Raw genomic sequence first — 72,089 nt, forward strand, 5'->3', positions numbered from 1 at the left:
GTAGAGCCCCATTGCATATTATTATACACACCAGAAAAATGGCATGTGGAATAAAAGAAAACACAGGGGATAAATACAAAATTTATTTATGATTTATGGTCTTAAGGGGACCAACTAGAAGGACTAGAAGTGAAGTAATAATAAAACGGACCTGCATTGTCAGGTATAGAGCTTGTGACATCCGACCTGCCTAGTGATACTGAGCAAAAAAGGAGAAGCCACAAAGAGAAGGTGGCTGTTTTGATGGGATGTGATCTCATTCACTGCCATTTAGTTTAAAAAAAAAAACTAGTTTTCTATCATTTAGAAAAACAATCATCTTATTGACGTTTCAGTTTGCTCCTGTCCTTGGAAAGTACAGAGTCTGAAAAAAGACACAAGGCTTCGCCAGAATTCTCTGTATTAACTAGTTAGGAAACAAATGAGATGCGGGAAAAGGAGAAAAGGAAGAGAGTGGACAGATCCCCAACACATAAGTATTATTAAATATTTATTTGTATTTTGTATGATAAGTTGGGTGTAGTTTCTCCTATGAATACCCACATGCACAGTGCACACCCATGTACCTCACTCGCTGGGCTTAGGTGCCTCGTGTGTTCTCTACGGTGTTGCTATTACACTCTAATTGGCTCTGGGTCATGTGGCCATCACGTTAACATGCAGGCTCTGATTTAGGAGGCTTGGGCTGCAATGAGGTACCCATGTTGCTTGTGCAGAGATCACACTGTGATTAACACTGCTTCTTACTCCACATTAGCTTAAAACTGAAGGTCTTAATAGCACCTGCTTTCCTTTCACAGAATAGATTGTAATAAAGAGGTTACATATTTTCCCTTACTAAATTTCTAATGAGGACTTGTATCTCCAAAGACTAATTTCCCACTCTAAGCAGATAATAGCCAAAATGAAACGCTATAATAAGGAGCAGTGCTGCAATATCTTCAAGATAGATATTAAGCAGGTGGTTTCATAATGAAATCTTCCAATAAAAATGGTGAAATAATGGAATTGAAGACTGTCTACCTACACACTCCAGGGTCTACAGAGTTGCAATTCTTTTCAAGTGAGTTTTAGCAGCAGTTGTATTGTTTTTCAAATAAAACCCCTCATACCTCTGTAGTCAATATCCAAACATATGAAACAAATCAATGGGAAAGAGAATGCCTTTCTTTGGACGGTGTCCTTGTGTAATGATGCTAGAAAGGTTGTAAGTACCACTGGGAAAGTCCTCTGGTGTGAAAACAACTTTTCCAGGAAAAATGCCCTGTTGCATTAAACCAAGCCTGAAACTAGAGTCTCACACATAAAGCAAAACACAAATGAGTCTTTGCTCGTCAAGACTTGTTTTCAGCTCAATTAACTCTGTCCCTTTCAGTCCATTGACCACAATGCCAACAGTGATTTTACTTAAAGATCACATTTATGATGTTGCTCTCCTATCCAATGAAACCTTCAGTGCTTTCCACTGCTTTAGAAAAACTGCACGTTTTTATTAATACAATGCTCAAGATTTGGAATTAAGCATGCCTTTTAATTTACCCTATGACACAAATCTCTTGACTACCCTGTTTTATGTTCCCCAGCTCCAAAATAAGGACATGCAATTCAGCTGAAAGAAATTTATAAGAAACTATTTAATTAGATAAGGTTTTTTGGCAAAATGATTATTTGGTAAGAAATGAATCCCACAAAGTACTTCCTTTGAAACATCACTGAGAATTTTTATAATCTCTTTTGACTTTTTATTCAGAATTTTTGTTGGTTTTGAAAGATTTTATACTTGTTTGATTTTTTCAATTTCATTTTCATTCAAATATTATTGTTTTTCCCTATTTATATTAGTCATATTAATTTAGTTTATAAATCAATATGTATGTGTATGCTGGAGTAATAAGACATATAAACTCAGTAGAAATAAAATAAAATGAAAATTTATACATGTTCATAATATTACACCTAAATATTACACCTAAAGCAAGTAGAGAAATAAGAACAAAAAACCCCCAAAGTTAGCAGAAGGAAAGAACTCATAAAGATCAGATCAGAAATAAATGAAAAAAAATGAAGGAAACCATAACAAAGATCAATAAAACGAAAAGCTGGTTCTTTGAGAAGGTAAACAAAATTGATCAACCATTAGCCACACTGATCAAGAACAAAAGGGAGAAGACAAATCAATAGAATTAGAAATGAAAAAGAAGTAACAACTGACACTGCAGAAATACAAAGGACCATGGGAGATTACTACAAGCAACTATATGCCAATAAAATGGGCAATGTGGAAGAAATGGACAAATTATTACAAATGCACAACCTTCTGAGACTGAACCAGGAAGAAATAGAAAATATGAACAGACCAATCACAAGCACTGAAATTGAAACTGTGATTAAAATTCTTCCAACAAACAAAAGCCCAGGACCAGATGGCTTCACAGGCGAATTCTATCAAACATTTAGAGAAGAGCTAACATCTATCCTTCTCAAACTCTTCCAAAATATAGCAGAGAGAGGAACACTCCCAAACTCATTCTACGAAGCCACCATCACTCTGATACCAAAACCAGACAAAGATGTCACAAAGAAAGAAAACTAGAGATCAATATCATGGATGAACATAGATGCAAAAATCCTCAACAAAATACTAGCAAACAGAATCCAACAGCACATAAAAGGATCATACACTATGATCAAGTGGGGATTATCCAAAGAATGCAAGGATTCTTCAATATACACAAATCAATCAATGTGATACGCCATATTAACAAACTGAAGGAGAAAAACCATATGATCATCTCAGTAGATGCAGAGAAAGCTTTCAACAAAATTCAACACCCATTTATGATAAAAACCCTCCAGAAAGAAGATATAGAGGGAACTTTCCTCAACATAATAAACGCCGTATATGACAAACCCACAACCAACATCGTCCTCAATGGTGAAACATTGAAACCATTTCCACTAAGATCAAGAAAAAGACAAGGTTGCCCATTCTAACCACTATTATTCAACATAGTTTTGGCAGTTTTAGCCACAGCAATCAGAAAAGAAAAAGAAATAAAAGGAATCCAATTTGGAAAAGAAGAAGTAAACCTGTCACTGTTTGCAGATGACATGATACTATACCTAGAGAATCCTAAAGATGCTACCAGAAAATGACTAGAGCTAATCAATGAATTTGGTAAAGTAGCAGGATACAAAATTAATGCACAGAAATCTCTTGCATTCCTATACACCAATGATGAGAAATCTGAAAGTGAAATTAAGAAAACACTCCTATTTACCATTGCAACAAAAATAATAAAATATCTAGGAATAAATCTACCTAAGAAGACAAAAGACCTATATGTAGAAAATTATGACACTGATGGAAGAAATTAAAGATGATACAAATAGATGGAGTGATATACCATGTTCTTGGATTGGAAGGATCAAAATTGTGCAAATGACTCTACTACCCAAAGCAATCTACAGATTCAATGCAACCCCTATCCAACTACCACTGACATTTTTCACAGAACTAGAACAAAAAAATTTACAATTTATATGGAAACATAAAAGACCCCGAATAGCCAAAGCAGTCTTGAGAAGGGAAAAGGAGCTGGAAGAATCAGGCTCCCTGACTTCAGACTATACTACAAAGCTACAGTAATCAAGACAATATGGTACTGGCACAAAAACAGAAATATAGATCAATGGAACAGGATAGAAAGCCCAGAGGTAAACCCACAAACATATGGTCACCTTATCTTTGATAAAGGAGGCAAGAATATGCAGTGGAGAAAAGACAGCCTCTTCAATATGTGGTGCTGGGAAAACTGGACAGCTACATGTAAAAGAATGAAATTAGAACACTCCCTAACACCATACACAAAAATAAGCTCAAAATGGATTAAAGACCTAAATGTAAGGCCAGATACTATCAAACTCTTAGAGGAAAACATAAGCGGAACACCCTATGACATAAATCACAGCAAGATCCTTTTTGACCCACCTCCTAGAGAAATGGAAATAAAATCAAAAATAAACAAATGGGACCTAATGAAACTTCAAAGCTTTTGCACAGCAAAGGAAACCATAAACAACATGAAAAGGCAACCCTCAGAATGGGAGAAAGTATTTGCAAATGAAGCAACTGACAAAGGATTAATCTCTAAAACAGATAAGCAACTCGTGCAGCTCAATATCAAAAAAACAAACAACCCAATCCAAAAATGGGCAGAAGACCTAAACTGACATTTCTCCAAAAGATATACAGATTGCCAACAAACACATGAAAGAATGCTCAACATCATTAATCATTAGAGAAATGCAAATCAAAACTACAATGAGATATCGTCTCACACCGGTCAGAATGGCCATCTTCAAAACATCTACAAACAATAAATGCTGGAGAGTTTGTGGAGAGAAGGGAACCCTCTTGCACTGTTGGTGGGAATGTAAATTTTTACAGCCAGTATGGAGAACAGTATGGAGGTTCCTTAAAACACTAAAAATAGAACTACCATACGACCCAGAAATCCCACTACTGGGCATATACCCTGAGAAAACCATAATTCAAAAAGAGTCGTGTACCAAAATGTTCATTGCAGGTCTTTTTACAATAGCCAGGATATGGAAGTAACCTAAGTGTCCATCAAGAGATGAACAGATAAAGAAGATGTGACACATATATACAATGGAATATTACTCAGCCATAAAAAGGAAAGAAATTGAGTTTTTTGTAATGAGGTGGATAGACCTAGAGTCTGTCATACAGAGTGAAGTAAGTCAGAAAGAGAAAAACAAATACTGTATGCTAACACATATATATGGAATCTAAGAAAATAAAAAATAATGGTCAGAAGAACCTAGGGGCAAGACGGGAATAAAGACACAGACCTACTAGAGAATGGACTTGAGGATACGGGGAGCGGGAAGGGCAAGCTGGGACAAAGTGAGAGAGTGGCATGGACATATATACACTACCAAACGTGAAATAGATAGCTAGTGGGAAGCAGCTGCATAGCACAGGGAGATCAGCGTGGTGCTTTGTCACCACCTAGAGGGGTAGGAGGGAGGGAGATGCATGAGGGAAGAGATATGGGAACATATGTATATGTATAACTGATTCACTTTGTTATAAAGCAGAAACTGACACACCATTGTAAAGCAATTATACTCTAATAAAGATGTTAAAAATAAAAAAAATCATAGTATTCTATGGAATAAATATAAATAATAACATAACATTTTCAATTATATTAAAAATTTTTAAATTACCCCATTATAGGTAACCTTCAATGAGTTATCTTTGGAGAAAATGGCAGTGATTATTTTAAAAACAATGCTATCAACATATTTTAAAGGATTAAATTTATTACACCATGTTTCTATTAGAACACCTATGGTTGTTTAGGTCACAGATGACATTATTTAAAATCAAGGTCCAAGTAGGTTTAAATGCTGTGTGGAAATTCTGTCTTTTATCATCTATGAATTCTCGATCCATGATAAATGGCTTGTATATGGAAACCTATTGACACATTAGAAAACCTCAAAAAAGTGAAAGCTTTCCCTTATGAATTACTTGTTGTATCTTAAAAAATGTTGATTCAATTTAAATAATTGTACCTTATACCCAGAAAGATATATGCAAAATGTTTTAGGTAGCTTAAGAATCAGACATATTGTATTTTAACCTATAAGTACAGAAGTAAATATAAATTTGCCATTTTAATATGAAGCCTTCACTATTTAACAAAAACAATAAAGATGCATCCTATAAATAATGTCAGTACCTCTGACATTAGTGCTTGGTGTAAGACGTTGTTTCAATTTCTCATGGGCAATGGACCAAATCTACCTACATACATTCCCATTAGCTTTTCTGTTCTTAAAAGAATTTAAAAATCCACGCTTTGGCAAGTTCCTTTGATGACAGCGTCCGCTTTCTCATTGTGTTCTCAGTACACTCTGCACTGCAGTGTTATCAATCATCCTCTCACCTCTGTTGCCGCCTGCAATGTCTCCTCTCTGAAACCTGAAATGTCTTAGGTTTATAGAGGAATCCCATCACCACCTTTGCTGTCTGATCTTAACACACTCAAGTGACTTACTCTGTTGACCAAATATATATATATATATATATATATATATATATATATATATATATAAAAGCAATAAAATCGAAACATTTTATGGTTGTTAATATTGTCAAGATTTATATTTTTGGTCTAACACACTATTTGCAGATTAAAGTGAGGAGCATTATCTTCACAAAAGAACAAACTATCTGTTCATGATTTTAGGCAAGAAGACATTTATTTTTTCTTAATCCAGCCCATGGAAAAGCATTTCCTTTTATGTGGCCTCAATGAAGTAAAAACATCATACTCTAAGCAAAGAAATCATGGCAAGAACCCCTCACTCTTGTGAGCTGATGTTAATACAGAAAAGAGACTTCATGGCTGGAAGGCTTCCGTGGTATTAACCAGGCTAGGGGACTGGGAGGTGCTGAGAGGGGTCCTGCAGAGCAACAGGCCACAGGAATGCAAATCTCCCATGGAGCCAGGAGTGGAGCCAGCAGGTGGCCTTGCCCGCACATCTGATGTCAGCCCGCTGCTGGGCTTGGGCAGTGGAACATCTGGGAAGGCCTCTGGTGCTTCTCGTTAAGTAGAACACAGGCCACACAGTGTTCCTTCCTACGGGAAATCCACCATCAAAACAGGTATCTTCTGTACACTGAGGGTCATGCTCATGATACAAAGAAATGCGGGCATTTACCTTCAATTGTGTGGTAGTTTTAGCCTCACACATTTTCCATATGTTATTTCAGCATTTTATGAAATATATTTCTTTGGCTTTTTCATGACTGACCAACATGTTCATGAGGGAAGAAATGTGTTCTTTCAGTTCCTTATGATTAATGCTTTATTCTTTTGAGATGCTTCTATGTGAAGGAGTTTTGGAATAACCATAACACAACTTTTCAAAATGGAGTTATAGAAGATTAACCTACCACAGAAAGAAGTGTCATAGTATAGAATTAAGTTATTTTCTGAGGTCCGAATCTAAAGCCTTAATTATTTGAAACCGTAATTCTACCTGGAAGTGTGTGTGCGCGCATGCACACACACACACACACTGAATATATCAGGTTATGTAGAACAAAATACTGTCAAAAACTACTTCAATCACCACTCTTTTTTTTTAATTTTTAAAAGTTGCTGTGTAGCTTCTTTAATGTCATATAAAATAGATTTTTGAAATCAAAAAGTAGTATTAGTCATAGTTAATACACCACTCTTTAAGAGCCTAATAAGAATGAAATTTCTTAGAGATATTAATTATGCATAGTAAATATTTAAATTAGAAAGGCCAGCCAGGGTAGTAAGGGTTTTAAAGTTTCATTTAGAATTTCATGACAATGATCTTATGATTTAATCAGGTTAGTATTTTCCTCCTTAAAATATCTGTGAAAGGCAGAATTTTGCTTTCAGAAGTAAAAATGTTCAATGTCTTTGTGGGAAAATATGGATTTTTGCTGGAAATAGGTTATGCTTCCCTATACAAGTAATTGGTTGATATAAATTCTAAATTGTAAAGTAATGGTTCATTTTTTACTAAAAGTCTAGTAAAGTATTAAGAGAACCATACTAAGAACTTCCTGAAATCAGGGATTATTTATTTTATACCCACAGCCATACATCGGTGTCTAACCCATGATAGGTGCTCAAAATGTGTTTGTTAAATGAAGGAAGGATGGAAGGAAGGAGGGCACTTTTGATAAATGATAAAAAGAGTAACAATATAAAATACAAAAATGGCACATGCCAATATAATAAAATATATGCAATACACAGAGGACGATATAATTCCCTCCATTCAGAATCCAAACTTTTGAGCGAGTTGTTTAACATTCTTCAAAATCCAGTTCTATCTAGATTCTGGCTAACGTCCCATGATTCTTTCCTGATAATTCCACCTCTATCCCTATATTTCTCACCTGTTTGAGTGCATCAAACACACCTGTAGAACTTCTTCTATATCCACATAATAGAGCCCACTCGAAACCCACTGATTCAGGCTATCTCAGTGAGGTCCTTGGCATATGCACCATATATGAGAACAGTAAGTGTTGTTCTCATGCCCAGCAAACATCGGTAAGCACTGCAGTAGTCACACCCAACAAAGTGCTTTTCTTTCAACATACATCTTCTTACTTCCACACTTTTGCTTATGCTCTTTTCCCCTTCTATTTCTAATTGACACTTACAGATTCCTTCTAAGTTTCATATCTCTCCCTCCCACACTTAAGTCCCTGGAAAAAATGAATTGTTCACTGCTGTCTCCTCAATCACTTCATCTGTCCATCTGTCATTCATGAGGTTGGATTATTCTAGAACAGTTTGCAGCACATTAACTTTGGTTGCAAGCCCTCAATTGCCAGCCAATCCCAATATAGACCATGACTAGAAAACTGCTGAGGTTATAAGGGACTTTCTTTTAGGGACTTAGATTGGGCAGACAAGCATCGTCTTCTCTTCACTGAGAAAGTCCTTCCACACTAAGAAGACGTCTTGAGCTCTGGGACCATAGCTGAGGGTGCAGCCTCCCCAGGCATTGGACACATCTATCCCTCCCACGGCCCTGAGAGGGAGGATCCCAAGTCTTGCCCTCCTGGATCAAGTACGTTCCACTTAATCAATTCCTGGCGTGAGTTTCTCAGTGGGCTTCAACCTCCAAGATACAACCTGTGTAGGGATTATCATCAAGGAATTTTGAGAAACACAAAGGAACTCTTGTTTTCCATCCCACTAAAAAGGAGCCTAGAATTCAGAACACAGGTCTATATAGACACCTTGGGGCTCTTCCAAGGGGCAAATGTACCTGGCATGCTTTTCTGTCTCCATGGCAACAAAAATAAACCACAAAACAACCTCTCAATATATTATCCCTCCACACAATTTTAAACTAGTTACATGGATAGATATCTGTTTTTCTCTCTAAAATGTCAATGATCTTGTTATAAGATTTATAATCATTCATTCAAAAATACATATTAAGCAACTACTCTAAATGTGCTAATGGTGTACACAATATGTACACTGTGTAATACACACTGTGCTAAATGCAGGTGACAAGAGAGAGAAAAGAACATCCCCACCTTCAGGATGCACATAATCTGAAGGAAAATTTGTGCAAGTAAACAGGTAATTACAATGTGGCATCCAATGCTGGACCAAGGACAGGAGGTTGGGAGTGTACTCGACAAGAGCTTTGCACCAAGGTTTCCTGCTTTAGAATCCGGTGCCTGTAGATTATTGGTGCTTATGAAATGTTCATTTTATGAACTCAATCATTTTTCGAAAGCTTAAATGAAAAGTTTACATTGTGCACCTCCCTCAACACCCATTCTTCAAGGTGGATGAACTCCTACCATGTGGGGGATAAGGATGAAGCAGTTAGAAAGATAATTTTCTTTCTTGACTATAGAATTAAACTCTGCTGCCGTGAGAATGAATACTTATCTTTAGGACAGGGGAGTGTGAAGAGGGTCTACAGTTATTTTCCAGACTATGTGGAGAATAAGCCACACCAGTGGAGAGCTGTCACTGGTATCAGAAGAATTCCAGGTCCCCTGGTGAGATGTAGAGGGACCAAGCCCAGCACTCCCAGTACCATTCAGGAGGACGTGAGTTTTAATGATGAATCATATGGGGCTTTGGAATCATTCGTCTCTTGATTGATTAAGGTGTAGTGATGAGAAGGTGATGAGTCCTCAGGCAAATCAATCCTGCCACTAAATTTGGAGAAAAGTCTGATAAAATTATAGGTTGAGTGGTGGTGATGTAGAGAAAGGGACAAGGTCAGAAATTGAAGGCACGTTACCCCACAACAGATTCCCTGCTCCTTCTTCTGGGGAAGAGTAGTATGTATTTAGGGACCTGGGTCTGAAGACTCCAGGCAGTGACCAGTCATAAAGTAAAAAGTTTTCCATGATGCAGCTAAGAGCAGTATGGATGGGCCGATGAGACTAGGGTGTGGCTTAGCTCGGAAGAAAAATATAAGAGCCTCTCCCACCCACCCTCAATACACCCTAAAGGAAAGAAGGAGAGGTGGATGATTAGTTACTCTAATTTATTGTAAGCAAAATATACTTTTCTGTCTCTCTGCCTCCTATTTATTGTTACAAATGACCCTGTGTGACTCCTATGCTAGCTGTATTGGTAGGTCATATGTACTTCTGCAAGAGGATATCCATCAGGGGTATTAAGGAATATGTATAACAGATTTTGTTCTGAGTAAGTGTGACAATAAATAGCCTCAAATTTACTGTTACAGAAATAAAGTTGCTACTTCAGAATTCAGGTATTTATTCAGAAATACTTTCTAGCTATTTAACATACTGGTGGAATTGCTTTACTTCTGTTCACTGAAATTTGGCACTTACATCATTGTATTTACCAGTTCATATTAATACTGTTCAGACAGAATAAGAAAGATGGCACTCAACTACATCTTTAACTAGAAATTTATTTTGTGTGCTGAAAATTTATTATACTATTCAAAAGTGCTAACAAAAAATGTCTACACCAAGATAAGTAGAAGAGAATAGAGAAAATTTGACTCTTTCAAAAACTTTCAAAGAGTTTTTTGAAAAGGTATGATAGTATCTTCTGTTTGATGTAGTTTTTAACTGGTGACTCAGACTCTGATGGGGAAAGGGAGTCTTTCAATACTCCCCCATCCTTGGGTTGTCTCCCGTATTTTGTCTGAATCTATTGAAGGACTGAGGGGCTTGGGTCATCTCAATGTGGTAGAGAAGCAAGCCCTGTGACCACGTAGTACCCTCTGAATGCGTGCTGAATTCTCTGCAGATTCACAAGTCTGATCTGGTCCCTGGACAATGACAACTTAGATGCAATTACACTGCGGTACCCAGAGGGAGCTGTTTCTGGAATTAAGTAATCATCTGGGAGAGGAACTGGGTTGAAGAGACTAAATGTAACATCGTCCTTTCATAGGAACAGGGACAAGACATCCATAGGAACAGAGGTTTGGCAGAGTGTTCCTTGTGATAGTTAGGGAACATGGATCCTCTGCCGATTACTTCTATTTCCTTAGTGAAATAGCAATCAAGGTCATCGCTGGTAGTTTGGAGGGGAGAAGCATATTAACAGTTTAAGGAACTATAATATGACTGCGGCGAAAAGTCCCAGTTGAGGTTGGTGGTCATTGATTTATTGGGAAACCAGTCAACACGGCCATATTTTTCTCCCATCACATTGAGTCTTGTGGCCACAGTCTAGAGTTGAATCCAATCAAGAGGTTCTTTGAATAGGCCAAAGGTAGAATAAGAGGTCGAGGGAGGTTACAATGTATTCTGGGGAGTTATGGTCTTGATGAGCTTTTTGCTGGATAAGGAGGGAAATCAGGACTTGAAGGAGAGAGAAAGGTAAAGGGACTGGTGGAGAAAAAGTCCTGTAGAGAAGGAGAATTACTAGAGTTGGAGCATTAGAGGGAGTGAACTGGAAAGTTGTAAAGGGAAGTATGCTTGAAATTAGATCTGTGCAGGTACTGCAGTTATAATAATGTCTAAATTTGACAGTGGGTATTGGTGACTGTGGAAAATGGAAAATAAAAAAGTGATAATTTGACTACATATGAATCTGAAATTATTTTATATCAAAACATCACAAAATTACAATATAGAAACACATTAAAAATTTTGCCACATATATGATAAAGGGCTAATAAATTTTTAAAATAAATATAACTTCTAAATCAATAAAGAAAAGAAAAACATCCCATGTTCATTGCAATCACGGACTTAGGCAATTCTCAAAATAAGATATAAAAATTGATAATAAACACATGAAGAATTATTTAAGCAAATTAAAGTATCTGTCAAGTTGGCAAAAATATTTGTGAATTATAACTCCCAATGTTGGCAGATTTATAGTAATAAAATCATTCTCATACAATGCTGGTGAAAGTTTAAATCAGAACAACTTCCTCAACTTTGGCAATCATTTTTACAGATCTCAAATATGTACATATCCTTTGACCCATGAATTCTGTTTTTAGGAATTTGTTCTAGAACACAATGAGAAATATTTTTGAGGTAAAATTGACATATAACATTATATTAGTATAGGGTGTATAACATCATGATTTGATATTTGTATACATTGTGACATAATCATCACAAAAAGTCTAGTTAACATCCATCACCATACAGTTACAGAATTTTTCTGTCTTTTTTTTTTTTGTGTGTGTAATGAAGACTTCTAAGATCAGCTCTTTTAGTGACTTTTTAATATGCAATACAGTATTGTTAACTACAGTCACCATGCTATACATTACATCCCCATGACATTTATTTTATAGCTGGAAATGTGTATCTGATTATTTTTATTTCAGCATTTATTTTGTATTATAATAATGAAACATTGAAATCATCTTAAATTTTGAAAGCACCTTGCAGGAAATGGTTATGTAAAGGTAGATGGAATGAATCACAGGGCAATCTTTGAACATCATTTTCAAATAAAATTTAAGAACCAGGGAATCTTCATAAAAAAGTCCTAAGTAACAAAAGCAAGCAACAAAACTGTAAATACCCAGTTTTCTCCCCAAATAACTATGTGTACTTGTGTGTGTGTGTGAGTGTGTGTGTGTGTGTGTGTGTGTGTGTGTGTGTGTTCAGGGGTGTTATGTATGCAAACAATTACATACATGAATCCTGGAAGGAAAGTCTTAGTAGTGCTTATCTTTGGATGCTGGATGACTTAAAAATACCTTTCAATAGTATTCATGCTCCACCCCATATAGGAACACTCAGCTACATATTGAGAGAAGTCAATTTACAAGAAGCAAGGATGACAAAATTAGAACGAGTGTGTGTTGACATTATTTGGGTTTCTGGATCCAGTCATGCATAAATCCAGCTCCCCGTTTGCCCTTCCCGAAATTTTGTTAAATATACAAATATGTTACTCATACTTTGTTTTTTTGTTTTGTTTTCTTTTGCTTTTTCTTATGTAGATTTAGCTCCATTTTTATCAGTTGAATCACAGTGATAGAAAGAGATTAATATAATCATTATTATGGATTAATAGCTATGAATTCTCGGTACATAAATCTTTGTCTTAATTTCTTCCAGTTTCATTATTATAGATTCTTAGAAGGGACTGAGTGTGCCAAAATCTTACTGGCTGCTGTTGCAGTTAAAAGAACCATGACATCGTCATCCTGGATATAAGCAGGCTTTGAAAGGGTGACAATATGTGGGTGTGTGTTCACCATTTCAAGGTTTTGGCCCCCAGTTTTGAAAGTCAAGAAATTGAATTTTCATTAGTGAACACAAGATTTAGAGAGAACAATATCATCTTTAGTAGGAATGCCAATTTATGGAATCAGGACTATTACTTTCAGGTCAAATGAAATATTCATGGCAGTTGATCAGTGCAACTCCCTACAGGGGAGCCAAATTCTTCTACCTCTCAGGACCATTTGGCAAAGTCTGAAGACATTTTTAATTGTCACAACTGAGGAGTACTACTGGCATCTAGTAAATTGAGACCAGGAATACAGCTAAGCATCCTACATTGCATAAGACGCAGCTCCCCACCCCCCACCACCAGCCATGACAAAGTCCAAAAAGCCAAGATTTTAAAACCCTGCAATAAAGACAAACACTAGCCCAGTGATGCAAGGAATTCATCCCAACTGACCCTTTATCTTCTTTCACAGGTAGTACCAGAGGTACATTAATACTTTGTTTTAACCTTTATGTTCCCTGTTTCTAGCCTCCAAGCTGACCATCTATCATCTCTTAATTCAGAAGCCTCCAAACAGACTACAATACAGTTGATTAGATTTCAGCTTTCTTGGTTCCAAATACATTCCACTCCTGTCTCCCTAGGATTATAACAAAGTCAACTTAATTGGAGTTTTAAGGTATGGCCATTGTGCTTCACTCACATAGAAAAGCTGGATCATACGATGTGCGTATTTCAGCTTTCGTAGAAATTGCCAAGTTGATTGTATCAGTTTACTTTCCTTCCAACAGAGTTTTCTTCCTTAATCTAACAAATACTTGGCATTTTCAGATTTTAAATATGTGTTGATCTGGATATAAAGTAGTATTTCATTATTGTATTAATAAGCATTTTCCTAAATTCTACGGCAGTTGAGAATTTTGTCAATAGTTTATTAACCATTCTGCTTTCTTCTTTGGCAATTTGCCTATAGTAGTCTTCTTTCACTTTACTATCAGCTTTTTAATTTTTTTTTTAGTATTTCTTATTGACTTCCAGAAATCTCTATATTTCCTGGAATCTAATTATTTTTTCAGTTTTATATATTGTAAAACCATTCAATAACATTTCTTTAATGACAGCAGTCCTCATGATTGAAAAAACATTTCAGATCATTTTTAGTCTAAGAAAGTGTGTACCTGAGTGTTGTCTCCAAAAAAAAAAAGAAAGCTACTCTCTAATAGTTTAGTTTACTAATCTCATAGAAGCAAAAATAATCATCAAATGTCATGTTTTAACATCCTTTCACTTTTAATAAATATTTTCAAACTATATAATTTTCTAGTTTTATATATATGTCAAGGCTCATTAATCTGTTTTTTATTTTATCTTTGAATTTCCTTTAAAATACAGATCTTCTGTAATAAGTTCATCAATTATTATTTATATTTATGTCATTTAAGGTAGTCATAAATGTTTCATCCAAGGATTTGGAAATAAACAGTGATGTTATTTGCTGGAGTTTATCTTTACTCTGAGAAAACTACAACAAAGATTTGTTTTATTTTATAAAGAGATGAATGGCATGTCTCATTTACTTTTTCAGCAAATATTTATTGCATTCCCACTGGGTGATGAGTGGTGTTCTAAGTACATGGAATACACTAGGATACAAAAAAACACATAATTCCTGCCCTTATGAAGCTGACCTCGTGGAGAGAGAGACAAGCAATGAAGTGGATAAATACGTAAAATATGTTAGCTATTGCCTAGGACAAAAGTTAAGTCCAAAAAGTGAGTATATGTGTGGGAGGTGACGAAGGGGAGTCTGAGTTTCTATAGAATCTCCCAAAAAAAGCCTCACTGAAATGACATTCATGGAAAGATGGAAGGTTGTGGATATTTGGAAGAAGGGCATCTCAACTAAAAGGCAGATCGAGAACAAAGGTGCAGAAGCTTGAGGCTTTAGGCAGGAAGCAACGGTTGGAGGGGAGGGAGCCAGGGAAACAGGGGAGAGGATGTCAGAAACATAATGGAGGAGCCAGATAAGGTTCTCATTCTCCATAAAATGGGAAAGTTTGTAGTAGAAAGCGACCACATCTGACTTCCATTTTAAATGGATCACTGTAGCTTCTGTCTTGAGGAAGGTCAGCCAGGAGACAAGGACATAGACAGGAGGAGCATTTAAGGATGGAAGTACCTACACTTGTCTCTCCCTCCCTCCCAGTTTCTTTTTAAGCCCACTCCAAACAAACATTTGCCCTCACCCTTTGTCCATTAAGAGTAAGCATGACCTCCACACAGATAAGTCCAGTGCTCAGTTCTATGTCCTCACCTTAATGGACCCCTTAGGACACTGATACTGAGTAGGACCCCCTGGGGATACTGGGCACAAAAGCCTTCCTGTGTCCCCTGTTTCTTGATTACAAGAAACAGGCTTCATTCAGCCTCCATGACCTTCCCTGAGTTCCAATGGAGCAGGTCCGAGCATTTATTAATTAGGGAAGGGAGGGGATGCAGAGACAAGGGAGGAATGAACAGTCAAGAGAAACAATAGTGCAGCCTTGGGAGCAGAGTTCTGGGTCCTCATCAATGGATATACACAACAATATCTTTGAGCTGTTTTGCAGATACTGAAACCCCCACCAGGTGGGAGAAGTTAACTATATGCTGCCCACACGCACATAGCCCACAAACTGGTTGGAACCAGAAGGTTGATGATGCTGACTCCCGCTTACCTCACCATCAACCAATCAGAACCATTACTGTAAAACTCCTCACTACGCCCTCCAGGTTGGGACACACAATTTTGAGGGCATTAGTCCACTGTGGCCCCCTTTGTTTGGCAAAGCAATAAAGCTATTCTGTTCTACTTCACCCAAAACTCTGTCTCCGAGTTTTAATTTGGTATTGGGGTACAGAGGCCAGATTCAGCTTAATACGCTTTTTCACTTGGCTTCCAGGATGTCACAATCTCTTCATTTACCTCCTAATTTACCTGCTCTTCCTTCTCAGCTCCCTTTATTTGTTTCACCCCATATCCCCAGACACCGCGTGTGCAGAATCCCAAGGCTCATTCTTCATCTTCTTTTCTCTATCTGCACTGACTTCCTAGCTGATCTCAGCCAGTCTCCTGGCTATAAATACCATAGAAATGCTGACAGATCTCAATTTCTATTTCTACTGAGATTTGCTATTGAATTCAAACCTCATACATCTAATGATCTGTGATATTCATCCTCAGACAAAACCATTCTTCCAGTTGTTTAAGCTAAAAACCTTGGAATCTGAATTTAGGGCTAGAAAACTAGGCTACAGACATGAGGGTTATCACAGGTGATTTTCAAGGAATTTCCCTAAAAATTACATTTTTACTTGTCTCTAGAAGGATAGCCATGAAAGGAGTCCCTTTTATGTTTAAACAGCACCCTTCACCACAAATGTACTTCTTACCTACATCTTAACTACAACCTGTCATAACTGAGTGTTTGTTGCTCAGTCTGTCCATGTGATAGTCGAATTATTTGCTCAATTCAGTTTAAAATAAATCAATTCAGAAAACAATTTAAAATTTTCTATGTGTATTGAGATTCATTTGCACAGAAATGACAATAACTTTTACCAAAGTGACTTTTCCAGAGGATTTCCTTTCCCACCCACATAAATATATAAAGAGGAAGCCTCTGGGCCATTTTTTCCTACTGCAAAGTAGAAAGATGGCAGGTCTCCAATGCGTGTGAATAGTGTAAGTGGTAAGCCTGGATGATGTAGGGACAAAAACCAACTTTTTAAGTCATCATATTTCATGGCCTACACATCTTTCTGGCACTGTCACATCTTGATTTCATTTTAACCATTTTTTTCAGCCATCTACAAAATAAAAACGCAAGGCTTTTACAAAGAAAGATTGAGAAAAATAAATCCAGATATAAACAGTACGTCTGCAGGATTGTTAGAGCAGCTCCAATTATAATGAAAGCAATGCTTTCAAGCTTTCTTGCATTATGAACATAATGCTCCCAGTATTTCAGAAGCCAGGAGTCTATTTATAATGGTCTTGGCCTCACTATGCCAAATCCTTAGCATGCAAACTGAAGCCAGAAAATCAAGGATCCAAATGACACCACATAGAATGCCAAGGCAAGTTTCTTTTCCATTTCCCAAAGCCTAAGAAGACTAAGAATTTAGAAAGCCCAGCTAAAAAATACACTTACCCTTCAACCTTCAAATGTGTGAAATAAAAAACTAGCATTTGATCTCTATTTCTTGATTTAAATCTACATAAAGCAGTAGTATATTAAAAGATGTAAGGATAAAAGTGCCAGAGAATAAAGTACTGTGATTATACCTGCCTTCTGTAAATCTCAGGTGGTGAAAGAACAAAATGGATGGATGATTGATGATAAACACTGAACAACCATGGTGTGTTACTGAGTAAAATTAGCTGAGAACCTTCCTTTCCACGTAAATCGTAATGAGAGTATTGGTTTTCATATCCACGTGGTATTAGGCCATTTCACAAATTGAATCTCCCAAAGTCTGGAACTGGAGCTATTTTTTTTCCTCTGCTTTCCATTTCAACTATTGAATTAGTACCAAACTTTCACTACTGTCTGTTTATTGCTACCCAGGTTAAAAGCTATGAAGCTCTGAACATTTCCTTTATAAAAATATCTTTCTTCCTAATAGTATTAAAGTTTCCTTAGCCTCGATAGTTCCAAAGTGTCTCCTAATACAAAACTGAATTCTACTCTTTAATTCCGTATCTATTGGAAACAATAAATTAATGAACATTCTGTTTAGCAGACATTGGCTTTTTAAAATTGCAATTCAAGGGAGATATCAATGTATACCTTCTTCTACTGAGGAGCCATAGGAATGATCGAATCTAACACCGCTCAGACTCAAGACCCCCTCCAGATTCCCCACACCTTGCAGCCGGGGAGAGCCTCATCCAAACCTCCAGGCAAGTGACTGGAACTAACATGATCCCCTTCAGAGCATGTCACCACTTCAGAATCTCTTGTGTTGCTCCAGGATCCTCTCCTTATCGAGAACTCTTAAAGGATTTTTTATGATTTGACAGTTTCTAAAGAGGGCAATGCTTAACAATAAGACATAAATTAGGAGTTTGGGATTAACAGATACAGACTACTATATATAAAACAGATAAACAGCAAGGACCTACTGTATAGCACAGGGAACTATATTCAATATCATGTAATAACCTATAACAGAAAAGAATGTGAAAAATAACTGAATCACTTTGCTGTACACCTGAAACTAACACAACGTTGTAAATTAACTATACATCAATTTTTAAAAATGGTTAAAAAAAAGATAAGGGAAGGGGACCATAGCCAAGGAATTCAAGTGCCTTCTAGAAGCTATGAATGGCCAGCATGGAAATGGGAACCTTAGTCCTACAGCTGTAAGGAACTGAATTCTGTTAACATCCTGAATGATCAAGGAAATGGATCCTCCACCAGAGCCTCTAAAAAGAAATGCAGCCTTGCCAACAACACTTTTATTTTAGCTTAGTGAAACCCATGTTAGATTTATAACCTATAGAACAGCAAGATAATAACTTTGCGTTGTTTTAAGCCTCTAAAAAAAAGAAGACATACATTGTATTGATGGCATTTCCAGCATGCACATTGCTTGTCACCTTCCATGGCTGGCTGTTCCTACTCCTGTGTAATAATGGAGATTACAAACCAGCCTTTCCTCTACCACAGTGCAATGAATTGGATTTAAAGATACTTAGGATCAGTTACTTAACCCAGAAATATATATATGACATGGAAATGCTGTCTTCTGGTGGATGGCCCTCATTCCTTATGGAAGCCTTCTTCTAAAGCTAGAACATTTAAATTCTTTCCTTCTTACACTTGGCTATTATCTACTTCCCTTGCCCTCAATAGAGTCCTTTCTCTACAATTCCATCCTGATCCTAATACTTAACCAAAAGCTCTCCTCTTTAAAGTTATTTTGTAGTTTTCACTAATCTAAAAGATCTTGTGAAATTATATTAGAAGACAATAGGCATTCTAATTCATAAAATGAGAATCTCACAGATTACTTATTTTAGAAGCAACCATAAACCATCTATCAAAATTCTCAGCCTTTTCTTATTATAGCACTTGACTTGGTTTAGCTTCAGTAAATTCAGAAAGCTCTTTCATGTGATCTAATATTTTCTCTCCACTTCAGCAGTATTACTCCTGATTACTAAGGTTTCTGATCTATTAAATAATCTGTTACCTTTTCAAACTTACCATTCTTTAAGTATTTTTGTAATACAACTCCATGTAATTCATTTCCACACAATTAAATAAAATTCAGTTTAACACTGTTTTTTTTTAATTGGAAATATTTTTCAATGTGTTTAAGAACAAAAACTCAGTCTAGATTTTCAAAATGAAGAGAGGATAAAAAAGAAAAGAAACACTAGTATTGTATCATACTTTTAAAACTTTGAAATGATTACCTGAGCAAGATGTGAGTAAAAAACTCACAGAACAAGAGACAGGGTTTTTCTTGTTATAAAAGTAGTAATAGAAGGGAACTTTTTCCACACGTTTTAATGGTCTACTTATGCATTTTATGTAGAATTTATGAAGTTCTACTGCAAGATGAATAGCATCAGAAAAACCATTGACACCATGTTCAAAGGAGTTGGAAAACATAACATGTGTGGATTACCCATCTTCTTTTCAGCAAGAAGGAGCATACATTGATTCTTTTGAAAAGTGCCACGATTAAAGGGCTTATGGGAAGACTTTTCTGAATTTACATATAGGTTCACATTCATAAGCCCTTCCACTGGCCCTTTCCAAATCCCCACAGTGTTGCCTTAACGTCAAACATCATACACTACCGTTCTGTTCAACAGCAATGATGGAGCCAAATTCATGTTTCTTATTTTGAAAACTGTGTATTTTTAAAGAGTTTGATCCATGCCTTCTACCCGTGAGTCAGTGAGAAGTATTTTCCTGAGGCCAGTGAAAGGAATGAGGTAGGGGCAGGCAAGGCAGGAGAGTAAGACTGGGGGGAGGTGGAAGATGTGATACAAAAGGGAGAAAAGAGTGAGAAAGTGCTCCTTGGTACCACTCCCACTTTAGCCTTGAGTGACAGAGACACGTGCACTGCTGGGCTCCCCGAAGCTGAAACAAGAAGGCAAAGAGGCAATAAGATGGACTGGACTTGCGTGCTTTTATTTCCTAGAACCCTGTAGGTAGTTGTCAAGCTCACTTCACAATTACACACACACACACACACACACACACAGACACACAGACAAAATCAACAGAAGATTGTGAATTCACTTACATGCTGTTTGGTAAGATTTCTTAAGGATGGTTTTAATCTCCTTTGACATTAGGTTTGAAATTGATGCTGAGTTATGTAACTTTCTTTTTCTTTTCTTTTCTTTTTTTTTTTTTGCGGTAGGCGGGCCTCTCACTGTTGTGGCCTCTCCCGTTGCGGAGCACAGGCTCCGGACGCACAGGCTCAGAGGCCATGGCTCACGGGCCCAGCTGCTCTGCGGCATGTGGGGTCTTCCCGGATCAGGGCACGAACCCATGTCCCCTGCATCGGCAGGCGGACTCTCAACCACTGCGCCACCAGGGAAGCCCTGTAACTTTCTTTTAATGGCTCATCTTAGGTACAGGTACATTTCTCTAAGAAATATTCAACTTAAACTCATGAGTGCACATAAGCCTCAGGATACTTTTTAGTAGGTAGGTTGGTTTGTAACTAGACTTTTTTGTTTTCTATTAAAAATGAGACAGTATCTTTCAAATTCCCTGATACTTAATTAGGGAACTATGCTTATTTTTCAGAAATGTAGGTAAACATTGGTCAGGAGGAAGTTTGAATAAGCTTCATAGATTGAAGTCTGGAGATAATAGTGAACTATCCATCTGAAAAGTACTTAACACACTTATGGAAAGACATGCTGTCAACTGTTTGAAAGCATTCATTAAATTTGCCAGGAACCATTGCCAATATTGGTCTGATGACATTTTTGGATCTGGAAGCCTGTGATATTAAAAACATTTGAAAACAACAAGGTCCTACTGTATAGCACAGGAAATTATATCCAATATCTTGTGATAAACTAGAATGGAAAAGAATATGAAAAAGTATACATATATATTATATATATATATATAAAACTGAGTCACAGTTTGCTGTACAGCAGAAATTAAACACAACACTGTAAATCAACTATACTTTAATAACCTTTGAAAAAATTTAATGAAAATATAAAATTTACCCCTGAAAAAAGATTGTACAAAAATAAACACTTTTGATTTTATCTTCCTTTAGACCATACATGTGATTTAAAATTTTAAATTGTGAAAATGTTGAGTAATCTTTTTGTCTAATGCCTGGGGATTCATTTGATTTTTTAAAAGAAATGCCAATTTTTTTGACCAATTTTATTTTGTCTTTTTTTCTTTGGAGTGTTTCTTTTTTCCCTCTTTGGAGTGCTGCAATGTATAGGAAATTTTGGCATTCATAGAGCTACTAAAGGAAGAGAGATTGGATCAAGATTGAAAGTAACAATGTATAGAATATACAAAATGTCTCATAGAGCTTCCTGCATATCACAAGCTCTCAGTAAATGATAATAGGTTAAAACTCTTAGTTGCTCTCATGTGCCTTTCTATGCTTTTACTTGTATAATCCTCACACTGTGAGGGAGATGGGGAGATCCTTATCCTCATTTTACAGACAGAGAACTGAAGTGCAGAGAAGTTAGGCAATTTGCCCAAGGACAGACAGCTGGTAGATGGTGGGTGGCGGGGGGTTGGGAGTGTGGGGGGGCTTGAATCCAGCCATCTGCTGGCTGGATAAATACAATGGATCAAAAGGGCAAGTTTGCCAACAGCAGAAAGTGACCACAACATGGTGCCAGATGGGCTGGAGAGCTGCGAAGGGAGCAGATCACAGGGATGTGTCAGCTGTTTGAAGGAGTTTTCTCTTAAGGACACTGGGACATCACTGAAAGATTTGAATCATGAAAGTACATGAACAAACATGACATATTATTACTTGACTGTGCTGTGGAAAACCAATAACAAGAAGCAAAGTGGATCTCAAGCAATTGGTTAGGATCCTTATATAGAATCTCGGAGAAGAGACGTTTTCCAAGTCCAGGAAGCTGGTGTGGGAGATAAAGAGATGCTTTGGGGAAGCATTTCATATTCTAAAAGTGTTCATTCTCCTCTAACTAAAATTCACATTCAAGAAAGTTCCATTACCTGCTGAGGCCACTTAAAGGAACTGAACACTGCAGTATAAACACCTAATTTAATCAGGTCAAAATTCAGCATAAATGCATCTTCCTTGAATGATGATCCTGAGTTAAGATGCCCTTGATAAATGCTCCAATCATCACCTCTCATAGCATTTTTAAATAGTGTCTTTATGTAATAGTCTTTTACTATCCAGTCTCCTCTTTGGAGCCATGAGCTCTTCAAAAGCCACATGCCATTTGCCCTTGGGTGCCCTGATTTGGCACGGTGCCCATCAGTCGTTACTTAATTAATGTTTTGTGGCTTTGGAATGGAAAAGGAGAATGTAGCTGCATCCCAAAGTGGTTAATTAGCTCAAGCAAATTTGTACCTGGGAAAAATTGTAGTGTATATGCCTTTGGGTATGGAGCTTTGTGGGGTGTGTGTGTGTGTGTGTGTGTGTGTGTGTGTGTGTGGCAGGAGGAAGGGAGATAAGATGTCCTTCCTTCTTTAGGAAGTTATCTCATACTACTTAATAAGTCATTACACTAGACAATGAATTCCGTAATAAGCATTTTTTCTCTTGTGCAGCCTCACCTCTACCTAAATCCATGATCCCCTCTTGTCATAACCTACACAAACGCTTTCCACACTTTCACAAAAGATTCCATATTTCACTGGACTTAATAAAATCAAAGAAATCCTTATGGAGAAAAGTCCTGGGAAGAATGATGTAGATTTGTGAATTACAGAGTGAACAATAGAATCTTGTGCCCATATATACTCATTCTCTGTCAGCAATTAGAAATAGTTCGTGAAAGAAGTCAAATGGTTTTCTACCTCCCTTGACCTCTTTCTAAAGTCAACTGGAATTTATAGTTTTGGGTAAACATTTGTTGAATTTATTGAGTGCCTGTTATATGCAATTTCTATAAGGGCTACAGAAATAAAATTTCTATTCAAAATAAAAGAATGTCCCTCCCAAGAAGATGAAATTTGTGTAGAAGCTTATATAAATAAAATTTATATTCTAATGACTTGAGGAAAAAATCTAGCCACCCAGGGAATTCTTATCCTTCTTGGAATGCTCCTAATCACAAATTAGTAATTACATCAAAACAAAGAAAAAAACTAAAGATTCACTGAAGAGCAGACTAGATTTTCTAATCCAGCATAACTATAGAAGTAAGCACTGAAATCATCATTTTGACTTTGCTAGAGACCATATTGTATGATTTATAAAGGATTTATTTTGAATCATAGCAGATATAGGTTCTAATCCTGTCCTTTACTTATCATTTGGGGGGGTCTCAATTCACTTATCTATAAATAAGGACAATAATGCCCACTTTCAGTTGTAGGAACTGAAGGAAATAATGTATATTAAATGTCTAGCATCATGCCTACCTACCACACGATAGCAGTTAGCCATAATCAACAGACTGACAGGCAGATCCCAAACTAAATCTGTATTTGAGACCTGAGCTATGGATACTTCAGATTAAGCTCTGTAGCACATTAGTTGGATGGGGAATTTCAGGGAATAAGCCAGAAGTGGTAGAGAAACAAGAGTGGGGGAGAGATGCTTAGTGTGGGCTGCATTTTTATGAGTGTGGTTCCCCAGTAGAGATGTCTTTCTTGGGTGGGAGGAAGAATGAGGGAGATAATGATATTCCCAATAAATCCAGAAAGACTGACCATACTGAATACACATAAGGGCTGAATACAACCAACTGACAAAAGTTTTGCTCTGTAATACACAGAGTCAATGACAGGCAATTTGGAAAGAGTTTGGACCTATGCACCCATGGTTAGTGGCTGATTTCCTCAGGCACGTGGTGATGCACATAACACCCAGGAAAACACAGCAGAGCCCTTGAGCTCCATCTCCTCTCTCCATGTCTCCTTAACTCCCCTGTGACTGGACATTTAGGAGACATGGAGAAAAGAGAAGCATCTCCTATATTTATCGTCATAGAGCATCTACTTGATAACATTTATGATGCTATGTCTGAGATGCTGATTCATCTCTGGAGGTGGAACATAGCCATGGAGAGAATGTAGGAGAGAAATCCAACAAAGGAAGAGCAGCTGTAGTGAAGACATAGTCACTCTGAAATATAAGTCACTGAAATCGTAAAATCCAATTGAAATATTTTTTGAGACTAACATGGTTATTAAGGGAGAAAAAGCAGGTTTATGAATCAAATTCTGGATTGCAGAATAGTTGTTATATTTAGTTAAGATCTGTTGCTAAGCTTCTCTGTCTGGAAAAGGACCAGTATATTTCAGATCCTCTGTAACAAGTCACACCAAGAGAAATGATGGAGCGAAACAAGCCACCTACATATATTCGTGACTTTCCATTCAAAGAAGGTGTTTCCATGCTGATATTTAAATAAATGCTACCCATTAAAATTTACATCACAGATTATAACTCTGGGATCTTCAATAACTTTACTACCAATAAGCAAAATGAGAAGGAAATCATGGGACCATGTCAAGCTTTCACAACAATTAAAAGCTGAAAATATTAGCAAGTATTTAAAAGATTTTCAATATCCTTTGCTTGAAAGAGAAAGAAAGAAAAAGAAAAAAGAAAGAAAGAAGAAAGAAAGGAAGAAAGGGAGGAAAGAAGAAAGGGGGAGAGAGGAAGGGAGGCAGGAAGGAAGGAACGAAAACTCAAAGAAAAACAGATGCAAACTATATCTAAATGTCATTAATTCTTGAAAACTATTTAACTGTCCATTTAACTAGTAGCATTTTGCCAAAGAAGAGCCAAAAATGCCTGAAAGTAGCTAGAAATCCTTGTAACACTCTAAATCTCAGCCTTTCTTAGAGAAAATTTTATGGCTGAAATGGTGAACTCAGAGAATTAGCTGCTTTTCTCCCTACATATTTCATTGATAAATGACTTTTGAATTTAAATCATAAAGCTAGTAAGATGGATAAATTACTAGTAGAGAGGAGAGGGCTTTTAGATTGGTTTTGTAACTTTAATAACATGAAGTAGGTGACAGCTCTAGCTAGCTACAATGCTGAGAAATACCCACTGTATGGGTTGTTACCATGGATATATTATGGACACCAAGATTAGTGCTGGCTGAGGGAGTGTTTTGTTTCAAAGAGATAGAGATTTAAAGAGAAATAAATACTATTGGTATCATTTCTGGGATAGTTAAATATAGATATTTTAAATACACACTTAGAGTATATTCACTACTGTGTGAAAGTAATTTTTAAATAAAATGCCGTGAAACTTTGGGGACAGTATATCGTCTATTTCCTTAGGGGTGACAAATTAAAATATTAATGCATTAAGGCAGTGTATCAAAGTCAAAAAATCCCTGCTAAGTTTGGTATGTGCCCAAATCCATATGTTCTTTTCAGTGTGTACATAGGCTCCAACATTCCCGCTAAAGTTTAGAGGAGTTTGCTGCACCTGAAACTAACACAACATTGTAAATCAACTATATTCCAATAAAAATTTAAAATTTCAAAAAAAGAGGAGCTTACTGTATATATACAAAGTATACACTCTTAAAATTTAAATGTTTGTTCTTAGCCATAAATGATTTTCCTCTTGTGTATGATATATAAGGTTAAAATAATTTTTAAAGGTGTATGTATATCTTGAAAATATGCATGACATATATGTATGTTTATAAATGTGGCCTCAATACAGCAGGTCCTTGATAAATATTTTATTACTTCCCATCGTAGCATCCCCTGCAGGATGGTCTGGTTTGATATCAGAGAACAATGAAAATACAGAGTACATCACACAAACTGACTGCAAGGAGTAAGACTCTGCTTGATGAAAAAATAATACTGAACCCTTATTTTTTAAGATTTCTCATGAATTTATAAGGATAATTAGACTGTTCCCACTTGTGCAAGTTATTGAAAGTGAGTTTTCAATGTAAAACAATGCTAATGAGGAGAGGGTCAAAAAATGTTATGAATAGGAGCAAGGATACAGAGAGTAACACACTTTCTTTTAAAAGTGTGATATAGTTGCTGCAGATTTTCCTAACATTTGGGGTCAGGATGTGAGGCCAGGCAAAAGGGCAAAGATGATTCAAGACCAGTAGATTTATTTACTTTGAGCCAATTATAATGAATATAACATCAAGGCTGTTTACATTTCTGCTGTCATCCATATGCATTAGCGCCAGGTTAAGTGCAAGCTGTGAGCCCCACGATGACTTCATAAATCTCCACTGTCCTTAGATAGCAAAATCCAATGCCCTAGCCTTACTTCCTGGGAATAACCTTTGATCTTCAGATCAACAGTAAAAATAATTACTGGCTGTGGCCAGAGCGGGATTAGTCATTTTGGTTCTGAGTAGCTGCACAGCTGGAGACAGATGTGCAGATCTCCTGCACGGATCCTGAAGCATCTTCCCCAAGCGTTTATATCATGCTCGTCATTAGTTTATCAGAGGCCAAATGTTTCTCTTTGGTAAACGTGTGTAAAACATTCTCAGAATTTCAAACAATAACAAATCAGGGCTGAATGTGGCCAAAATGCAAAATGGAAATCTCCCATCTGTCCAAATCAAACTGCTGTATTATCAGAAGATGACGGCTAAAAACAACACACACACACACACACACACATTATTTTAACATAGATTTCAATAATTTATTCATGAAGAAAATAATATTCAGAGAAAATGCCAAAAGTTTAAATAAGAAGAAAATTACTTACTTAAGATGTGCTAACTTATGACATTAATTTTTATAGTTAAATTGGTTTTTATTCTTTTCCTTCTTATTTCTCCATATAGTTATCAATATTATTTTTAGGAAAAATAATCTACATGAATACAGTACCCCATGCAAAAGTTTATATTTATTGTTGATAGCTTTATATGTCATTTATTCAGAGATTATTCATTCATTTATTCAGTAAGTATTATTTAGAGTCTAATAGGTGCTGGGTGCAGTTGTAGGCATTGGGGATACAAATGTTAACAAAACAGAATGTAACTCTACAGGCTCAGAGGGAAGACAAATTCTACTGACAAGAGACAAGCAGTAAATAAAGAAATAAACAAGCAACAAAACTGAGAAATAGGAGAGTGACAGAGGTGGCTGGGCAGCCTGCTGTAGATAAGGCACCTGTCAAGGTAGACCTCCCTGAAACTAGTGTCTCCTGGTGTAAGGTTCAATGATGGAAAAGAATCAATCATGAGAGAACTGGGGTTAAAAACTGTCTAGGCAAAATGAGCAGCAGGTGCAAAGGTCCTGTGGGGGAATGGATGTGATATGTTTTTTTTTTTTTCTGATTTTTATTCCCCACCCCTTCTTTTACTGATAAAAGAATAGCAATAAAATGTCTATACACTTTCAAATGCTGAAAAGTTTATGTAACACATAACAATACTTCGTAATAATCTTTTTTCTTTTATAAATCTTTTCAAAGTCCATTCATCACAGCATAGAAATCGCCACTACAACATTTTGTCTCACTTTTTTCAAAAGTTTGATGAAACTCAGTTTTCACAGGATCTTTTCTTTCTCGTTACTTCTTCCTTCTTCTCAGATATGCTTTTTCTTCTTTTTTTTTCTTTTCTTTTTTTAAAATTTTATATGTGTTTTTTTAAGGAACAGACAGAAATCCAGCAAACCTGATCTCAGAGAACTTGCAGGCACTAATTTTCACAGGGCCTGAGAGGATATGGTAAGGAGATCTGACTTTATTTTACACATATTTGGGGTTTTCCTAAGCATATTTTGAATCTTTTCCCCCAAGCATCATGGATAGCATGGAAAGGCTAGAACTTTCTCTTTATAAGTTAATGAATCAGAAAGAAAAATAGGTACAGCAAGGCCTATGCTAACATTAAAAAAAAAAAAAGTCACTTAACAGACTCTTCTTGTTCTGAAAAAGAAATATTTAATCCAGCCAAATTCTTTTCTATCTCCTTAGGCTGTTGTCAAAGACAAGGCAATAAGGGAAATTTCAGGTTAGATATCAAAACCTGTCAAAAACCTCTTGGGACTGATTTTTACATTTTATTGAGTTTGGCTCCTGGATGGTCTGATTTGCCAGGACTGCCTTTACTTGGGTGTCACACAGACACAGACTAAATAAATTTGAAGTATTTCAGGAACTCTATTGTTTTGATTCTGGTTGTTCACTAGGGCTTATCCCACTTCTTCCTCACTTGAGAAATGACCATTCAGAGGTCACACCTTACTTGAAACTAGCTTAGGATTGACAAACTTTTTAACCTAAACAATAAGTTCCCAAAGAAGTGAATAGCATTTTACTAAAGAATTCATTAAATTAGTATTATTTTAATTTAGCTTCCCAAAGTTAATAACCTTATGCTGATTAAAATCCAATATGTGACTTGTAAAAACAATTAGAAAAGTACAAAGAAAATCTCATATATAATTCCATGACCTAGAGATAACCACAGTTAATATTTTTGTTTTTACCTCCCAGATATTAAGCCTTTTTAAGTCTACCTACTTTCTTATTACCTGTTCGCTTTTTTTTTTGTTGTTTTTAACTTAATTTACAGGGTTGCATATTCTTCTAAGACACAGAATTATTGATGATAATTGATGAACCACAATTATATAACAAATACCCTACCACCAGACCTTAAAATGGTTCTAAATACTCCCTTTTATTTAAAAAAGTTTTCTGAAGCTATAAAACTCCTAGAAGAAAACATAGGGGGTAAGCTCCTTGACACTGGTCTTGACAATGATTTTTTTGGATTTGACACAAAAAGCAAAGTAAACAAAGGCAAAAATAAATAAGTGGAACTACACCAAACCAAAAAGCTACTGTACAGCAAAGGAAACCTCAACAAAATGAAAAGGCAGTCTACAGAATGGAAGAAAATACTTGCAAATAATACATCTGATAAGGGGTTAATATCCTAAATATACAAAGAACTTATATTGAATAGCAAAAAAAAAAAAAAAAAACAATTAAAAATTAGGCACAGGACCTGAATACACATTTTTCCAAAGAAGACATACACATGGCCAGTAATTACATGAAAATGTGCTCAGCATCACTAACTATCAGAAAAGTGCAAATCAAAACCACAATGAAATATTACCTCATACCTGTCAGAATGGCTATTATTAAAAAGACAACAAAAAACAAATGCTGACAAGGATGCAGAGAAAAGAGAACCTTTGTGCACTGTTGGTGGGAATGTAAATTGGTGCAGCCACTATGGTAAGCAGTATGGAGATTCCTCAAAAATAGAACTACCAAATGATTCAGCAATTCTACTTCTGGGTATTTACCTGAAAGAAATGAAGACACTAACTTGAAAAGATATATGCAACCCTATGTTCACTGTAACATTATTTACAGTAGTCAAAATATTGGAACAGGGCTTCCCTGGTGGCGCAGTGGTTGAGAGTCTGCCTGCGGATGCAGGGGACACGGGTTTGTGCCCTGGTCCGGGAAGATCCCACATGCCACGGAGCGGCTGTGCCCGTGAGCCATGGCCGCTGAGCCTGTGCGTCCGGAGCCTGTTGCTCCGAAACGGGAGAGGCCACAACAGTGAGTGGCCCGCGAACCGCAAAAAAAAAAAAAAATATATATATATATATATATATATATATATATATATATATATATATATATATATATAGGAAAAACCTAAGTGTTCATTGATCAATAAATGGATAAAGAAAATGTGGTATATATATACAATGGAATATTATTCACTATAAAAAAGAAGGAAACTGCATTTGCAACAACATGGATAAACCTAGAGGGTATTATGCTAAGTGAAATAAGTCAGACAGAGAAAGACAAATAACATATGATCTCACTGAATTATGAAATGCAAAACAAACAAACAAAAATCTGAATTAGTAATTCTTAGATACAGAGAACAGATTCGTGGACAAAATAGGTGAAGGGGGTCAAAAGGTACAAACTGCCAACTATAAAATAAATAAGTCCTTGGGATGCAATATACAACATGGTGACTATAGTTAATAATATTGTGGTGTATACTTGAAAGTTCTGAGAGAGTAAATCTTAAAGGTTCTCATCACCAGGGAAAATATGTAACTATATGTGGTGATCATTTTGCAATATGTATACATATTGAATCATTATGTTGTACACCTGCAACTAATACAATGTTATATGTCAATTTTATCTTAATTAAAAAAAGAAGGAGATTATCCAGCCCAAAACGTTGATAGCACAAAGGTTAAGAAATCCTGGCTTAGAGTAAGAAATGGATAATCTTTGGAATTGAATGAGATCTGTATTCTCTGTGGACTGGAGAGCAGCGGTAGTTGGTCTACAGAGCAAGAGAGGAAAGAAAGAGTTTCTCAAGAGAAGTACACACAAGAAAGCTAACAGCTTCCTAGTCCTTGGTTTCTATAAGTTGATGGAATGACTACATTCTTACCTCTGGCTCCATGTGGTATGGAAGCATTACATAGTATCTTTGTATTAATTCCTACTTAAAATAGTCACAGTTGGTGTCTGCTACTTGGTCTTTCTTTGGACTTTGCCTTAAGAAGTAGTTCCAAGAAAATGCACATTTGGTGCAGAATGTAAGTGAAGGATTAGTGATTAATACACAAGCAAAAAAAAAAAAGAAGGAAGAAAAAAACTCACCTCAAGAACAAAATAATTCTACATTGGGAAGTGGAAAGAGCAATTAAATTAAATTATTAGTGAATACTAAATGTGAAAAAATGTATTTACAATAGGCTTAAACTTGTAAAGAGGGCAATAGAAATAAATTTAAATAAGTATATGGGGTGAAGTAAGTTCCCCTTTATTTTAGGCTAGCGTATTAAATATCCTGAGTCCAATTTCCTCATATGCAAAACCAGGGTAATAAAAATGATATGATTTCAAAAATGATATGATATCCCCTTTCACTTGAAATGAAAGAAAACCAAACTCTGTTTTATGAGCAATTTATGGCACAATCTTGAATCAGAAGCGCTCCTAAATGTTAAATACGCCTAAAACCAGCCACTTGTTTGTTATCAGAACTCTCTTTCTTCTTCACTCCTACTCCCAAATCTCTCCCTCATTCATTTTTTAATAGCAGTTTTCTTGGGATATAATGTATATACCATAAAGTTCATCCTTCTACAGTGTATAATTCATGAGGTTGTGCAAACCTCTCCAATATCTAATTGCAGAACTTTTTCATTATCCCAAAACAAACCCCATACTTATTAGCAGTGACTCCCCATTCTCCCTGCCCCCAGCCCTAGTCACCCAATAATCCTCTTTCTGTCCCTACAGATTTGCCTATTCTGAACATTTCATATAAATGGAATGGCTTCTGGCTTCTTTCACTTAGCCTAATGTTTTCAAGGTTCATCCATGTTGTAGCATGTGTCACAGCTTCATTCCTTTTATCTTTATTGCTTCACTGCTTCATTTTTCTGATTATCTCTGGAGACCAAAGGCCTCAGCTTCTCTAGTCCACATGGCTGCCAAAAGATCTGGAGCTTAACTTTTTACAGATTCAGTCACTGAAGAGAGAATGGCTCCACTCTCTGGGACCCAGACACAGAGAGAGGAGCTCTGATTGGTTAAACTATGGCAAAGCTCATCTTTAGACCAATCAACAGGTTAATGTGTGAGTAGCCAACCTTGGGTTCCCCCTAGGTACCAATCAACTGTAGTCAGGGAAACAGTACCAGGTTATGAAAACGTCTGATTTGAGGAAGCCATGTGGAATAAAGATGGAATCATATATGGGAGTTACATTTCCCACAATATTTGGGGATGGCTGAGTGAAGTGAAGAAATAACTTGTTCAGTATAATTCATATGTCCAACTAGTGAATAAGAAAATAAATATTTTTAAAAATTAAGTATTTGCCAGTATAAACTTTGTCAATTGGTTTATCCAAGAAAAGGTTAAGCATTCTAGAGAAATGGTGAAAAAAAAAAAAACTAGTTGCCAGGATTTTGATTAATAGAGATCTATAAGTAATGAACACTGGTAACAACTCTAGGTGATTTTTTTCTAGGAAAGTGTAGGGTTTTGTGGGATGGAGTAGAAATGAAGGCCAGATGAACGGATCAATGAAATGGACAAATAAGTCTGTGTATTTATGCAGTGGAACACTGTATAGCAGGCAGCAATAGATTAGAATCTCAAAAATGTACTGTTGAGTGAAAGAAGTCACAAATAAAATATATAGTATAGTTCTATTTATATAAAGGTCAAAAACAAGGGAAACAAAGTAATTTATCAAGATTGTGTATACAGATATAAATATATATATATATATATATTTATAAAAGCTGTGAGACTAGCAAGTGAATTCAGCATGTGGTTATTAACTGATGGGAATAAGGAATGACTCTGAAAGAGGGCTAGTAAAGTAGGAGATGAACTTCTAGAGTTAAGGTTCTTTCTTTCACTGTGACAGGAGGTATATGGACATATACTTCTTATTGTTTTTAAATTACACATGTACATTTTCATTCACTTTTGTGTATATGATATATTTCATAATTGTTTTAAAAATGTGTCCACCAAAACAAATAAGAAGGGAGGAGAGAGAGAAAAAAAGAATATGAGAATGAATTACAGTTTTGTTTTTGTTTTTTAGGAAAGAAGTCAAGTGTTCCAAACTTGCTGACCTTTTCTGAAGTGATAACTGGCTAACATTTATATGTTGCTAAAGGTGTATATGGAGTGGGTGGTGAAGAAAATGTTTTATGTGACCTTCAAGATAAAGATAATGTTTTTAAGAAGTACATGAGAGGATATTTTGAGAATTCATTTTAGAAAATGTTTTTATCATTCCAAGATTTGGTGGTCAAAAATAATGTGTATCATCTGTAAACTTTATGTACATACTTTGTAAACTTATGGGAAAAAGGTGTTTATGAAGTACTTTTAAAACAAGATTTTCAGTGAGAACTTAGTTTGTTAAAATCGTTAAAAGGTACAACTTCAAAATAGTTTGCAAGAAAAACTGATTGATATCAAAGAAGATAGAAATTTAATAACCAAATTAGAGCAAAAATGTTGGATCAATGTATCATTTTGAATTGTTGTTTCTAGCTGCCAGCTTCAAAACCAAGCTTAAAAATAAAAATCTTGAAATCAGAACAGACCTTTAAATTTCTGTCACACATTATTAAACAAAGATTCTAAAAATAATTGTATAATTAATTCAATTACATTGCACTTACTGCAGTATTAGTATTGATAAATTGGTTTTTACCATTAATAAAGTAAATTAAAACTTTATTAAAATATTTACTTCAAATCTATAAATTTATGGGGCTTCCCTGGTAACGCAGTGGTTGTGAGTCTGCCTGCTGATGCAGGGGACACGGGTTCGTGCCCCGGTCTGGAAAGATCTCACATGCCGCGGAGCGGCTGGGCCCGTGAGCCATGGCCGCTGAGCCTGCACGTCCAGAGCCCGTGCTCCGCAACGGGAGAAGCCACAGCAGTGAGAGGCCCGTGTACCGCAAGGGGAAAAAAAAAATATATATATATATATATATATATACATATATAAATTTATTCCAAATTTATTTCAAAATCTTATTTATTTTAAAATTATAATTTTATCTCCTTTTAAATGTATATTTTGTGTACTGCATAATATTTATTGTCTGCTATTCCAGTGGTTTATGTGTATCATTTACATATGAATAAATATGCAATATTGTATTCATGCTACAAAATTTTAATAAAAGTTCATGATTTTTAGAAGTTTGGAGACCAATGGTCTAAAAATCTTCCTATCATCACATGAAATTTTAAATTTGGGTTTCTTGCCCTTAACCATGTGGTGAGAAAACCAATATCAGCCATCAGCTTAATTATACAAGTATTCAAGTTCCATGTCCCTTGTCATACAAATCTGTATTCTTACACCATCTTTGTGAGGTAATTGTTTTGAATGTTCATATAATTTGCTTCCCCTTTTTTTTTTTAGCCTTTAAATTTTTTAATACAAAAATACTCATACACGGTCTTCCAAACACAACTTCTGACCTTAAATGCTATTTCCCCGCAACCAGCAATTTTTAAATCTACATTTCAGTATCTTCCCCCAGAAGTGAATTTCAAGTTTTTAAGTCTGTCAAAACTGGCGGTAGCACCTGGTACCCCAAAGGCGGAGCCTGGCCTCATTCCGTGAGACACCAGTAGGCACGTTAAGGTTTCTGTTTAATTTCACATCTCAACAGGGTGCGGTGGGCATGACGCCTGTGGACACAGCACTTTACTCATTCATCAAACGCTACGCGTCTCACAGGATCAAGAGTTTGGCAACTAACAGTCGTCTGTATTAACTTTCATAAAAACAGGCTTATCTTTTCTTATTCCTGGATGCACGGACATACGGCAGTTCTAGAAGATGGCGCTGCTTGGTTCTTTCTTTAATCTGAGTTTCTAGTCACTTGCATAGAGCTTGCAAATGTTTTCTGGCTTTTCACTATTCGAGGTACCAGTTATTAAATAGTATGTTATGTAGACTATATGTGACAGAATTTCTCAGCAGAAAGGAAATGAATATAGAAGGATGGATACTTTTTTTCTTTTTAATTTTATTGAAGCATATTTGATTTACAATGTTGTGTTAATTTCTGCTATACAGCAAAGTGACTCAGTTATACATATATATACAAATTCTTTTTCATATTCTTTTCCATTATGGTTTATCACAGGATATTGAATAGAGTTCCTTATGCTATACAGTAGGACCTTGCTGTTTATCCATACTATATGTAATAGTTTTCATGTGCTAATCCCAAACTCCCAATCCTAGAAGGATGAACTATCTAATATTGTGTACATTTATGGTTTAAGGTCCTTTGTAGTTCTAAGCCTTGCAAAACATTTTATATTCGCCTACATGAAACATCTCTTTTTTCTGGCAAATAATTTGAGAGTCAGCAGATACACCAAGTATCATATGAAATTCCCCTTGTCTGCCTCAGCCAAACTCAGCCCAACTTTCTTCTGCTCTCTCCTTCTTGAGTAAGTTTCACTAGATTTTAAAATATTATTTTTTTATTAAAATTATTTTTTAAGAGTTTATGTTTGGCTTAATCAGTGAACTCTAAATCCTTGAGGACAGAGACTATGTCCTGTCATCTAAACTTGTCAGAGATAATCCAAGATTTATTTTTCAATAAATAAATTAGTTATACAGTCATTATTCCTTACATCAATGTTTCACAAAAGTGTTCAAAAGAATAGTACTACCTTGAAAGTCCCTATGGAAAAAGAGGTCCATTGCCAAATATTCTTTTGCAGTGTATATTTTCTTAGTAGAAATTCAAAATGCACAGCGGTCTATTAAAAGGTCCTGAGAATGCCTACAATAAATAAAACTGTTTAAATTTCTTTAACTCAGTATTTCCCAAATACATATGTCAAATCTCTTTTTTTTCCCCTAGAACACATATTAATGTGCTATGGATGTGGTTTTCTATGCAATATTCCTCTAAGAAACGGTATGTTATATTTCTGTTGTTAAATGTGCATGCAGAGAAAGCAATCAAGGGGAAGAGCTAAAATTATACTTATGTAATTCAGCAGGCTGTTTGCAGCTAAAGCAAAGGAAATGAATTCTAAATAGTTAAATTATTTACCCATGTAGAAAGATGTCATTGGTTTATATTAAAAGCACATGTTCTAAATTGAGAGGTAAATTCTATTCTGTATACACTGGTTGGGGGAGGGGGAGTTTTGTAGCTTGACTTGTCTAAAAATGATTATAATATAATAACCAAAAAAAGTTTTTAAGGCTCACTCTGCACTCCGTAGCCCTCCCTCCCCCTGCCTGAGTGAGCCAGAACCCCCAAATCAGCTGCTCCTTTAACCCCGTCCTGTCTGAGTGAAGAACAGATGCCCTCAGGTGACCTACACACAGAGGCAGGGCCAAATTCAAAGTTGAACCCCAGGAGCTGTGCGAACAAAGAAGAGAAAGGGAAATCTCTCCCAGCAGCCTCAGGAGCAGCGGATTAAGTCTCCACAATCAACTTGATGTACCCTGCATCTGTGGAATACCTGAATAGACAACGAATCAACCCAAATTTAAGAGGTAGATTTTGGGAGCAATTATATATATACATTTTTCTCTTATTATCTTTTTGTGAGTGTTTAAGTGTATGCTTCTATGTGTGATTTTGTCTGTATAGCTTTGCTTTTAACATTTGTCCTAGGGTTCTGTCTGTCTGGTTATTTTGTTTTTTTAGTATAGTTTTTAGCATTTGTTATCATTGGTGGATTTGTTTGCTCTCTTCTTTCTTTTTTTTAAATTACTTTAAAAAAAACTTATTTAATAATTATTTTTTATTTTAATAACCCCTTTATTTTGTTTTATTTTATCTTCTTCTTTCTTTCTTTCTTTCTTTCCTTCTTTCTTTCTTTCTTTCTTTCTTTTCTCCCTTTTATTCTGAGCTGTGTGGATGACAGGTTCTTGGTGCTGCACCCAGGCATAAGGGCTGTGCCTCTGAGGTGGGAGAACCAAGTTCAGGACATTGGTCCACAAGAGACCTCCAAGCTCCACGTAATATAAAATGGTGAAAATCTCCCAGAGATCTCCTTCTCAGTGCCAAGACCCAGCTCTACTCAACGATCAGCAAGCTACAGTGTTGGACACCCTTTGCAAAACTAGTGAGACAGGAAAACAAACACACCCATTAGCAGAGAGGCAGCCTAAAATCATAATGAGGCCACAGACACCCCAAAACACACCACCAGACATGGACCTGCCCACCAGAAAGACAAGATCCAGCCTCATCCACCAGAACAGAGGCACTAATTGTCTCCACCAAGAAGCCTACACAACCCACTGAAACACCTTAGTCACTGGGGGGCAGACACCAAAAACAAGAGGAACTACGAACCTGCAGGCTGTGAAAAGGAGACCCCAAACACAGTAAGTTAAGCAAAATGAGAAGACAGAGAAACACATAGCAGATGAAGGAACAAGGTAAAAACCCACCAGAGCTAACAAATGAGGAGGAAATAGGCAGTCTACCTGAAAAAGAATTAATAATAATGATAGCAAAGATGATCCAAAATCTTGGAAATAGAATGGAGAAAATACAAGAAACTTTAACAAGGACCTAGAAGAACTAAAGAGCAAACAAACAGTGATGAACAGCACAATAAATGAAATTAAAAATTCTCTAGAAGGGATCAATAGCAGAATAATTGAAGCAGAAGAACGGAGAAGTGACCTGGAAGATAAAACAGTGGAAATAACTACCACAGAGCACTATAAAGAAAAAAGAATGAAAAGAATTGAGGACAGTCTCAAAGACCTCTGGGACAATATTAAACGCACCAACATTCAAATTATAAGGGTCCCAGAAGAAGAAGAGAAAAAGAAAGGGACTAAGAAAATATTTGAAGAGATTATAGTTGAAAACTTCCCTAATATGGGAAAGGAAATACTTAAACAAGTTCAGGAAGCACAGAGAGTCCCATACAGGATAAATCTAAGGAGAAACATGCAAAGACACATATTAATCAAACTATCAAAAATTAAATACAAAGAAAAAATATTAAAAGCCTCAAGGGAAACACAGTAAATAACATACAAGGGAATCCCCATGAGGTTAACAGCTGATCTTTCAGCAGAAACTCTGCAAACTAGAAGGGAGTGGAGGACATATTTAAAGTGATGAAGGGGAAGAACCTACAACCAAGATTACTCTACCCAGCAAGGATCTCATTCAGATTTGATGGAGAAATTAAAACCTTTACAGACAAGCAACAGCTAAGAGAATTCAGCACCACCAAACCAGCTTTACAACAAATGCTAGAGGAACTTCTCTAGTCAGGAAACACCAGAGAAGGAAAAGACCTACAATAAAAAAATCCAAACCAATTAAGAAAATGGTAATAGGAACATACATATCGATAATTACCTTAAATGTAACTGGATTAAACGCTCCAACCAAAAGACACAGACTGGCTGAATGGATACAAAAACAAGACGCATATATAGGCTGTCTACAAGCAACCCATTTCAGACTTAGGGACACATACAGACTGAAAGTCAGAGGATGGAAAAAGATATTCCATGCTAATGGAAATCAAAAGAAAGTGCAGTAGCAATTTTCATATCAGACAAAATAGACTTTAAAATAAAGACTATTACAAGAGACAAAGAAGCACACTACATAATGATCAAGGGATCAATCCAAGAAGAAGATATAACATTTGGCAATATTTATGCACCCAACATAGGAGCACCTCAGTACATAAGGCAAATGCTAGCAGCCATAAAAGGGGAAATCAACAGTAACACAATAATAGTAGGGGACTCTAACATCCCACTTTCACCAATGGACAGATCATCCAAAATGAAAATAAATAAGAAAACACAAGCTTTAAATGATAAATTAAACAAGATGGACTTAATTGATATTTATAGGACATTCCATCCAAAAACAACAGAATACACTTTCTTCTCAAGTGCTCATGGAATATTCTCCAGGATAGATCATATCTTAGGTCACAAATCAAGCCTTGGTTAATTGAAGAAAGTTAAAATTGTATCAAGTATGTTTTCCAAGCACAACGCTATGAGACTAGATAACAATTACAGGAAAAATAATCTGTAAAAAATACAAACACATGGAGGCTAAAGAATACACTACTTAATAACCAAGAGATCACTGAAGAAATCAAAGAGGAAACATAAAATACCTAGAAACAAATGCAATGGAGATACCATTACCCAAAACCTATGGGATGCAGCAAAAGCAGTTGTAAGAGGGAAGTTTATAGCAATAAAATCTTACCTTAAGGAACAAGAAACCTCTCAAATAAACAACTTAATCTTACACCTAAAACAATTACAGAAAGAAGAACAAAAAAACCCCACAGTTAGCAGAAGGGAAGAAATCATAAATATCAGAACAGAAATAAATGAAAAGGAAATGAAGAAAATGATAGCAAAGATCAATGAAACAAAGCTGGTTCTTGGAGAAGATAAACAAAATTCATAAACTATTAGCCAGTCTCATCAAGAAAAAAAGGGAGAAGACTCAAATCAAAAGAATTAGAAATGAAAAAGGCGAAGTAACAACTGACACTGCAGGAATACAAAGGATCATGGGAGATTACTACAAGCAACTATATGCCAACAAAATGAACAACCTGGAAGAAATGGACAAATTCTTAGAAAAGCACAACTTTCTGAAACTGAACCAGGAAGAAAGAGAAAATATGAACATACCAATCACAAGCAGTGAAACTGAAACTGTGATTAAAAATCTTCCAACAAACAAAAGCCCAGGACCAGATGGCTTCACTGGTGAATTCTAGCAAACATTTAGAGAATAGCTAACACCTATCCTTCTCAAACTCTTCCAAAATATAGCAGAGGGAGGAGCACTCCCAAACTCATTCTATGAGGCCACCATCACCCTGATACCAAAACCAGACAAAGATGTCACAAAGAAAGAAAACTACAGGTCAATATCACTGTGAACATAGATGCAAAAATCCTCAACAAAATACTAGCAAACAGAATCCAAGAGCACATTAAAAGGATCATGCACCATGATCAAGTGGGGTTTATCCCAGGAATGCAAGGATTCTTCAATATAAGCAAATCAATCAATGTGATACACCATATTAAAAAATTGAAGGAGAAAAACTGTATGATCATCTCAATACACGCAGAGAAAGCTTTCAACAAAATTCAACACCCATCTATGATAAAAACCCTCCATAAAGTAGGAATAGAGGGAAATTACCTCAACATAATAAAGGCCATATATGACAAACTCACAGCCAACATCATCCTCAATGGTGAAAAACTGAAATCATTTCCACTAAGAACCAGAACAGGACAAGGTTGCCCACTCTCACCACTATTATTCAACACAGTTTTGGAAGTCTTAACCCCAGCAATCAGAGAAGAAAAAGAAATAAAAGAATCCAAACTGGGAAAGAAGAAGTACGTTGTCACTGTTTGCCAATGACATGATACTCTACATAGAGAATCCTAAAGATGCCACCAGAAAACTACTAGAGCTAATCAATGAATTTGGTAAAGTAGCAGGATACAAAATTCATGCACAGAAATCTCTTGCATTCCTATACACTAATGATGAAAAATCTGAAAGTGAAATTAAGAAAACACTCTCATTTACCATTGCAAGAAAAAGAATAAAATATCTAGGAATAAACCTACCTATGGAGACAAAAGACCTGTATGCAGAAAATTATAAGACACTGATGAAAGAAATTAAAGATGATACAAATACATGGAGAGATATACCATGTTCTTCAATTGGAAGAATCAACATTGTGAAAATGACTATACTACCCTAAGCAATCTAAAGATTCAATGCAATCCCTACCAAACTACCAATGGCATTTTTCACAGGACTAGAACAAACAAGTTCACAATTTGTATGGAAACACAAAAGACCCCAAATAGCCAAAGCAATCTTGAGAAGGAAAAACAGAGCTGTAGGAATCAGGCTCCTGGACTTCAGACTATACTACAAAGCTACAGTAATCAAGACAGTACGGTACTGACAAAAAAACGAAAGATAGATCAATAGAACAGGATAGAAAGTCCAGAGAAAAACCCAGGCACGTATGTTTACCTTATTTTTGATAAAGGAGGCAAGAATATACAGTGGAGAAAGGACAGTCTCTTCAATAATTTGTGCTGGGAAACCTGGACAGCTACATGTAAAAGAATGAAATTTGAATACTCCCTAACACCATACACAAAAATAAACACAAAATGTATTAGAGACCTAAATGTAAGGCCAGACACTATCAAACTCTTAGAGGAAAATATAGGCAGAACACTCTATGACATAAATCACAGCAAGATCCTTTTTGACCCATCTCCTAGAGAAATAGAAATAAAAACAAAAATAAACAAATGGGACCTAATGAAACTTGAAAGCTTTTGCACAGCAAAGGAAACCATAAACAAGAAGAAAAGACAACCCTCAGAATGGGAGAAAATATTTGCAAATGAAGCAACTTACAAAGGATTAATCTCCAATATTTACAAGCAACACATGCAGCTCAATATCAAAAACACAAACAACCCAGTCCAAAAATGGGCAGAAGACCTAAATAGACATTTCTTCAAAGAAGATATACAGATTGCCAACAAACACATGAAAGAATGCTCAACATCATTAATCATTAGAGAAATGCAAATCAAAACTACAGTGAGATATCATCTCACACCAGTCAGAATGGCCATCATCAAAAAACCTACAAACAATAAATGCTGGAGAGTGTGTGGAGAAAAGGGAACTCTCGTGCACTGTTGGTGGGAATGTAAATTTTTACAACCACTGTGGAGAACAGTATGGAGGTTCCTTAAAAAACTACAAATAGAACTACCATATGACCCAGCAATCTTACTACTGGGCATATACCCTGAGAAAACCATAATTCAATAAGAGTCATGTACCACAATGTTCATTGCAGTACAATAGCCAGGACATGGAAGCAACCTAAGTGTCCATTGACAGATGAATGGATGAAGAAGATATGGCACATATATACAATGGAATATTACTCAGCCATAAAAAGGAAAGATACTGAGTTATTTGTAGTGAGGTGGATAGACCTAGAGTCTGCCATACAGAGTGAAGTAAGTCAGAAAGAGAAAAACAAATACCATATGCTAACATATATATATGGAATCTAAAGGAATAAAAAATAATGGTCAGAAGAACCTAGGGGCAAGACAGGAATAAAGACACAGACCTACTAGAGAATGGACTTGAGGATATGGAGAGGGGGAAGAGTAAGCTGAGCCAAAGTGAGAGAGTGGCGTGGACATATATACACTACCAAATGTAAAATAGATAGCTAGTGGTAAGCAGCTGCACTGCACAGGGAAATTAGCTTGGTGCTTTGTGACTACCTAGAGGGGTTGGATACAGTGGGGGGTGCAGGAGGGAAGAGACATGGGGATATATGTATATGTATAACTGATTCACTTTGTTATAAAGCAGAAACTAACACATGATTGTAAAGCAATTATACCCCAATAAAGATGTTAAAAAATAATAATAATATAAAAATTACATTATTTTAACATAATCAAATCAACAGAGCTCATAAATCCAGCACAATTGTCTGTTGCCCTCTGTAGTGTCAGCCTTAAGAATCTCCATATTTAACCTAGAGACTGTCATACAGAATGTAGTAAGTCAGAAAGAGAGAAACAAATACCGTATGCTAACACATATATATGGAATCTAAAAAAAAAAAGAAAGGTTATGAAGAACCTAAGGGCAGGACAGGAATAAAGACTCAGACGTAGAGAATGGACTTGAGGACACGGGGAGGGGGAAGGGTAAGCTGGGACAAAGTGAGAGAGTGGCATGGACTTATATATATTACCAAATGTAAAACAGATAGCTAGTGGGAAGCAGCTGCATAGCACAGGGATATGAGTTAGGTGCTTTGTGACCACCTAGAAAGGTGGGATAGGAAAGGTAGGAGGGAGACCCAAAAGGTTGTAGATATGGGGATATATGTATATGTATAGCTGATTCACTTTGTTATAAAACAAGAATTAACACACCGTTGTAAAGCAATTATATTCCAATAAAGATGTTAAAAAAAAAACCCTAAAAGATCTCCATATTTAATATCACTGGACTATGTAGGGATAGTTCACCAAACACAGTAAAATCATTGTCTCCTTTTAAATGTTGACCTCAAAGAGCATTATGAATTTAACCACCAATTTATGCTTCAAATTTAGATTTCAGTTCTCTTCTTCTTTTATTCTAAAGAAAATCTATTCTCAAAGGGTGTAATTTTTTAATTGCTGAAGTTACTGAAAAGGACTTCATTGGGTAAATGAATATTTTTAATTGATAACATTTGTCCTGAAATAAAAATTGACAATTAAAAATCAGTCTCATTCATAACCTATAATGGAAAAGAATCTGAAAAGAAATATATATATATATATATATATATATATAACTGAATCACTTTGCTGTACACCTGAAACTAACAGAATATTTTAAGTTAACTGTACTTCAATTTTAAAAAAATGTTAATTTAAAAAAATCCATTTTGGACTTCTGACCTCCAAAAGTGTAAAATAATAAATTTGTGTTGGATTAAGTCACTAAGTTTGTGACAATTTATTACAGCAATAATAGGAAACAAATACAGCTAAAGACAAATGATGTTGAACATTTTTTCATATATTTATTCACCTTTTCATCTTTGGTGAGAGGTCTGTTCAGATCATTTGCTCATTTATTAAATTAGGTTGTTTGTCTTATTGCTGAGTTTTACGAGTTCTTTGTATTTTTTGATACAAGTCCTTTATCAGATATCTTTTTTGCAAGTATTTTCCACCAGTCTGTGTCTTGTATATTCATTCCACAAATACCTTTGTAGAACAATTTTAATTTTAATAAAGTCTAACTTTTTCTTTCATGAAAAAATGTCAGTCTCATTCCTTTATATAGTTGCCATGGTGAGGATGATTCAATGTGAATTTAGCCATGAATATATTAATTATGTGTGATATTCCTAAGATTACATATTTTATTAACTCAAGGAGATTACTTAAAGAAAATACCTTTTAGATGAATAAATAAATTGCAAATAATTAGCTATATTTATGTATTCCTTCCAAAGCTATCAGTAATCTATATAACAAAGCAGAATGAACATCTGTGAAAGATTAATTCTTAGAGTATATGTGTGGATAGCAAACCAGCTTAAAAGTTTGACTTTTTTTAGTGCCAGAAAATATTACTTGATGGGTGTTTTTTCACATGGAAAAACAATGAGTTATTTCATTCAATCTCAACCAGGTGATTTATGGGAGATGAGGGGGGCAGAAATAAACACAAAAACATAAGAATCTAAGCCATAATGCTTTGGAATTCTTTATGCTACTGAGGGACCCAATCCAAATGCGTTAATATAGATTCTGCAAACTCTTAACTCTTTACTCCCATGGAAACCTTCAAAACTACAAAGGGAAGAAGTAAGTTTCAATTTTCTATGTATTTTATTTTGTTTCTTGAGAGACAAGGTCAAAGGAAAGTATACTTCCATTTAAAGAAGCCTCAGAACCAAGGGGAACATCTCTAATAATGAGAAAAGAATTACAATTTTCTGCCCTTCTAAATGATTAAATTACCTGAAATCAGTACAGATGTAATATGAATGACTATTAAATCGCCAAGAGTTAGGAGGAAGTGTCAGCACTCTTTTAATTTCAAACTATCTCTAAGGAACTCTCTGTAACAGATAAGGGAAGAAGGGAGGGGGGGGAAGAGATGGGAAAAGAACAGAAAATAACCCGAACTTTGTACATATTTTTGGACCACACACTTGCTTTTTGAAAACTGCTTTCCACATAGCTTTCTTTCCTGTGCAAACGGTATTAATCATAATTATATGATTAGTATAAATATAGACTGGGACGAGAGTCAGGTATTTAACAAATGAAGTTTATTGGTGGAAAAAGGGGAAGATAACTTTATTTCTAAATGCTGAGGGATGCAATGCTTTTTTCAAACATGATGAATCCCACACATATTTTAGTACTTAGTTTGCTGGCTTTTTTGAATTACTTATTAATGGCATCTACTCTGGTTGTAGTAAAATTCACAGCTACTTCTTATTTCTATATACACAGCATTATCACTGTGAACATTTCAACAATTTACAGATTTTGACCTAAATAACTTAGTTTTACATTTTTTAATTTGGAAGCCCAATGACTTGAAATAACACTATATATTCATTTCTACACATGTACACACAAAGAGTACTAAAATGTAGACTTGACTATAAATCATGCCAAGATAGAATGCCCTTCACTGTAGTGTCTGTGATCTATATAGTTGGGACTTTGTTTTTAAAAATGCCAGTTTCACAAAGGAAAACATAACCTGTGTGAGAAATAGTCTACTGACTTAAAATTTCACTCTATAATCTAGCTTTAGCTGTTTTTAACACTATCAGGTATAATCATAAAAGTGAAGCTTTAATCAAACTTGGTGTCTTGACCTAATATTCACATTTCAGTTCATTGGATCTCAGAGAATGGGCAGAGAAAGCAAGAGAGTACCAAAAGCTGGGAAGGATATGGAAACAAGAGACATTTAAGAGGTCAAGAATGGAGTTGGAAGCAGAGTTTAGTAAGTTCTAGACGTGAGTCAGAATCAGGGGAGTAGAGGACATATCAGAACGTGAAGCACAGAAACCACAGCGGTAAGGGAGATGGACTCAGAGCAGGGAGGGTTGTGAGTGGTCACCTAATGTGGGTGTTGTATTGTTGTCTCAGGCTGGCTTTAAGGAACTTACCAGGGATGACCTACAGAAAATCTGGCATGTACAGGACTATCAATTGGACTACCTCATTTTTATATTTCCTTTTCAGATGTACCTGTTTGTTTGTTTTTTTCAGCAAACTAAATTGTAAACAGTTTGAGTAAAGATACTACCTCTTCTAGTTCTTGTCCATTGAAAAGAATAAAATGAAGTGTTGATTTCAGTTTTCGTGTTTTTATTTATTTTTTATTGCTGCCATAACAAATTGCCACAAACTTAGCAGCTTAAAACAATACAAACTTATTAACTCTGAGTTCTGTAAATCAGTAGTCTCAGCTCGTTTCTCTTTTACACAGGCTGTAGTCAAAGTGTCAGCAGGATAGGCTCTTACTGGGATGCTCTAGGGAAGAATCTGCTTCCAAGGTCATTCAGGTTGTTCCTTGTGGGTGTAAGACTGAAGTTCCCATCTCCTTGCTGATTGTCAGCTGTGATTGTTCACAGCTTCTAAAGGCTGCCCACATTCTCTGGCTCATGCCCTCCTTCCTCATCTTCCAAGCCAGCAATGCCGGTCAAGGGCTCTCACCCTTTACCTTCCTCCTCCCGCTGCCCCTCCCCACTTTCCTCTTCTGCTATATCTCTCTGTGTGGCTCTTCTGTCTCCATCTTCTGCTTCTAAGTGTTCATGTGATTACACTGGACACACCCTGATAGTCCAAGATAATCTCCCTACTCTAAAGTCTCCTAACTAGCAATCTTAATTCCGTATGCAAAGTCCTTTAACAGCAGTGCCTAAATTAGTCTGTGATTAAATAACCCAGGCAAGGAAAGCTTGGGAGGAGAGGACACCTTTAGAATTCTTCCTATAACAGTTTTACTAGGAAAAAATTGTATGATCCTGAGCAAAGAAAGCACCTCCCCTTAGATACAGTTTCCCATTGCAAAATTAAGAAATTAGACCAAATAAATGATAACTTTCTTTCCAGCTCTGTGTTTATACCTAAAATCTCCTGACCTTTACAAAGGACAAGCATTCAGTTAGTGCCCAATGAATATTTGTTGTTTGAGATGAAATAAATGGCCATGATTGTTGAAAATTGACCTTGTCTCATTTTTAGTTTTCTTTTATAAAACTATTTTATATTAATAAGTTTATGAAATTTATTGTATTCTACTAGATATATATTCAAATAAAAATTCATATACAATTTTAAAAGAGTAATACAGGCAAAGTTAAAAAAGAAAATTCTACCACTCCATTCCCTACCCACAGATGCTCTCCCAGAATTGGCAAATTCTGCTGTTTACATTATCTAGTGTTATATTTATGATTTTAAATAATATTTCTCTGTTTTGATGTAGAATGTACCTATTGCTTAAACCACTGTAAAATATGAGGGATTTACCAAAATTGCACTTCATTGCCCTCCTCCACTTACATCCCAAGTGTGCTGCTGACTGTGGCAAATTTTATTTTCCAAGATAAGCTCTTTCACCCCTCATCTGACAGTGTGATTTTGACTCTCCTCCCATTGTGATGTGGGGTGTTCATTCCCTTCCCTTGAACCTCACGTGCTTGTGAAAAGAGCAGAAGTAATGTAACTTGACTTTCGAGGGTAGGTCATAAAAGACAACACAGCTTTTTCATAGTTCTCTTGGGGTGTTCATTCTTGGAACTCAGCCACCAGGCTCTGAAGAAACCCAGATGACAAGGAGGGGCCATGTGTAGAGGTTCCAGCCAGCAGACCCAGCTGAGGTCCTAGCTGACTGCTGGGATCAACCTCCAGACATGTGAGGAAGTAATGGAGATGATGCTAAGCCCAGCCACAATCTGACTGTGGCCACTGAGAGACCCAGAGTAGTTGAGCCAAGTCAATACCTGAACCATGAGAGATAATAATAACATGATTGTTCTTTCAAGCTACTAGGTTTTGGGTCAGCAATAGGTAACTTGGACAGTTATATCTACATTTTATATTAACTGTTATTATCACATGATTCTGGACAGAAATGCCATTATAGTTTTATTGGATTTGATGAATAGTTCATTTTATTTTGTTTTCTGATTTTATTTTTTTATATACAATTTTTAAAGGTTACACTCCATTTACAGTTATTACAAAATATTGGCTATATTCCCCATGTAGTACAATACATCCTTGAGCCTATCTTACACCCAGTAGTTTGTACCTCACACTGCTCCACCCTTATATATTGTCCTTCCCCTGCCCCCCTCTAGTAACCCCAAGTTTGTTCTCCATATATGTGACTCTGCTTCTTTTTTGTTATATTCACTAGTTTCTTGTATTTTTTAGATTCCACATGTAAGTGATATTATACAGTATTTGTTGTTGTCTGTCTGACTTATGTCACTTAACATAATGCCCTCCAAGTCCATCCATGTTGCTGTAAATGGCAAAATTTCATTCTTTTTATGTCTGAGTAATATTCCATTATATTATATTATACATTATTATTATTATATATTATCATTATATTATTATAATATTTCATTATATTATATTATTCCAGTATACTTAGGTTTCTTTCATATCTTGTCAATTGTAAGTAGTGCTGCTATGAACATTGGGGTGCATGTATCTCTTTGAATTAGTGGTTTTTGTTCTTTTGGGATATATACCCAGAGTGGAATTGCTAGGTCATATGGTAAGGATGCCTATTCTCACGACTTTTATTCAGTATAGGTTTGGAAGTACTAGCCACAGCAATAGGAGAAGAAAAAGAAATAAAAGGAATCCAAATTGGAAAGGAAGAAGTAAAACTGTCACTATTTGCAGATGACATGATACTATTCATTTTAATATATAAAGAATAAAACAAAAATGTAGTGTATTATAATTACATAAATATACTTTAATGCAGAATAAAGAAAGGGGATGAAGCTCCTAGAGAAGAAAATGCATTCCTATGTCACTAAGTCCCTGAAACCCACAGGAGAATGTCCCAGACACCAAGGTCTAACATGATCTCTACTAGGTTTTTCAGCTTTCTTTTTTTTTCATAGTCATAATCAGCTGTCACTCTTATCTGAAGACATCCTCTTCTTATTGTGCTCTCAATTTTGCTTGAGAAATTTTACCTTCATTAGAGACAAATGAGCAGGAAATATTCTGAGTTTTAAATGTCTTTACATTGTCCTCCTACTTTCTTGACAACATGATTTGGTATAGAATTCTAAGTTGAAAATATTTTTTGAAAGAAATTGGAAGCATTGCTCCATTGTTTCCTAGTGTCCAATGTTATCTTTGATCCATTGATTCATCTTTAACTCATTTGTGTATAATCAATTTCTTGTGTTTAATCAGTTTACCAAAGAGATTTTGGAATGTTTCTCTTCATTGAGATTGGAGACATACATGTGTAGACCTTTCCTAGTTCATTCCTTTGGGAAATTTTGGGTCCTTTCAATTTGAAGAACCATGTCTTGCTGCAGCTTGGGGAAATTTTCTTTTATTATCTATTTGATTGTTTTCTTCCGTATTCTTGTCTCTTTCCTTCTGCTTCTGGACATGTTTTTAAATACCTCCATCTTCAATCTTCTCTCAGGTTTTTCTCATGTCATTTTCATATTTGTATTTAGCTCTGCATTATTCCATACTTTTAGATAGATCACTCATTTGGTTTTTTAGCCTGACCCATTTTATTCTTTGGTCTATTCATTTGATTTGTTTCAATTTGGGGAAAAATATATTTATATCTTATAATTTCTGTCTTGATTTCTAAATTGTTTATTCTTCAGGAGCAATCTATTCTTAATTTATTTCTATAATAGTCTCTCAAATCTCTGAATTCTCCCAGTGTTTCTCATGAATTAGCCTCCCAGGGGGCATTTGGCAACATTTGCTTGTCACAGTCATGAGGTTTGCTACTGATACCTAGTGGGTATAGGTCAGGGATGTTGCTAAATATCCTACAATTCACAGGAATACCCACTAGAAAAATTATCTGGTCCAAAACGTCAATAGTACCAAAGTTGAGGAGCCCAGGAATACACCTGTTAGAAATGTAAAATTCCCTTTGTTCCATATATCACTTTTAGTTCCTTTGGTGCTTTTAATTCCTTTGGTGTTAGTGGGTATACTTTCTTCCATCTATTTATGGTGTGTGTGTGTATGTGTCTGTGTGTGTGTGTGTGTTCCAAATATGTGTTAATCTTAGTTCCTAGTTCACAAAAAGTACAAAGTTATTTCATAGATTTTCTCTCTGGTTGTGTTGTCTATTTTCCCAAAAGCTTAAATCAGAGACCCAACTATTGGTTTCTGTTAGATAGTTGGGTCATATCAACAGGTCAATACACTGTAGAGTGCTTGATTATGGAGTAGGCAGACTACAGATCCCTTTAATTATCAAATTAAAGAGACTTTTACTCTGGGGATAAAGTGATTTACTATATTTCACTACCAGATTGAACTTTCTTTTTTCTTCTTTTCTTTCTCACTCTCACTTTTTTAGTGTTTTCTCAGTGTCTGATGTAAAGGTCTGGAGTTATTTCAAAACCTTCTCTACTTCTCTCACAGGCCCAAATTCATTCTAGAATATCTCCCCAGACAGGTGTTAGGTTCTAGCCTTGAGGCAAATACAGCTGTTGTCAGTCATGTTATCCACAAATATGGCAAAGGAGGCAGGAGAGGGAATAGGTCTCTTCAGACCCCACTATTACTAAAGCAGTCATTTAATTAATTAATGTCCCTGATGATTCCCAGGACCCTCTCCCAGTCTTTGTATTGCCTCTGATCTTAGAATTTCTCATGGGCACCATTAGGATTGATTTCTTTCACTTCTGGAATCTTGGCTTTGATTCTTCTGCTCTGTTTTCTCCATTAATTCTATCCCACCTGTTTTTTAGCTTCTAGGGTTTGTTTAAACTTTCTGGTCCACTGGTAGCTCTATTTCCTGTTTTCCAATACTATTGTGTTTGGGTTCTTCATTTAAAATGTTGGTTCCAATCATTTTCGTGAAACTATGGGTAGGAGGAGAGGTATTCATGCAAACCAGAAGCTTTCCTTAATCAATTACAGACCTTGGCTTTAATAGATATTCATCATTTTTTATTTCCAAATGCCCTGTATTTGGTCATGTTCCCCCAAAACATATCCTTAGACAATGATTCCAATGTAAGTGTTTTACTGAGGAAATCCTGCTTGGGGGGGAAACCAGCATGGGAGTTTCGATACCCCTCCCCCCAAAAAAACATATCACATTCCAATCTCTGGAACCTATGGATAAGTTATCTCAATGGCAATACAAACTTTACAGCTGTGATTAAGTTAAGGATCTTGAGATAGACAGATTACCTGGATTATCCAAATGGGCCAAAGGCAATCACAAGCACCCTGGAAAGTGAAAGAGGGAGACAGAAGTCAGACTGAGAGGGATTTGAAAATGCTGGAAGATGGCCTTGAAGATGGAAATGAATGAAGAGCCCACAAACTGAGAAATGGCATCTAGAAAAGACAAGGACACAATCTTCCTGCAGGGCCTCCTGCTCGATGACAGCACTGTTAACACTTTATTAGCCCAAAGGAGCCAATTTTGGACTCATGATATTCAGTTTATGTAATTTTAGCCAATGAGTTTGTGGTCATTTATTATAGTGGTAATGGGAAACTAATACATCGGCATGCTAAAACCTCAGGGAAATCCATCAGAGCATCTCTGATCTGGTCCCACAGGTGCACCCTGCAGGGCTAGAACTGCCTCACCTGGAAGGGGTCTGCAGCTTGGAGATGCATATGTGCCCCCGTTGACTCTTAGTTATAGGTAAACCCCCAGATTCTTCTGGCTCTCTGCTTGAGGTGAAGAAAACACAAAACTGTAAAAAGGGTTCTTGGACTTCCCTGGTGGCACAGTGGTTAAGAATCCGCCTGCCAATGCAGGGGACACGGATTCGAGCCCTGCTCCGGGAAGATCCCACATGCCATGGAGCAACTAATCACGTGTGCCACAACTACTGAGCCTGCGCTCTAGAGCCCGCAAACCACAACTACTGAAGACTCTGTGCCCACAGCCTATGCTCCACAACAAGAGAAGCCACTTCAATGAGAAGCCCACACACCGCAACAAAGAGTAGCCCCCACTTGCAGCAACTAGAGAAAGTCCGCACACAACAATGAAGACCCAACACAGCTGAAAATAAAAATAAATAAATAAAATTTTTTTTAAAAAAGTGTTCTCGGATAAGCACTGACAACATTCACTCTACCTCTCTTCACCCCATCTTCCTTTTAGACACTCTGTCATTGTGCGTTCCGGATTTCAGAGATGTAACACCTCTCTAAATGTCCATTTTCCAACTCTCAATCTTGAGCAATCAATTGATTTTTCTATGGTGATAATTTTTAGTTTTCTATCTAGAACAGTCAGTTTTTTCTAAGATGTCAGTTTCTATTTCTTGCAACATAAGATTTGCACAACATGTCAGGAAAGGACCTTCAGAATATGTAGGGAATTTGGTATTGGCCATCTGACTGAAATAGGGAAGAAAGCAGCCAAATTCTCACTAATATTTCAAGATGGGACTCAAACAGCTCTTAACATGAAGTGATGGAACCTGATTAAAGGTATTTTCTAAGGTCATCTGTTATCAAGTGTCCTTTGGAGGTAAAGATCTGGGGTATTGTTAGTTTGGTACTAGGGAACCATGTAAATGGTATAAGGAAATCAAAGATTAAGAGGTGAGTAATTAATTTTGAATTTGCAAAGTTTACAGGAAAAAATAAAACCCCACAAATCTAAATACTAAATTATAAGCTCAAAGAAAAATTGAATAACACACATTCTTAAGTCTAGACCACTGTCCTTTACTTAAAAAGTGAAAAAACCTAAATGAGTTAGATGGTTCCATTCATTCTTTCTTTCATCAATTCATTGACACCTGAGCAATATCTATGATATATTGACACCTGGGTAGTTGCTAGAAATAACTGGGATAATTCAACACACACTCAAACAGTCTTTGCCTTCTGGAAGCTTACAGTCCCATACTGTAGGACAGATATAAAATCCTAAATATAAGATACATATATACTTAATAAATATAAAATATTTAATATATTAATTGAATACTTTGACCCTCATTAGGCTAATGTTGATAAAAATACAATTCTGGCAATTAAATCGTTAAATTGGCTCAAGAGATACTGTGTTTGGTTAAGGAATTACCTTGAAACTATGGTACTGTCAAAATATCCAGGTACAAAAACTTAGGTACAAATTCCTTCCCACCAACCCACTCTTCCTGGTTCCACAAAACATTTCCAATCAGCTTTTGCAGAAAAATATTATGTCTCATCTTCACCATGTGAAAAAGTAATTACCTACTTCATTACATCAATGTGGTACTTAAACATGTAAAGATTTGACCAGCTGTTTACTATTTCACCCATCTTCCATTTCCTTCCTAGTAAATTAATATGGAATGTGGGTAATTGCATGATGGGAATTCAAAGCTCTCATTGATTCAGGAGATGAGGTTTGAAATTAATTTTTCATATTAACACTTTATATGATCTTAGATTTTAAATTGTTGATTCTAACCCCATTGGCAAAATAAAATTATTTTCTACCCTATAAAGTATACTCACTTATATTCCAACTAAAAAACAACCTCAAGTTGTAGCTATCTAGTGTGATTGAGAACTTAAAATTATATTTCTTTGATTATTAGGATTTTTCTTGAAGATATTCAAGGTTAAAATTTAAATCTAAAGCACTTAATTTTCCTGGAGTTTAAATTATATCCAAAGATTTTAGGGTAAGGTTGAGGTTTTAGTGTCCTAACAAAATGTTTATAAATCAACTCTATAGCTCCAGTTTTTCAATTCTGTTAGATATGCTGAAATCCAGATGAGAGAAATTGCGATTAAATTAGCCAGAACTACAGGTCAAAATTTTAAAATTTTAGTACATTATTTGTAAAAGATCCTCATCTAAATTAAACTAATTGAGATGCTTGGTAAACTAGATATATGGACCAATTATCAATTTCTTCTTGCTCTTTTTGTATTGATAAAAGCATATAACTATTTTTTTTCTCTGCTAATATAAAGACTGCCAAGGGCATTTATTTTTATTGAACTCCCTTTTCACTGGTTTTATATGGCATACAGAATTTTTAAGCAAGTCTCAATAGTTAATTATTTCTTCTACTATTTTGGAGGTTATTTATATTTTATTGTTGCTGCTAATGTAGTTTTTGTCCTAGAACATGTCAGACAAAATACCATTTCTTGAACTTCTGTGAGATACAGTATAGCCAGGGGTCCCAGGCCAATGTTACAGAGCATAAGTCCTTGAGAGGTGAGCCCTGGACAAGAAAAGTACAGTATGTGGCAACATAAGACTCACCTATATAAAAGAATCTTCCTCTCTGAATAATTTCTGTAATTCCTATTACCAAACTACTTACGTTCAAATTGTAACTACAGTTTGTATCTACCAATGTAATCTTTAATCTGTTGAAACTGAAATATATTACTTGAGCTTGGATGAGACATTAAACTAGTGACACCACATTTATGATTTCCCAGACATAAATACAATAAGAGCAGAACCAAACAAAACTGGTAACCATTAGTATATGGTATTTGGTTGCTCCAGCAGTGCAAGGAAGAGACAAAAGAGGATTCTGGCGGCAGGGACCCATGCAGGCATGTCTAAACTGAACTCTTGAAGGGTATAAGCCTTCCAGATACCTGGGAGAGAAGTAACCAGAATAGGTATGATATTCTAAGAAGGAAATATTCAAGAAGAGGAATGGGTACAGGTGAAGGGCAATGTAGTCTTTCTACTCTATCATATTTCTCAAGATCAACTAACATAACAGGGCAACTAGTTTTCTAATGTATTTTATTCATCATGGTATGCTCCTTTGGAAAAGTTTCCAGTTATAAGGATTTCTAAAATGAAACTATTTTATCATATGTCTCCCACCAGAGAATAAATAATTAACCATTTTTGTCAAAAATAACCTATGTTCATTAAAACATATAAGGAACAATGGCCAATAGTTATAAAGATATTCATAGAACAAAATATACCAGCTGATAGAAGACAATATCTAAGTATCAGGATCCTTCTACCATGTAATTAAACTACAAACTACCCCTGTTTTCTAAAAAAAGAATTTTAACTTTAAAAAAATAAAATAGGGCTTCCCTGGTGGCGCAGTGGTTGAGAGTCCACCTGCCGATGCAGGGGACATGGGTTCGTGCCCCGGTCTGGGAAGATCCCACATGTCACGAAGCGGCTGGGCCCGTGAGCCCTGGCTGCTGAGACTGTGCGTCCGGAGCCTGTGCTCCGCAATGGGAGAGGCCAGAGCAGTGAGAGGCCTGCATACCACAAAAATAAATTAATTAATTAATTAAATAAAATAAAAGAATTGTGATTGTTAGTATTCTCTTGACACAAAATAAGGGGGAAAATTTTTATTACCCTTGGGAAATAACTCAACTTTCAGCTTCCTATAGTGACAATTTGGAATTTGGGAACTTTCAACAAAAATTCACCAGTTGTTCTTTATTGCCATGAGGACTAATGGGAAATAAAGTATGTGATATAGTACTATATATATATACTGGTTACAAAATTAAAGAAAAAGAAATTTTGAAACTAATTCCAACTGCAAGTAAATGCTGTTTGTTTAAATAATATAATAATAATTACCTTTGTGATTTGATAACCATATTGAAAATTATTTGACATGTAGAGCAAAAATCAACTTTGATTTCTTTTTTATCCTAATGGAATACAGGATGTGATTCTAAGAGTAGATCTTGAGTTTAATTCCCTTGGAAAAATAATAAACATATGAGAGATATTGGACATTGACATTCATTCTAGAAATAGCTGTATGAAACAGATCTCTGCACTTGTCCCAAACTAAAATTTTTGAGAAACCAGAGCATAGTGATACCCACAACTCAGGGCTAATCAAAAAGAGAAGAGAGACCTTGGAGCAAAACTCCACCCAATGTTTATAGCTCTGTATCAGTAAGCTAAATCCACAGTAATGCTGTGTAACAATCAACCCCAAACATCTCAGCAGTGTATGGAATAAACATTTATTTACTCACCTGTCTTCAAGTCACCTGTGGGTTAGCTGATCTAAGCTGAGCAAGACTTAGCAACTCTGTTGATCTTGCCTGGGCTCTTTCATGTTTGCATGGTTTCCTAGCTTCCAGAGTTTCTTATCTTTCTCCTGGAACAGCAAGCTAGTCTAAACATATCCTTATGGCATTGGTAGGGGCGCAATAGAGAAAGCCCAATTGTGCAAGTACTTTCCAATGATTTTTTCATATCACACCCATCAATCTTCCATTAGACAAAGTAAGTTATGGGCTCAAGTTCAAAGGCAAGAAGTGTGGAAACACACTTCACCTTTTAGTGAGAGGAACCTCACAGTCCAATGACAAGGAATGTGGATACAGGGGAAGGTGAATAAGTGGATCTATTAACACCATCTACCATAAACCTCACTTTAGCACATAAAAATCTGCTCCTCTGGCTTCCTTCCCTCTTCTCTAACTCCCTGTGCCTGGAGGAACTTCACATTTGTTATTGGTGGTTTTCATTTGCTTTTAGGCATACCTTGTATCACTTAAGCCATTCACAATTAATTTACATAGAATCAAACCCCTCTTGATCCATAAAGACACCACTGGGAAAGCAACTGTTCCAGAAAGCCTACTTAGGGAAGTGATTAAGGGGAAAGTGGTATCTGAGGTTATACACACGATCTCCTGGTGAACTTATGCCCACTGGCATGGAAACAAACCTGGGTTAGCCTGCTAACAACATGGGCCTGGCCACCCTATCACTCCTAGCTGACAGGAGCCTGCACCAACTGCCAGATGAGAATGAGGCTGCTTTAGAACATCTGGCCCCAGCAGATGCATCAGCTGACTGTAGCTTCAGGAGTGAGCCCAGGCAAGATCAGTAGAACAATCACAGCTGAGTCTAGTCCAAATGATGGATCCACAAAGTTGTGAGCTAATAAATCATTGTAGCATCCCACTAAGATGCAAGCCTATTCTTTTACACAGCAAAAGCTAACTGAAACACAATGTATATATATATTTTTTTAAAATATTATTGAACTCATCCACTTATGTTACCATTCATACTAAGAGATAATGTTATGGATAGCCCCATCCTTAATTAAAATCATTTTCCCTTCCCTTTGTGATAATTATTTTCTTGAATTTTGACTTTTTGTTTTACCTCTGCTATACTTTTTTTAAAATGTATTTTTATTGAAGTATAGTTGAATTACAATGTTGTATTAATTACTGCTGTACAGCAAAGTGATTCAGTTATACATATATACACATATACGTATGTTCTTTTCCATTATGGTTTATCACAGGATACTGAATATAGTTCCCTGTGTTATATAGCAGGACCTTGTTGATTATTCATTCTATATATGCTATCTTTGCTATTCTTTAATGTATGTACACCAGAAATATATTATTTGATTTTATTTTGAGGTTTATAAAATTTACATCATACCATATATAATGTTTTACAATATATTTTTTCAACATTATGCTTGTGAGATTTGTCTATAGAGTTGTGGCTGACTCATTTTCCCTACTGTACAATACGATTTGTCTATTTTCTATAGATAAACATCTCTGTCTTGTCCAGGTTTTTAGTTGTAACAGACATTTATTTGTTTGGTTGTTTATTATTGTCTGCTAAGGTAAACAGTTTTGGAAAGGCGGAGTCAAGATGGCAGACTAGGAGGATGCAGAATTCACATCTCTTCAAAACTAGGGCATCTACCAGGCATCAGTGGGGGACCATGGACACCTAAGGGGATGGGAGGAACCCCCAGCGACTGAGTAGGACGTGGTGTGTAGGGGGGAGTGAGGGGAGAGGAGAAGTGGAGGAGGGACACGACTGGCACCTTGAGGACTGGCTGGGGGAGGGGAAGGAATCCCATGCCTTAAGGGGGAAATTGGAGGACCATTGGGAAGGCATAGGATCAAAAGGGAGCGTGCCCAGGTTTCCCCTGCCCACTTGGCCACTGGGATCCTGCTGAGATCCCAGGCCTGATCCCCTGCCCACCGAAGCCCCCTCCTGCCATGCAGGTCTTGAGGGAGTGGGAAGGAGGGAAGGGGGAGCAAAAGTAAGGCCAGACATCTGGGAATGGCACCCCTGAAGGGTGGCTGGGGAGGGGAGGAGTTCCTATACCCAGTGGGACCCACCCTCTGTTAGGGGTCCAGTGGGGACAGGGAAGACCCTGGGGGAGACCATGGGGGGGGACTGTGGAACGGAAGGGAATGCGGCCAGTGTTTTCCCTGTTCACTTAGGCACCGGGGAGCCTGTTGGGCTCCTGGGCCTAATCCTCTGCCCTTGGAGCCTCCCTCCTGCTGTGAAGAGCCCAAGCCCCGCCCCTACACCCCCACCCACGGCCCTACTGCTACATTTGGAGACCCCCTCTTAGAACCCCTCCAACTGTGCTGGGCCTAAACCCCACCAACACACCCTCATCTAGAGCCTTACCTCCCAACTCTGGAACTTCACACTCCAGAGGCGCCCCTTTGGACATGCTGCCTCTCCCCTTCCATGCAGGTCCTAAGCAGAGGCCCTGCCCCACACTTGAATGTTGCCCCACTTAGGCCTTGTCCAGCTGAGTTGGTCCTGCGCCTAAGCCCCACCCCACACTCAAACGTCATTGCCCCCCTCCCAGGTCCTGCACCACCCTAAACCCTGCCCCTGCCTAAGTTCCATCCCTGCCTAAACACTGCCCCTATAGCCAAGGTTTTTTTTTTCCTTTGTTTTTCTTTTTTCCTCTTTTAGATTGGGGTTCTGTTTTAACTTGTTGTTGATTCATTTATATTTTTATTTTATCTAATAAATCTTTTATTTTTCTAATTTTATTTTATTCTTTATACTTTGTTATTGTTCTGCCCCTCTTGGCTTGATCCGCCCACCCCCCCCCCTTTTTTTTTTCTGTTGTGGCTTTGTTTTACCTGGTTGTAGTTGTTTCAATTATATCTTTATTTTTCCTAATACATTTTTTATTTCTAATTTTATTTTCTTTTTTATTCTTTGTTATTGTACTGCTCCTTTTTTCTTTTTCTTTTTCTTTTTTTTTTTTTTGCTGCACCACATGGCTTGCAGGATCTTGGTTCCCAGGCCAGAGGTCAGGCCCAAGCTCCTAAGGAGGGAGCTCCAAGTCTAAACTGCTGGACTAACAGAGAACCTCAAACTCCAGGGAACATTAATTGGAGTGAGGCCTCCTGGAGGTCCTCATCTTGGCACAAAGATCTGGCTCTATACAACTGCCTGCAAACACCAGTGCTGGACGCCTCAGACCAAACAACCAGTAAAACAGGAATACAGCCACACTCATCAAAAAAAAAAAAAAAAAAGAAAAGAAAAAGAAATGACAAAAAAATATGTTACAGACAAAGGAGCAAGATAAAAATCTACAAGACCAAATAAATGAAGACAAAATAGGCAACCTATCTGAAAAAGAATTCAGAGTAATGATAGTAAAGATGATCCAAAATCCCAGAAAGAGAATGCAGAAAATACAAGAAACATTTAACAAGGATCTAGAATAACTAAAGAGCAAACAAACAATGATGAACAACACAATAACTGAAATTAAAAATACTCTAGAAGGATTCAATAGCAGAATAACTGAGGCAGAAGAACGGATAAGTGAGCTGGAAGATAAAATGGTGGAAATAACTGCCAGGGAGCAGAATAAAGATAAAAGAATGAAAAGAATTGAGGACAGCTTCAAAGACATCTGGGACAACATTAAACACACCAATATTCGAATTATAGGGCTCCCAGAAGAAGAAGAGAAAAAGAAAGTGTCTGTGAAAATATTTGAAGAGATTATAGTCAAAAACTTCCCTAACATGGGAAAGGAAATAGTCAATCAAGTCCAGGAAGTACAGAGTCCCATACAGGACAAACACAAGGAGAAATACGCTGAGACACATATTAATCAAATTATCAAAAATTAAATACAAAGAAAAAATATTAAAAGCAGCAAGGGAAAAGCAACAAATAACATACAATGGAATCCCCATAAGATTAACAGCTGATCTTTCAGCAGAAACTCTGCAAGCCAGAAGGGAGTGGCAGGACATATTTAAAGTGATGAAAGGGAAAAACCTACAACCAAGACTACTCTACCCAGCAAGGATCTCATTCAGATTTGATGGAGGAATCAAAAGTTTTACAGACAAGCAAAAACTACAAGAATTTAGCACCATCAAACTAGCTTTACAGCAAATGCTAAAGGAACTTCTCTAAGTGGGAAACACAAGAGAAGAAAAAGACCCACAAAAAAAAACCCCAAATCAATTAAGAAAATGGTAATAGGAACATACATATCCATATCAATAATCACCTTGAATGTAAATGTATTAAATGCTTCATGCAAAAGACAAAGATGGGCTGAATGGATACAAAAACAAGACCCTTATATATGCTGTCTACAAGAAACCCACTTCAGACCAAGGGACACATACAGACTGAAAGTGAGGGGATGGAAAAAGATATGCCATGCAAATGGTAATCACAAGGAAGTTGGAGTAGCAATACTCATGTCAGATAAAATAGACTTTAAAATAAGACTGTTACAAGAGATAAGGAAGCATACTACATAATGATAAAGGGAACAATCCAAGAAGAAAACATAACAATTATAATTACTTATGCACCCAACATAGGAGCACCTCAATACATAAGGCAAACGTTAACAGCCATAAAAGGAGAAATCGACTGTAATGCAATAATAGTGGGGGACTTTAACACCCCATTTACACCAATAGACAGATCATCCAGACAGAAAATAAATAAGGAAACAAGCTTTAAATGACACAATAGATCAGATAGACTTAATTGATATTTTTAGAACATTCCACCTGAAAGACGAAGAATACACTTCCTTCTCAAGTGCACATGGAACATTCTCCAGAATAGATCACATCTTGGGTCACAAATCAAGCCTTGGAAAATTTAAGAAAATTGAAATCATATCAAGCATGTTTTCTGACTACAACACTTTTGAGATTAGAAATCAATTACAGGAAGAAAGAGTAAAAACACAAATACATGGAGGCTAAACAATGCACTGCTAAATAACCAAGAGATAATTGAAGAAATCAAATAGGATATCAAAAAATACCTAGAAACAAATGACAATGAAAACATGATGAACCAAAACCTATGGGATGCAGCAAAAGCAGTTCTAAGAGGGAAGTTCATAGCAATTCAAGCTCACATCAAGAAACAAGAAAAATCTCAAATAAACAACCTAACCTTACACCTAAAGCAACTAGAAAAAGAACAAAGAAAACCCAGTTAGTAGAAGGAAAGAAATCATAAAGATCAGAACACAAATAAATGAAATAGAAACAAAGAAAACAATAGCAAAGGTCAATAAAACTAAAAGCTGGTTCTTTAAGAAGATAAACAAAATTGATAAACCTTTAGCCAGACTCATTAAGCAAAAAAGGGAGAGGACTCAAATCAATAAAATTAGAAATGCAAAAGGAGAGATTACAACAGACACCGCAGAAATACAAAGCATCCTAAGAGACTACTACAAGCAACTATATGCCAATAAAATGGACAACCTGGAAGAAATGGACAAATTCTTGAAAAAGTACAACCTTCCAAGATTGAACCAGGGAGAATTAGAAAATATAAACAGACCAATCACAGGTAATGAAACTGAAACTGTAATTAAAAATCTTCCACAAACAAAAGCCCAGGACCAGATGGCTTCACAGGTGAATTCTATCAAACATTTAGAGAAGAGTTAACACCTATCCTCAAGCTCTTCCAAAAAATTGCAGAGGGTGGAATGCTCCCAAACTCGTTCTATCAGGCTACCGTCACCCTGATACCAAAACCAGAGAAAGATATCACAAAAAAAGAAAATTATAGACCAATATCACTGATGAACATAGACGCAGAAATCCTCAACAAAATACTAGCAAACAGAATCCAACAACACATTAACAGGATCACACACCAAAGGATCAAGTGGGATTTATCCCAGGAATGCAAGGATTCTTCAGTATATGCAAATCAATCAATGTGATACACCATATTAACAAATTAAAGAATAAAAACCATATGATCATCTCAATAGATGCAGAAAAATCTTTTGACAAAATTCAACACCTGTTTACAGTAAAAACTCTCCAGAAAGTGGGCATAGAGGGAACCTACCTCAACATAATAAAAGCCATATATGACAAACCCACAGCAAACATCATTCTCAATGGTGAAGGCATTTCCTCTAAGATCAGGAGCAACATGAGGATGTCCACTCTCGCCACTATTATTCAACATAGTACCGGAAGTCCTAGCCTCAGCAATCAGAGAAGAAAAAGAAATAGAAGGAATACAAATTGGAAAAAAAGAAGTAAAACTGTCACTGCTTGCCCATGACATGACCCTATACATAGAAAATCCTAAAGATGCCACCAGAAAATTACTAGAACTAATCAATGAATTTGGTAAGGTTGCAGGATACAAAATTAATGCACAGAAATCTCTTGTATTCCTGTACATTAACAACAAAAGATCAGAAAGGGAAATTAAGGAAACAATCCCATTTACCATAGCAACAAAAAGAATAAAATACCTAGGAATAAACCTACATAAGGAGGCAAAAGACTTGTACTCAGAAAACTATAAAACAGTGATGAAAGAAATCAAAGATAATATAAACAGATGAAGAGATATACCATGCTTTTGGATTGGAAGAATCAATATTGTGAAAATAACTATACTACCCAAAGCAATCTACAGGTTCAGTGCAATCCCTATCAAATTACCAATGGCATTTTTTACAGAAATAGAACAAGAAATTTTAAAACTTGTATGGAAACACAAAAGACCACAAATAACCAAAGCAATGTTAATAGAAACAGAGCTGGAGGAATCAGCTTCCCTGACTTCAGACTATACTATAAAGCTACAGTAATCAAGACAGTATGGTATTGGCACAAAAACAGAAATACAGATCAATGGAACAGGATAGAAAGCCCAGAGATAAACCCCCACACATATGGTCAGCTTATATTTGACAAAGGAGGCAAGAATACACAATGGAGAAAAGACAGCCTCTTCAATAAGTGGTGCTTGGAAAAATAGACAGCTACATGTAAAAGAAAGAAATTAGAACACACTGTAACTCCATACACAAAAATAAACTCAAAATGGATTAAAGACCTAAATGTAAGGCCAGAAACTATCAAACTCTTATAGGAAAACATAGGCAGAACACTCTATGACATAAATCACAGCAAGATCCTTTTTGACCCATCTCCTAGAGAAATGGAAATAAAAACAAAAATAAACAAATGGGATCTAATGAAACTTCAAAGCTTTTGCACAGCAAAGGAAACCATAAACAAGACAAAAGGACAACCCTCAGAATGGGAGAAAATATTTTCAAATGAAGCAACTGACAAAGGATTAATCTCCAAAATATACAAGCAGCTCATGCAGCTCAATATCACAAAAACAAAAAACGCAATCCAAAAATGGGGGGAAGACCTAAACAGACATTTCTCCAAAGAAGACATACAGATGGCCAACAAATACATGAAAGGATGCTCAACATCACTAATCATTAGAGAAAAGCAAATCAAAACCACAATGAGGTATCACCTCATATCGATCAGAGTGGGCGTCATCAAAAACTCTATAAACAGTAAATGCTGGAGAAGGTGTGGAGAAAAGAGAACCATCCTGCACTGTTGGTGGGAATGTAAATTGATACAACCACCATGGAGAACAGTAAGGAGGTTCCTTAAAAAAACTGAAAATAGAATTACCATATGACCCAGCAATCCCACTACTGGGCATACACCCTGAGAAAACCATAATTCAAAAAGATACATGTACCACAGTGTTCTTTGCAGCACTATATATAATAGTCAGGAGATGGAAACGACCTAAGTGTCCATCAACAGATGAATGGATAAAGATGTGCCACATATATACAATGGAATATTACTCAGCCGTAAAAAGGAATGAAACTGAGTTATTTGTAGTGAGGTGGATGGACTTAGAATCTGTCATACAGAGTGAAGTAAGTCAGAAAGAGAAAGAAAAATACCATATGTTAATGCATATATATGAGATTTTAAAAAGCGGTATGGATGAACCTAGTGGCAGGGAAGGAATAAGGACTTGAGGGCATGGGGAGGGGGAAGCGGAAGCTGGGATGAAGTGAGAGAGTAGCATTGACTATATACACTACCAGATGTAAAATGGATGGCTAGTGGGAAGCTGCTACATAGTATAGGGAGATCAGCTTGGTGCTTTGTGATGACCTAGAGGGATGGGATAGGGAGAGTACGAGGGAGGCTCAAGAGGGAGGGGGTATGGGTATATATGCATACATATAGCCGATTCACTTTGTTATAGTGCAGAAACTAACACAAGATTGTAAAGCATTTATACTCCAATAAAGATGTGAAAAAAAAAAGGTAAACAGTTTTGTTATAAGCCTTCTTGTATCGTTTCCTAGTTCAGATCTCCAGAAGTGTTTCCATAGTGAATATTTAGAAAAGGAACCATTAGGTGGTAGAGTATATGTGAATATTCTTTACACGATTAAGCTAGATTGTTTTCAAAATTATTTTACCAACTTACACTCTTATTAGCAGCGTAATGATCCATATTCTCTCCCACACTCAATATTAAAACATTTCTTGATAAAATCTATTTGCCAATCTGGTGTGAAATGTTATCTCATTGTGGTCTCTGCTTTTTTATAAATGTTGTGAGGTTGAACATTGTCGCTTATATTACTTGGCCATAACTCTTTCTTTTTGGGGGAAATGCCAGTTCAAACTTTTACTAATTTTCTATTAGATTGTTCCTATACTTTTTTCTCAACAATTGTTTTAATTTGTATTGTCTTTAGAGTGTGTCTCATGTAATTTTAATAAGTAGGAACTTAAAATCTTTCACAAGGAAAGCTACTTTTCCTAGACCATCAAGAATGACACATGTGTCAATTTACACAGCTTTTTCAGGTCGAGCATCTTTCTAATTTCATTTTCTTTTTCACAAATAATATTAGAGTTAACTGGTTTAGCGTACTTATTTCCAAACAGAGGAAGCATTTGTCTTCCTGATGTGATTGTTTGGTCCTTTCCACATCTTTGTTAGTAGAGGCTTGAAAGGCAAAGTGAGAACACAGACTTCTTCAAAATGTTCATTCTAATTAAATATTCAGCAGAGTCGGCTAAACTTTTCTGAATCAATTCCCACAATATCATGTACGATACAGCACTTCCTAAGAGAACTGTTAGAAACCTAGAATAATAAAACAAAGAAAACACAGAACATATTTTAAAGACTTCTCCAGGCTCTGAGGCAAAATTTGAGGCACTGATATTTAAAGTTAGTAAAAATTGAAATAAGAGCAACCAGCACAGATTCTAGAAAGGTATCAGAAAAAAAAAACCCATATGTTCTACTGTTATAAATAGTATTAACACGTGGTACATGATTATATCTAATGATAAATAACACATCTTAACCCAATAATAGTATTGTTCACCTACAGAATAGTTACACTAATACTGCAACATCTAGAAAATGTTGGACTAGTATTCATATTGTTTCCTTGTAATATAAATTATGTGGTGTTAGTGTATGCAGTTCTCTAGAAAACAAACTTTCTTACCAAGTAAGTCCTAATGCAGAAAAAACTTCAGTTTTACAAACAGCAAATAGTTATATTTTAGCTCAAAGTAAAGTTATGTAAACCAAAGAAATTTTAATAATATGCAAAGGAACTTACAGCCAAAGAGTTCAGGCAGAATTGTATCTCGTCAAAGTTGAGAAATAGGGATGATGAAAAATCAACAGCACTTCAATAGAGTTTTTCAAAGTATTTTCTTGGAGAGCCATTTCAATGTTCAGTAGTATTTTAAATGCTTCCCTTATGTCTCTCCTAAAACTTTAATGCTATCATTAATGCTCTTACCCCCCCACCCCATTACACATATAGAATTGATAAAAGATAATGCATGACTTAAAAAAATGTTTTTATTGAACTATAGTTGATTTATAATGTGATAATTTCTGCTGCACAGCAAAGTGACTCAGTTATACATATATATACATTCTTTTTTAATATTCTTTTCATTATGGTTTATCACAGGTTATTGAATATAGTTCCCTGTGCTATACAGGAGGACTTTGTTGTTTATCCATTCTATATATAATAGTTTGCATCTGCTAATCCCAAACACCCAATCCATCCCTCTCCCTCACCCCCTCCCCCTTGGCAACCACCAGTCTGTTCTCTATATCCCTGAGTCTGTTTATGTTTTGTAGATAGGTTCATTTGTGGCAAAATGCATTACTTTTTAATTTGTTCTTTATTAAGGACTCATATGCATATAACATTTATATCAATGACATTTCATACAAACAGTTCCCAGATATTTAGTTTCATCTATCTGTTTTATCTCACTGCCCTATTCACATTCCAGAAGCTCCTTGGACTCTTTTAAATGCACAGCAAAAATTATTATGACAAAAGTTATATAAATATGTTTAGTACATTAATACCTACATTTTATTTTCTGCGTAAATTATAGGGAGTTCTAATTGACTTTTCTCAGTAAACAGAGATAAGGTGATTCATAAAGCCCCCTGGCAGATGGGAGCAGAACCATGATTGTCTTCATGTCAATACCTGTTTCTCACAGGTAGACCTCGTCGTGAATGAGCTGTGGGTGAGAAAGTGAGGAAGGGTTGTCATTCACTGCAGTATCTCTATCTGCAGTGGTGACCTCACTGATCATGTGGTTTTAAACACCATCACATGTTGATGACTTACGGATTTATATGTCTGGCCAGGACCTCTCCTGTAATCTCAGGACGCCTGTTTCTAACCGGTCTCTGGACCTTTCCTTCAGAAATTAACATGTCCCAAATCAAACTCTCAACGACTTGGTGCAATCCAGCCTCGGCTGAAGTTCAGTAAGTGGTCCCCCCTTCCTTCCCCTTATCCAGGCCATGTTCATAGGAGAAAGACCCTGGACTGCTCTTCCCAAAGATGCTACAGAAATCACTTCTCTTGTCTCTGTGCTCCCTTCTGTTTTTTCTCTATAGGAACGAGGCAGCAGCACTTCCTTCCTTACAGAGGCTTTTTTCCTCCTATAATTGAGAAGTAATCATCCTGTGGGCCCCATTATGCTCCTTGTTTTATCCAGAGTAGAATTAGAGATTCCGGTTCAATACCATGATGGGTAAGATCCTGAATTCACCTCCTCCCAGGGGCGCACTGAATCTACAGCTATATAGGAAAAATGTCCTCTGAAAAAGACATAAAAACTGGTGAAGAGACCCCTTCACATGGGACAAACGAGAGGGAAACCCCCCGGAAGGGAGTAGGAAAGGCTGGGACAGTCTCTCTGTGAATCCACCCCAGATGCAGGGACCCGCAATTGGCAGGGAGCTCACGCCCGGGCTTCCCCAGGAGCAAAGCATCCTTCCCCACGTCCAGTACCTGAGAGAGGAGCCCGCAGAACATGGGCTTTAGAAACTAAGTGGTTCCTGCACAAAACCCGTGGCCTGTCATGAGCTGAAGACGCCTCCTCCAGTCTGCGCAAGGCTTGCCGCCCAGCAGAGGAGGCCCTAGAAAACCGCCCGGGACTTGATGCAAGAGACACCCGTTTGCTCATTTTAAAGCACTGGTCTGAGGACTGGGGACCGCTGAGACCCTCCAGGATGGAGGCCAGGGGGCACATCTTCCCGCTACCCCTCCTCCCTCTGCCTGGATTAGCCAGCAGGGGCCATCTCTCGCTCGTTTTTTTTCTTTAAATTTTTTTTCTTTTACCTTTTTTTCTCCGTTTTTCTTCCTTTTTTATTCTTTTTCTTTCTTTTTCTTCTTCCTTTTACTTTTTTTCCCCTTTTTTCATTGAGGGCCATCTTCCCACTCTACCTCTGCCTCCCTCCAATGGACATCCCCTCCACATCCTCCAGAGGACCAGTATCTCCCATGTCTGGTGCCCCAGTTTTTATATCTGGTGACCGGTGTCTGTGGCTGCCATCCAGGGGATGCCCTTTCATCACCTGGCTTTGGAAGCCATGGGGGGCTTGCTTTCCTGGGTCCCATGGGACTGTGACGATGAAGAGACAGTTCTTGGCTGGCTGCCATCCCAGGGCACTGCACAGAAAACAGCCTGAGACATTGTCATCTTATCGTCGTAGCTGCAACCTGAGGGGCAGGCTTCTAATGAAACACACATCTAAAGGCTGACAGTAAACATTTCCTGAGAACTCGGAGGGTGGGTACCAATTTTACATAGGCTGCCCTGCTTCAGAGCACCAGTGTCTCTTGGAGGGGAGCTTGTGTATGTCTGCTGCCCTGAATTTTGCAGCTGCCCCCAGGGGACATGTCTGCATCATCTGGCTCTGGTGCCCAGGGGGCCTTTTGTTCCTGAGTCCCACAGGGCTGTAACAATCAGGACAGAGTTCTTGGCCAACTACCACCCCAGGGCACTGCACAGACAGCAGCCTGAAACACACCCCTAGCCTTTGTCTGAAAGAGGATGACTTGCTTGTCCTGGAGTTTAACCCGAGGGGCAAGCTTCAGGTTCAACACACATCTAGAGGCTACAGGGTGCCCTCAGTGAAGGTGGGCTGGGGAACGCCAGCTTTGCAGTCTCCCTCTGCCTCAGTGCAGCTCACTCCCAGAAAGGAGCTTACACATTCCTATGGAGCCCCGATTTTTGCAACAGTCGCCAGGGGACACCTCTAGATCTCCTGACCCTGAGCACGGTTTATGCTTCTGGTCCCACAGGACCTTGTATATTTGCATCACTTAAAAGCTGCTGCCTGAGGGTCAAGCTGCCAATCAGCCTGAATCTAGGTGCTGACTGAGATCCTCCCCTTTGGAACACTGACTGTCTTGGCACACCTTCAACTATTGGGAGCTATTCAAGTAAAGTAGGCTGCTTGGACAATCACTAAAGTTTGAGAGCTGGCCAAGAGCTAGGGCAGGGCTGAACAATGAGGTTCATCATCTTCTCAAGGCCAACCCTACAAGACTGAGAGAGGGGGGCTGTTTCATCTAATGCATAAAAACCAACACAGCAAGTCAAGCAAAATGAAGAAATAGAGGAATATGTTCCAAACAAAAGAACAAGATAAAACCTCAGGAAAAACAAACAAACAAAAACAAAAACCTTAATGAAATGGAGATTAGAATGGAATGCCCTAAAAGTGAAAGATATTTTGGGGACATTCATTTTAAAATAAGGAATCTCGAGACTTCCCTGGCCATCCAGTGGTTAAGACCCCACGCTCCCACTGCAGAGGGCATGGATTTGATCCCTGGTCAGGGACCTAAAAACCCTGATGCTGCTTGGTATGGTCAAAAAAATTTTTTTTAATAAAATAAAATAAAATAAGGAATCTAATCCCTTCTATCTCAATTTTGACAGTATTGCCTTTATGTTTGCTGTTTCCCATTAAAGTAATACATTAAGCTATTCATTTCCAAATCATTTCTAGAACATCAGCTCCAAGAATATCTTCATGATAATTTTTAAGGAATTAATAAATGAGTGGATATGGTAAATGTCTTCATCTTACAATGTAGAAGGTTTTTCCAAATAACTATAGTAGCCGGCATAATGGGAAGCATGTCTCAGAAGTAAGAGGGCTGTGGTGGCTTATTAGAGGGATCAAACACATCTGGTTTGGTGTATTTGGTCTTTTTGAGGGAAGTAGCAAATGAGAAGGGCCTCCAGGAATAGGTAGAATATCACCAGGCAGAACTGAGGGAGGGCATTCCCCAGGAATGAAAAAAATGTTATCAAGGTCAGGAAGCTGTGTTCACATACTGGGGATACAAAAAGTACTTTAATTTATTTTGACTTAGTAATAACACTAGGAGGTTTGTATGAGATGAGATTCATTGGATCCATTATGTTCAATAGCCAAGATTTTTCAAATATTTTTCCTTTTTTCCACAACATCTTTGGAGAATTGCTTATTCATTTCCTTATGCTTTATTTCATGTCCTAAGTAGGACACCTTAGACAGGCTTACTGACATCAACAAGTGTTGTTGAGTATTGTAGACCTTCATCTCAAAGACAATTAGTTTTCAAATGACCAGTCTTAATAACCTTAAGAAATAATATTATATGCCAAGGTAAAATCATTTTTTTGTTTATTAATTTTAAACAGGCAATTTTAAAAGCCATTCTAGAAACTATTTTATGAGAAGACTTGCCAAAAATTGAATAGGCAACAACAGTATGTCCTTTTTAAAAATTTTGTGTTTTAATTACCATTTTATTTCTCTTTATCTCATTTCCTAAAATAATTTGTTACAATTATCTAACCTTCTGTAGAAAATTCTAGATTAAAAAAATACAGAGTAATACACCATAATTTTGAAGAATGGAGGAAGCACAAAGTATAATAATGTGTTTCCCATCCTTCTAAAGGAATTTAGTGGTGGAAAAAAACCCAGAAAAACAATTATTAATCTAACAGTATGTCCTTATATTCAAAAGGAAGCGCTCTATCCCCACAGATGCAATCTTTCTAAAGGATGCACTCTGTTCATTATTTACTTGCATATCTCAAGAAAGACAAGGGAGAAATAAATTCTTCCAATACACCCACATATTCTTGTCACCAAAGTGGTTCGACTTAGCAGCGTTAGTTTTTGAAGTTGGGTGAAATGATCGATTTTCATACATTTTCCACATTTGCTGGAAAATAATGTGTATTCTTCAATGTTCTCTACATGTTAATTAATTAATGTTTGTTAAATGGGTATATTTGCTCTATCTTCGCTGATCATTTTTCTCTTAATCTGTCAGTTAGCGAGAGAGGTTTGCTCAAACCTCTCACTAAAAAGGTACGGTTTTAATTTCTCCTTGAAATTCTATCAATTTTTACTTTGTATGACTCTGAAATGGAATCCTATGTCTTACATCTAAGCTTAGAAATGACAATAGTGATTACAAGTTTTATTGATATGTTTTGACCCTCATTTCCCTAGAAATGGCTTAATATGATTAACCCAGTTTTGCTGTCATGGGTATTGCCTGATACATATTTATCTTCATTTTACTTTCAACCTTCCTGTGTTTTTAAGTTTTAGGTGTGCCTCTTTTTTTTTTTTTTTTTTTTTTTTTTTTTGTGGTACGCGGGCCTCTCACTGCTGGCCTCTCCCACTGCGGAGCACAGGCTCCGGACGCAAAGGCTCAGCGGCCATGGCTCACGGGCCCAGACGCTCCGCGGCATGTGGGACCCTCCCGGACTGAGGCACGAACCTGCGTCCCCTGCAGCAGCAGGCGGACTCTCAACCACTGCGCCACTGGGGAAGCCCATAGGTGTGCCTCTTTTGAACAGAATGTAACTAGTTGTTGAAGTTATTATTTTAAATCCAATATGGTAATAGTGATCTTTTTAGTCCATTTACATTTAATACTATATGACCATGTCAGATTTAGTTCTATCATATTATTATATGCAATACTTCCTTTTTGCTATGTTTCTTTTTATCCTTTTCTCTTTTTTTTATCTTGTTGAATTGATTACATTTTACCACATTGCAATTATTCCCTCTACTGGTTTAGAATAGATGTCAGCATACTACAGCCTATGGGCCAAATCCTACCTACAACCTGTTTTTGTAAATAAAGTTTTATTGGAACAGATCCACACATATTAGTGTACATATGGTGGATGGCTGCTTTCACACTGCAGTAGCAGAGGTAGGTAGTTGCAACAGAAACACAGAGCCTTAAATATTTATTATCACATTTTTTACTGAAAGAGTTTGCCAACCCTGGTTCAAAATATGCATTGTGTTCTGTAGTTAACAGTCTAACAATCATTATCATCAAGTAAAATACAAAACATATATTTCCGACCATCCACCTTCCATAATACATTCTATAGTTGTACTGTACTTTGCTGTAGTTAACCCTATTTAATGTCATTTAACTCTCTTGCTGTTATAAACCACAATTATTAGACATTTTTATCTTAATCTATCCCCATGTTTACTATTTTCTTGTTCATCATATTTGTATACATTTCCTTTTGGGGTTAGTTTTGGCTCTTTCTGAGGTAAAACCTTTAGCAGTGGCTTTGTCATTGGTGGTAAATTCTCATTTTTCTTTGCCTGAGAATATTTTTCTTTTGCCCTAATGTTTGAAATAGTTTTGCTGGGTAGAGAATTCCAAATAACAGCTATTTTTTCTGAGCAATTTGAGGATAGTGATTACCTGTTTGCCCTCAAATTGTCCCCAATT

This window comes from Grampus griseus (assembly GCF_964374135.1).
Source record: "Grampus griseus genome assembly, chromosome: 10".
In the NCBI taxonomy this organism is placed as follows: Eukaryota; Metazoa; Chordata; class Mammalia; order Artiodactyla; family Delphinidae; genus Grampus; species Grampus griseus.